Below are 72,089 nucleotides of genomic sequence, written 5' to 3'. Positions count from 1 at the left end.
GTAGTACCGGGCTCCATATTTGTTACCCAAGGAGACCAATGCCGTGTGATGTCTGAAGAGGAGGGCTAGTCTGGGAGCCAGGAAAGACTTGAGTTCAGACCCCGCTGTTAATGCAATGGTTTTTATTTCTCGATTTCTGTAAGAACTGTCAAGGCTCCAAAGTATTTCTCTGTCAAGGCTGGGAGTAAACTCAAGAATTCCTTATCCTTAGACTCCTGGTACTACTGGTATTTTGATTAGCATAGTGTTTGGCACATAGTAAGTGCTTAAATAACATTTGTAGTAAAGTTTGATATAAATGTAAAGAGAGGGGGGAGGAAGGAAGAAAAGAAGGAAGGAGGGAGGGAGGAGGGTGAGAAGGATAGAGGAAAGAAGGAAGGGAAGAAGGTTGAAAAAAGGAAGGGAGGAAGGGAGAAAAAATGAGATGCTTGGTGTAGGCAAAATAACTTTTTTCTTTACTGTTAAATTCACTATTTTTATATGTGTAGTCATGGGTGCTACCCAATTTTTGGAGGGTAGGAGATGGTGGTGGTGGTGATAATTGCTGTCATTTCTATTGCCCTTTAAGGTTTGCAAAGCATTTTCTATATATTGATTCACTGGATCCTAAAAATAACCCCATGAAGTAGCCACTACAGGAATTATTTTTCTCATTTTACAGATGAGGAAATTGAGGCAGAGAGAGGTGGTAACTCGTTCATAGTCACAGCATAAATAATTAGTTTTAAATTTAGTATTTAATTAACATTTTGAATTAATAAGTTTATATAGTAGCACTTGAACCCATGCCTTTGTAATATCTACCTAACCCTGAGCCAGAAGGTGGAAAACAAAATATGTTTAGCCAAGAGCCAATTTCTTTAGCAGGGTTCATGGCTGCACACCACGGGACAACAGGGTGGGGCTGACTGAACCATGCAGTAGAGTGATTGGGAATCCAGGGTAAGTTGGCCTGGCTTTTCCACTTCTTCCTGCTCACCCCCATGTCCCTTGCTTTCCACTACCATGTGCCCTCCGTCCTTACACTACCCCTCCCCAGGGTCATTTCCATCCCCTCCCGTTGGCTGCCATCTTGCCTGCTTGGACCACTTCTCCCAATGGCCCCATGAGCAGCACCTCTGACCCATGGCTATCTTGTCTCTGTGGTCAGGACAGCTTGACTGAGGTTTTTCAGTTGACTGACCTTTTTTAATGTCACATAAACTGAGTCCACCCTGACCTTCCTTTTAAACAGGACACATCCCACTTTCTTCTTCTCCAAATTTGTTGCGGGGCCTGGGGATTTATTGGAGTCTCTTATTTGGCGATTACGCAGTTGGTTTCTAACTGCTAGAGTCCACTTCCTGGCCTGTGTTTATAAATTGGCCCTCTCTGAACTAGAAATCCATAAAGGAATAATCCCTGCAGGCCTCCTAATGAGCTTCCCAGAGCTTTTCTTTGTTTGTTGATAAACACTGACAGTCTCAGACAAAGCCCCCTGGGCCATATTACAGATAAGAGACTGTTCACATGCACTCGCCCTTTTCAAAAGCTCCAGATATCCCCTAACTGGAATCTATTAACCCAAGAAAGCCACACAACCGAGGAGTTGGAGCTCTTGGAAATACAGCTGAGGTCTCCAGGGTCCCCCGCAGTCTGGGTCACACAGCTCCAATAAGGCTGTGCCCTGGATCTTTGGGGCTTCCATAGCATCTCCTTCATTTAAGAGTAAGCTTCGTGGGGGCAGCTAGGTGGCACAGTGGATAGAGCACCAGCCCTGGAGTCAGAAGGACGTGAGTTCAAATTTGGCTTCAGACCCTTGACACTTACTAGCTGTGTGACCCTGGGCAAGTCACTTAACCCTCATTGCTCTTCGACACGCCGACGCGCCCCCCCCCCCAAACAAGCAAGCAAACAAACAAAAAGAGTAAGCTTCATGAGGGCAAGGATGCTTCCCAGAACCTAGCCCACAGTGCCTCATGTTGAGCAGGAGCTTAACAAATGGCTGTGGCTTGATCAGTGGACTGTGATCAGGCTTTATCCTCCGCCCTTTTCCATTAAAATCTTCCACTCCTTGAGGTCAGCTCCTGCTCTGGCTTTCTCTCCCAGCCCCTCTCCCAGTGCCTGGATTTTCAGTCAGAAGGTCTAGGCTCCTGTGCTGAGGTCATGATCAAAATAACAGAAGCATCTTGGATGACTGGTTCCATGGCTCAGAGTCTCAGGCTCTAGGGGTAGAGGGGACCTTATGGATCATCTGGACCAACTTCTTCCTTCACACCTGAACAAAATGGCACCTAGTAGGTACCTCACTGATGGCCCAAAGAAAGCTAAAAGGGTAAAACTGAACATGGCAAAAATGTCTGTGGCACAAAAAGGAGACAATCATTCTAAAGGAGTGACAAGAGTGACAGATCGAAGGGACCCACACGACCCTCCTCCCAAACTGGCCCAGTGATGAGTTGCTATTTGAAGCTGGACAAAAGGCAGGATGATTAGGGTTCAGGTCCTGGCCCCGATTCTTACAATGTGACTGACTGAATAATAGCAAAAGGCCCAGTTGTTCTTGGGGCTCCCCGGTTAAGAGGGGTCCCAGAGCCCCACTTGGAATCACTAATGGCCTTGAAAATAACGAATCATCCCTGGAGGGGCCTCTTGCAGTGCAGCTGCCTGGGGTCCCCATCTGAGCCTAATCTGTCCCAATGTGGGACCTTGGACAGAGCTGGCTCTGGAATCCCAGCAAGCCCCTGTCTTTAAAAGGCAAGAGGGACAGAGGTGCCCCTAGTTCCTAGAAAACAAAGGCACCATGGGGTTCTTTGCCTGGCACCTTCATCTCCGTCCCTGGAAATTTGGAAAAATTTCCAGTCTCCCTCATTCGTCTCATCCCTCTCACCCTTGAACATTGAGCTTGTGTGTGTGTGTGTGTGTGTGTGTGTGTGTGTGTGTGTGAGACCCCCTCCAAGCACCTTCACCCCACATTCTAGAACTCCCCCCACACACATGTACACATTGTAGATGAGTGTTACTTGGTATCTGCTCACTCATTCATACTTTCTTCATGGCCTCCTGGATCTCTTGGCTCATCTTTAAATTACCATGAGTTGCACCATGAGAAATCACCATGAGTATACCCCGGAAGTCCTGTTCCATTCCAGGAACTCAGCCACTGGGCCTGACCATGAAAGAAAGAAATTTGCTGTCTACGTCATAGGTTAACTTTAAAGTGAAGTCAACATTTATTTAACACCATGAATATCAATAACACTAATAACAGCTGACATTTATATAGTGTCTACCACTATGCGCAAGGTGCTGCACTATTAAAAGCATTCTCTCACGTGATCCTCACAATAACCCTGGGAGGTAGATGCTATGCTTATCCCCATTTTACAGATGAAGAAACTGAGGCAAACAGAAGTTAAGGGACTTGCCCAGGGTGATGCTTCTGGTAAGTATCAGAGGACAGATTCCAAATGAGGCTCTCTGGATTCCTGGGTAGGCACTCTCCCCACTGTGCCACCCAGTTGTCCTTCCTTACACTGCCAGGTGTTCTGCTAAACCCTGGGATTCCAAATAAAGGAAAGAGAGAGTCTCTGCCCTAATAGGAGGAGATGATGGGCAAACAGGCTGCAAATGGGACAATCACAGGGGGCAGAAGGGTTGGGAGAAGTTACTTGTAGAAGGTAGGATGGGATCCGGGACTAGACACAGCCAGGTAAGCCAAGAGGCAGGGATGAGGAGGGAGAGCAGAGGCCAGGTTCGCTGGATCTCAGTGTGGTGGGAGAGGGAGAGAAGGGAGCAAGAAGACTGCACAGGTGGGGGAGGGGCAGGTCACAGACTGTACCCACCACACAAAGGATTCTGTATTTGCTCCTGGAGGGGATAGGGAGCCACTGGGGTTTGTTGAGTAGGGGGTTGACATAGTCACACCTTCATTTTCAAGGTAAGATGTCCCCCAAGGGAGGGGGAAGCCACAAGTAGGAATCCATAAAGAGAGAAAAGATGAAAGAGCATTTTTGGAACTGCAGGAAGACAGCCCCAAGGTTAGAAGTCAGTCATGAATAAAATCTGAATATTAATAGACTCTATACTAATTAGAGATATCTGGGAAGAGCATCAGACTGAGTAGACCTGGGTTCCAATCCTGCCTCTGTTATTGACTAGCAATAGCACTCTGGTCAAGCTATTCTACCTCTCTGGGCCTCATTTTCCTCATCTGTAAAAGGAAGGACTGGGTCTTTGGCAAGGTCTTTTCCAGCTTTGGATCCATGATTCCATGACTGGATGACTTGGGCTCCTTATGTAGCCATAATTGGCAGTGATGGAAGGGGTTGGACTGGATAAGGGCTTCTTAAATTTTTTCCACCCTTGACTTCTTTTCTCCCAAAAAATGTTTACGTGACATCGGGTATATGGGTATATAAAATAGGTATACATAGCCTTTTGCTGTTGCCAAAATTTTCACAACCCCCACATTCAGTTACCTGACCCCAGATGGGGTCTCGACCCATAGTTTGAGAAGCCTTGGACTAGATGACTCCCAAAGTCCCTTGTGTTGGTGCTTCTGTGGTAATTGCCGTTGGGGTCTTGGAATAGCCTTGAGGCAAAGAGTCTATTTGGTCACAAGCCTGATCCCACTGGAGAAGCTCGTAAAGGGACTCTGACATGCTGTGTTTGCTTTCCCCAAATTGGGCACTTCCTCTCCTTGTTTATGCCCTTGCCTCTAATGCTTTTCATCTTTCCAAGCTACCGAAGATCCCAGCAGATATTGTTCCCCATTAGAAATGCTGAAAGTGAACAGGATGTGGTCCAAGCAAATGCAGCAGAACAACACCATGAACCTCCAATTAGGGTGGGTGGGTGGCTGGCTGGGTGGGGAAGAGTTTGAGGGAGGAACATAGAGTCTCTGCTCTAGATTGTTTTTTAATGAGATACATGGGTTGTTGACCAAGGCAGATCATTCAAATTCCAGACCAGAGCTTGCCCAGCCCCGCCGGCCTCCTTCCCCCTCCCTCTACGCCCTGCATTCTTCCTCTCTAGCCCTCAATCCCTCTGCAGCCCAAGTGATGGAGTCCTTAAATGCCAGGCAACAAGCCGGAACCAGAGAATGATGCTTAACCCATTGACCTGAGACCCTGACGACCCCTGGAGCTCATGAGCCTAGTTTAAGTTCAGGAGATTGCCAATATGATCTGCGGGGAATGGCTCACAGGTCTAATTTCCCAATGCTTCCACTGCTCATCCCCCTTCTGTTCTCCCATCCACAATTAACATAGATCTCTTACCATGAGCCCTGTAGGACCACACGAATGATGTCAGGTTGGAGGAAAATGGGAAAGGGCCCAAGAATGATGCAGGTATGAATGCGTGTCTCGATAAGGGACAACTCAAGAAGCAAACATCCAATTAGGTTTTTTTCCTTAAAAAAAGCACCATCCCAACTCCAATAGCTCATTAGTTTTATTTATTTTCTTCAATTTCCAGAATTTCATCTGGGAGCACTTTGCTGGGAGGCTAATTGCTTGTGTTCCTTTTGTTGTGGGAAACCATGGGCCAGGTTTGGGTTTGGTTTTTCCCTCTTTTTCTTTTGTTGTGGGAAATTTAGCTTTGTCCAGAAAGCTTTCACACTCCATTGGTTCCTGGGATCATGATGGCAGATCTTTTTGATCAGGAGATGGGCTGGCAATATGACAGCTGAGGAAATAAATAACCAGGGGGTTGCAAGGAAGGAGGAAATGGTCGTTGCTGGTCCCTGTAAAGGGCCAGTCCTAATTTCCTGGGGAGAGAGAAAGTTGTTTTTTTTTCTTTTCAGGGCAATGAGGGTTAAGTGACTTGCCCAGGGTCACACAGCTAGTACGTGTGAAGTGACTGAGGCCAGATTTGAACTCAGATCCTCCTGAATCCAGGGCCGGTGCTTTATCCACTGCACCACCTAGCTGCCCCCTTCTTTTCCCTCTTTTTTAAAAAAAAATTTTGCTCCACCTTGGTCTTTAACAGAGGTCTGGGCAGGTAGGAGCCATAGATCAAGGGACCCCAGAGACCATCTAGTTCAATCCACCCCCTTCCTTTTATAGATGAACTCAGAGAGGGGGGTGGTCTAATGTGAAAGGGGTCCAACTTCCTCACACATAGAGTCACAGAATCTCAGAGTTGAGACGGCCTGAAGTCCCAGAATAGCCATCCCCGTTGCAATATATCTGACAAGGAGGAATCAGCCAGCCAGTCATTAGTTAAAAGAACTAGAGGGATGTAGAGCCTTCCACTTCCCAAGGCCATACACTCCATTCTGGGGCCATTGCTGATGACTCTGAGGTGGTTTTTGACATGGAGTCTAAAACTACACAGTAGATCTTCAGCTTCCACCCATTCCTCCTAGTTCTGCCCTCTAGGACCACAGCAAATGAGCCTGTGCCCCATCCCATATGGCAGGCCACACAGCTAGGTAGGGGCAGAGCTGAGGAGAGAAGCCAAGGCCTTTTTCTCCACATCTCCAACAACTGCAAGATGATGTATCACAGCATGGACAGTCATTGTGTCAGGGCTGGAAAGGACCTTGGAAATCTTGTCTAACCCTTTCATCCTAGAGGTGCAAATACCAAGATTGATAGAGGAAGGGACTCCCCCAAGGTCATACAAGTACTAAGGAGCAGAGCCAAATTCGGGAGGCAGATTCTCTGGCTTACCCAGCTCCATTCCAACTGTTCTGCACAGAAGTTCTGATGGGCACCTCCCATTAACTTGCCCTCATCAATATATCTCAGTGTTCCTTAGCCCCCACCATCACTTCTGCCTCCTCAGTGGGCTCTTCAAGGACAGAGGGACTGGAGTTTCTAGGGAGCAGAGAGGGGCAGGCTGTGTGGAAGGTTGTCACAGGGAAGAGGGGACTAGAACTAGGAACAGTAAGGAGAAATCATGAGGAGGCCAATTTAAACTCGATGTAAAGGGGAAAAATACTCATCAAATGTTTTATTAGTGCTATTTAAATGATCACTATTTTTTATTTTTATATAACCTTCATTTCCAGTTATCTGTATATGTATAGGTAAATATGCCTATACGTATGCACATCTAGATACGCATGCACACACATACACACACATACACACACCCCTCTCCTTGTCCCCTGGCATGCAAACTCTGCCCTAGGCTGGCTTCCAGCCACCTTTCTAGTCTTATGTCATATTATGCCTCCCCCCTCTTCCTAAAATCCAGGCCAATTCCCCCAGTCATTGCTGCCCTCAGACTCAGGTGGGCCCCTAGGTCTGGAACGTATGCCCTCCTCACAGTCCCACCTAGAATTCCAGCTTCCTACCAAGCCCAGGTCAGGGGCCTCCTTCTGCCCAAGGACCTTAGGTTGGACTGAACCCAACTCTCTGGCGCCCCCAACATGGCCAAGTGCCTGAACTCTCCAAAGCAGACACACAATGACCCAAGAGACCCTGCCCAGACCGTGAAGACTCCTACTCTTGGGTGAAAGCTCCCAAGTGGAGACAACAATACAGGGGTTTCCTTGTAAGTCAGATGGAAAAATCCTCATGGTCCTTGGGGGGCAGAGGCCAAGCTGATTGTGATGTATCCTCTTTGGTGTCCTTTCCAGTGACACCTAATGATCAACTATTTAACAGCAAGGACTTTAGTGGTGAGAGCATAAATTTGTAATTCAAATGGGGATTGTTCAGGCCAAAGCACCCATATTATAGATGGAGATACTAAGACCCAGAGCAGCTGAGTGACTGGCCCAAGGCAGAGACAGGATTCAAACCCTGGTCCCCTAACTCTACATTCAGTGCTCTTTCCATGGTGGGCATTGGGAGTCAAAATGACATTAGCTGTTCCAACAAGAAACAAACCTTCCCGGGAGCCATGTTAGCCCTGGACTTCTGTTGGATATGGATGGGAAGAAAGGGAGAGGCACTGAGTTAGAGCATGTGATAATGAAGACCAAGGAGACAAAAATGGAAGGAAAAAAGTCAGGATATGGAGAAGTCAGTCAGAACAGGGGTCGGGATTTTGGCTCCAGAAATGCCAGTGACTTGGTTCTCATGGTTGGGATTCTGTGTCCTTTGCCCAAATGCTCTCTTCTATCTGCTGGCTTCTCTACTGAACCTCTGTACCCTGGTTAACATAGGTAACAAATGCTGGGGAAGGTCATTCCAAGCAGAAGGCTCAACCTATACAAAGACACACAAGTAGGAAACTGAGAAGAATGATCAGGAGTCATAAATATTCCAATTTGCTTGAAGCCCAGGTTTAATTGAGGGGAGTAGGAAGAAAGTCTGGAAAGGGAGGTTGTGGATAGGCAAGGCAGAGCCTTGAATGCCAGCCTCCGGAATTTAGACTTTATTTTGTACTAGCTGGGGTATGGGTGCCCTTTGAAAACAATATGATGCAGTGGAAAAATCACTGATTCTGTAGTCAAAGGACATGGATTAAAATCCTGTTGCTGAGTCACCTTGGACAAGTCCCTTAATCTCTTTGGCTTCTTCCGCTGTAAAACAACAGTGTTGGCCTGGATGGCTGTTGACGTCCTAACCAGCTCTTCTTTGTTCTGTGCTCTGACTCAAGGGGCCTATTCCAAGAAAATAGCTTGGCCTCATTGGTCAGCCACAGTGGGGGGTCATCCAATCCTAGTGCTTTCACTCATTCTCTCTACTCACTTACAATAGATGTCCCGGTGGGACTTGGCCCCCAGAGAGGCTTTGCTCTTTGTCATATTGTAGAGTAATAATGTCAAGGTTCAAATCATGCTTAAGCCACTTACTAGTTAACCTTGGGAAAAATCACTCATTTGTATGCTTCCTTGGGAAGAGTCATCTAAGTAAACAAATTCACACTAACTTGTGAATGACTGGCAGACATAATCTTCCATCATCTTCTAGCTCCAGAAGTATTTACCAAGTTTTAAAAGGGTACTAAGTAAGCCAAATTAACATCTTATTAGTGGAATTTCAGCAGTGAGATGGAAACTATTTTAAGAGAGTAGAGCTAAGAGAAAGTCCTGCCAGTCCTGCCTGGAAACCTGCCCTCTGGTGGCAGCTTCCCTAAGTGGTTTGTTGAATTGAATTGAATTGAACCGAATAAGAAAATCTGGTCCTTCTCTCTAATGGTTCCAACAAGTGACAACTTGAAAGGCCAGAAAGAAAATGAAACAGGTGACTTTAGACTGCTCCTTTAAGTCTCTGATTTGCTTAATTCTTACATTTTTTTTGTTATTTTCTTTTGATCCATTAACTCCCACTAACATTAAGATTTCTTTTTCCTTCCACAAGTGAACTATTATCAAAAACCTTATTTTCACAGAAACCAATCCTTTGATGATCTCTTCAGCCAGCAAGGGCATGGAAGCTGGGGGTAGACAATTGTTTACTCAAGAATTCATCCTTGAGCCTTAAGAACCTGGGAAGCATTGGAAAAGTCGCCTATTCTGAGTTGAGTTCTAGTGTTGTAGTCCATTTTACAGTTGAAGAAACTGAGGCTGAAAGACAAGGTGACTGGCCCAATGACACCATTGTTGTTCATGGTGGAGGTGGAGGCAGAAGAAGAGCTAGAAGGCTATGGACCCTTTGTATGCCAACTCAGTTCCCAAACTTGGTAGCAACTAAAGTACCTTTCTCCATGATGCAATAAGCCAGACCAGAAACAAGCAACTCTGAATTGGGACTGTTTCCCCCTCCTTAGGAGTCATTATGCATTACTGGAAGCCATCTCCTCGGCATTCAGCAGAGAATATGAGTGATTGAAGGGCTTGGCCCCTCTTGGCCTTTCCCCTGTGAGACTAGTCTCCCTTCCACCAGATGGCCCATCACCTGTTAGAGCCCAGCCATAGGCTCTTCTCCCTACCATTGCATGAACTTCAGCCCTCTCCCCAGTCATGGCAGCCTCCCTTTGGACACATTGGAGCTCATCAGTGAACTTCCTCCAATGCAGGGGGCTATTGTAAGGTTCACGTGGTTGATGTCTCCAAGATACCTTGCAAACCATGAGCAGCTGTCAAAATGGTAGCTCTGGTTGTTACCAGGATTGCTCAGAGGACCACCTTAAGTCTTCAGCTGGAAGGGACCTGGGTGATCATCTAGCCCGGTACTCTATTTGGCAGATGAGAAAATGGAAGATATCAACTTGGCCAAATACTAGGTTGAATATTTGACCCCAGACCCATGACTTGAAATTCAGCATGCTTATTTCCATGGCCTGTGGTTCTGACCTCTGATTCAACTTTTGTTTAATTTTGATTTCTCTCTCCTGATTGTGCTTGCTAAATGTGCCCACTGGTCCTCACCATAGTTTTGGGGGGAGGAGGGTGGGGAACAAAGCCCTGGTGACTTAGTTCTGCCACATCTCTGGGACACATGCATCATTACAACACCTGAGAATACCTGAGGGGACAGACTGGAGTGGAGGGGCAGAGGGGAAGGAAGGATGGCCCGTCTCCCTCAGAGGAAGCCATCTGGCTGAGCTGGCACTCAGCTGCTTTTAGAACATCTGTGTGTGTTGGCAAGTGATCTCAGCTGCTTTTTAAACTCTGCTCATTTCCTCTCATTCCCACTTGATTGCCTTCTTGCTGCAGGGCCATCTTGGAATCCTGAGGGTTTTTCCACTTGGTGTTTGAGTTTTCCCACATAGACAACGAAGAGCCAGCTTAGGAGGTGGGTGCAGTCCAGCTGGGCACCCACTCTGAGACAGGCTGGCCCCACCATGGTCTGGATCTCCCTGATGTCTCTCTGGAGGATCAAAGACATGAGCATGGGGAATCAGGTCTGCCATAGTAACTGCACAGCCAGAATGCTGATCCTTTCTTCATTTTGGCCAGTGGGGAAGGAATTGCTACTCATTAAAGACTTCAGAAGCAGCAACAATGGAGCAGAGATAAAATACCAGATTTGGGGGTAGGAGATGAAAGGGTGGAGAGGACAGCAGGGTGGGGGAGGGAGCAGACTGGAAGAAGACAAATTTTACCTCAATATAAAGAAAACCTTATTCATATTAAGAGTTGTCTCTAAATGCAATGGTTTCCTTGGTAAGGTAATGAATTTCCCATCTTTGGAGGTATTTAAGTGGAAGCTGGATGACACCTTGTCAGGGATGTTATAATAGAGAAAATGCTTGTCCAGATACAGGTAAGGTCCCCTCCATCCCTGGGATCCTGAATAAAACATGAATATATTTAAACTAAACAAAGACCTGCCTTGTCAGTCAGTCTTGTCCAGAGAGGATGAAAAGAAAACCTGAACTCCTTGCTGAAATGGAATAAAAAATGACACCAAGCAGCCTTAACTGTGAAGTCCGCATTAACTATTGGCACCTGCAAGAAGCATCCCATCCCGCTTGAAACAACTCAGATGATTTGTGATTGCAAAGCACTTGGAGTCAGCCCAGAGCAAGAAGAGAAGTCTGGAGAGACCATTAAAATGTTCATGGGGGGTGAGGGGGGGAAGAAAACAAAGGAAAGGCAACCTGAGAATACATATTTTAGTGCTCCCTTTGTTGGTCTTCCAGGCCCCACTGGGTCCCCTAATTGCCAAAGGCATGAACAACCTAATGAAGGAGACATTCCCTGGAGGTATCATCTTAAGACTGTCTCCTGAAAGGCTGAACATTCAAGGGTAAACTGTCTCCATCTGACTTCCACATGACAGTGGAAATTCTTGGGATGTATGCTGGGACACATACCAGGAAGCTGATCTTTTCTCTATTTTTCTTTGTTTCTTCCTTTCTTCCTTTTCTTCTTCCTTTCTTTTTCTCTTTTTTCTTTTCTTTTTTCTCCCTTTCTCATCCCTCCCTCCCTCCTTCCTTCCCTCCTTCTCTCCTCCCTGAGGAGTCAGGGCTAGAACCTTTCCCACTCTCCTATATTCCTAGTGTCTTCCCTGTAAAATTATCTCCAATTTATGTAGTATATATCTTGTTTGACATAATTATTTGCATGTTGCTCCCCTCATTGGATCATGAGCTCCTTGAAAGTAAAGACACATTTTTGCCTCTCTGTGTATCTCCAACATTGAGCACAATTCCTGGAACGTAGTGGGTGCTTAATATATGTTTGTTGTCTTGACTTTTGACCTAGGTGACTAGATGATGGTCATGCCTTGGACCCAAATGGGGGATTTTGAAAGAGGGGAAAAGTCAAATTCTGTTTTAGATATGTTGAGTTTAAGGTGTCACTAGGACATTCAGTTAGAAATACACAATTTGCAATTGGTGATGAAGATCTGAAGCTACAGGGAAGACTGGGGCTGGATAGATGCACCTGAAAGTCATAAGCTTAGAGTTAATCATTAGATTCATTGGAGCTGATGAGGTTACCAAGAAAAAATTGTGGAGAGAAGAGAGCCTAAAAGAGAGCCTTGGGTACATCTGTAGTTAGAGGGTTTGATATGGGTCATGATCCAGCAAAGGAGATGAAGAAGAAGCAGTCAGACAGGAGGAAGTAGAACCAAGAGAAAGCAGTCTTTTTTTTCCCTTTTTTTATTCTGGGGCAATGAAAGTTAAGTGACTAGCCCAGGGTCACATAGCTAGTAAGTGTCAAGTATCTGAGGCCAGATTTGAACTCAGGTCCTCCAGAATCCAGGGCCAGTGCTTTATCCACTGCACTTGGGCAGTGCCAGGAATGAGGGGTGCCTCAAAAGCACTTCAAGTTTGAGATTCTAGGGACTACACTGGTGAGATGGAGAAGAGTACAGTGTGTCTTATTTTTCTTGTGGAAGACAACTCATGTGGTCCTAGTAAAGGGATACTAATACAGGATTAAAACCATGCATTGGAGGAAGCTAGAGACTTGTGTCATGCTATTCCTATGAATTGTTAGGACAATGAAAGTCTAGTGGGAAGAAGGGTGTCTGTTGAGCAGCTTCACATCTGTCTTTGGTGGGCATGATGGTCCTGTGCAGAGTCTTAGTCTGGCTCTCCATGTGTTGGTACTAAGGCACAAAGGTAAGCCTGAGAACCTTTGGGAAATGTGGGATCCCCCAGGGAAGAAAAAGATTGATACTGACTGACTTAAGTACTACTCTGACTCTTCTGAAGGTTTTGTGTTGTGGCTGTCTCTATTTACAGGCTATTGTGAGGCACATTTTTTTTTGCATTTTCTTTGAGGTTAAAGGTGTTATCCAATGTGTTTGTTACCGTGAATGCTTATATAGGTGCTATAGAACTTATTTTCCCTAACTTTGGAAACCTAGAGATAAGCATATTTGGAGAATTCCCAGTGGAATATCTGGGTAGTCATGAATCAAAACAGAAGCTTCCCTTTTGCTTTAGCCCCAAGATCAGGTTTAGTCCATGTGAGCCAAGGGCTCACATATAGAGAGGAAAAGAGAACAAATGCTTACATTGGCAGACTCATAGATAGAGGCACCAAGTCATGGCATAATGTCTCTGCCTTGTTGCTCTTGAGACTATTATAGCTATGATTATTTTCACAACTGTAGATATAAGAGGTCAGTCACCCCACGCCACTGGTCAGTTGAAATCAAACTGAGAGTTGAATGGAGCTCATGGAAATAGAGGCTGCCACCAGGCTGTGCCTATTCAGCCAGCCACCCAGCAGACCATCTGGTTAACACTTGCAGGATGCCAGCAGCAGCAGCAGCTTTGAAGACATAGCTATAACACATGATGCTGAGCTAGATCGTGGGGGTGAGAGGCAGTTGTGTGTCCACCCACCTGTTGATTAGTGGCAGAAATGTCAAGGGTAAGAGTAGGTGACCAGCTGGTTGATGAATAATGTTGAGGGTGGGTACAACTATTCTACCCAATCTGCCTGATGTAGGATGTAGGGTATGGTTTGAGGCTGAATATAATGCCTATAATCAATTCATCTTCCACATAGCCTACACAATCATCTAAGCTTTTCTGATGCCATGTTTAGCAAAATTTGGAATCCCAACTTCTTTGAGTTACAGAGCACCTGAGATGTCATCTTCTCAATGCTTATCCAATAGGGAAATCCCTTGTGCAACATTCTTCAGGAGTGGCCATCCAGCCTTCACCTGAGTAACTCTAGTGCCATGGAATTCCTCATCTTTCAAATCATCCACTTCTAGGTTTGTCCAGCCCTAGTGGTTGGAAAGCCTTTCCTTATGTTCAGCTCAAATATGTTTCCCTGTAACAACTGCACATGAACACGAGTTCTTGCTGGGCGTCACAGAACCATCCATTGCCGTAAAGCTTGACCTTTGAGGGAGGCAGTGTAGTACAGAGATGAGAACACTGGCTCTGGAGACAGAAGACTCGAGCCTTTTCACCTGTGCAGACTTGGAGAAGCACTTCCTCTCCTTGGGCACTAATTTTCTTGTCTGTAAAATAAGGGGACTGGACTCTCTAGACCCTGAGGTTCCCTTCTGCTCCCTATGTAGAATCATAGAATTCTCCATTTACTCAGACATCCAGCATCTCCCTCTTTAATGCTCTTTCATCAGTGGCACATCCCTGGCACTTCTTTTATGTTTTAGCCAGTTCTCATTTGTCTTTGTCTCCAAGCTCCATCACCCCGCTCCTCTCCTATGGGTGTGCGCCAGCTTATTGAGAACCTCCCATATCGATAGCAGGAGCTCATGGAATCTGACTTCATGACATCAGAATTCTCCTTCTGGAGGAGGCATGTCCTAGATTATGGCCCCCAGATGGTGGTGGCAGTGGTGGCTGTGGTGACAGGCTCCAGGCCTGGGCAGGAAGTGAAGATGGGGCTCCCATCCAAGATGGCAGGTTATGAAAGTATTTCTTTAGATTTATGGTTTTCTGCTTTCAAGTAATGAAAAAACATTTAAAAATATCTTCTGACTTCTCAGATTTGGAGAAAGAAGGGCCCCTCTTCCCCTGCCTCAATCAATCCCATTGCATAGAGCTGTTACTCCATTGTTCCTGTGTGCAGTGGCATCCCAGTCCTGCACACAGTTGCTTTTCTTCACCTTTGCAGGAGATCTATGAATTCAATGGTGTGGCTACTCCATATGCGTGGAGATGGCAACTCCTGACTGTTGTCCTTCCAGTCAGTCTTCATGAGTTACTGGGTCCAAAAGGTGAGGGGTTGCTGGTGCTAAATCTCTCCAAAACTCCTCTGCCTGAGCCTCTGGGGACAGACCCAGACAATAACGAGACTCATACAAGGCCCGAATCCTTACAACTCAGTATGGCCTTCCATAACTTATGATCTGCAGGCAGTTTGGGGAAGTCAAGTCATGCCAGGAGCCCCACACTAAAGAAGAAAATGATCATGGATGGTGCTTTGTTTTGATGGAGTCAAAGAAGAAATAAAATCATGGCCTCATCAATAGGGAGCTGGTCTCAGAGTCAGGGAGACCTGGGTTCAAGTCTCACCTCAGATACATCCTGGTTTTGTGACCCTGGGTAAGTCACTTCACTCCTCAGTGCATCAGGCAGCTCTGTAAGACCCTAAGATGCAGGGGAGGTGCTGGGCTGCATTGGGAGAAGGGAGTTCTTCATACCAGTGAAATCCACACTTCCTGTCTGTCTCCCACCTCTGCCAAAAGACCAAAGACACTTCACATATCTTCCATGATCCCTTCACTCTGAAGGTTCTTTAGGTCTATGCAGTACTTTAGTGATCATGCCTAAGAAAGGGAGGTCATCATTTTGAAAGGAGTATTCTAAGGATGTGTTGTGATTTCTACTGGGTTAAAGGAGGGAAGATCAATGCAAATCAAGCTCAAGGGTGAAAAAAGGCCTAGATTCCATACTGAGCCTGGTCTGGATTTTCAGGATTTGGGTTTGGCCATCCACAATGCCAAGGGTACGCCCAAGGAATGGAGTTGTCCCATCCCTGGGGGGAAGGCGCACAGGTGGTAGGGCTGGGATGAGCTGGAAAAGGACAGAAGATAATGTCCTACATACTTGCTCCTCTGGCCAAACCCAGACTGTCCCAAGAGGAGTGTGGGCAGCACTCCTGAGTGGGTTTTAGTTATTTTGTTTAAGCAACCAAACTCAGTAGATAATAAGCATCCAAAAGATGATCAGAGACAAGTAAGGAAATGCAGAATGACTTCTGAGGTATAATTACACACATTCAGACAGCACTGGAAGGGTTAGAAAGCAACTTGGTACCTAGATTGAGTGCTAGACTTGGAATGAGAAAGAGCTGAGTCAAAATCCTCCAGAAAGTACTTAGTAGTTATATAAATGGATAATCACTCAGAAAACGAACATTGATTAAGGGCCTATCATGCAACATGGAGTAGAGAGCTAGTCTCAGGGTCAGCGAGACTTGGGTTCATTTCCAACCTCTGACAAATATCGTCTGTGTGACCTTAGTTAAGTTATTTAACTTCTCTGTGCCCCAGGAAGGAAGGAAGGAAGGAAGGAAGGAAGGAAGGAAGGAAGGAAGGAAGGAAGGAAGGAAGGAAGGAAGGAAGGAAGGAAGGAAGGAAGGAAGGAAGGAAGGACAAGGAAGGAAGGAAGGACAAGGAAGGAAGGAAGGAAGGAAGGACAAGGAAGGAAAGAAGTGGAGGAAAAGAAGGGAGGGAGAAATAGAAGGGAGAAAGGGTAAGAAAGGCAGGGAGGTGGGGAGGAGAGGCAGGAAGCATTTAAATATGTTTCACATTCCAGGCACTGCACTAAGTGCTTTAAAAAAATATATTTTTTTGATCCTCACACCAGCCCTGAGAAGTAAAGGATATTCTCTCTGTTGTAGGAAACTGAGACAAATAGAAGCCAAGGGACTTGCCCACAGCCACACAGGCAGTAAGTGTCTGAAGCAGAATTTGAACTCAGGTCTTCCTCTCTCTCACCTCAGTACTCTCTCGGCTGTGCCCCCAGTGCCTAAGGAGAATCCCCCTTAGATCCTGACACTTTCTAAAGTTGTCTCTAGTCTATGGGAAGCTCTTTAGAACTATGTTTCAGAGAGGGTGCTGACCCGCATTAGTAGAGGGACTTTCCTCATCTAGGAAATTCTTTCCCTGTGAAATCCCCAGGACTTAGCCGAGTTCCTGGCCCTCTCCTCATGCATGTACATGTCATCTTACCTGTCATTGAATGAAAGGATCCTGAGGCCAGGGATGGTCTCCTTTTCTTTGTGTTTCCAGTGTCTAACATAGCTCAGGCACATAGCAGGTGATTAACAAATGAATATCGATCAATTGATTGATACACATTGTCTCCCTAATAGGATATAAGCTCCTGAACCCCAAATGATGCTTTGTTTTTGGTTTGATACCCCCGGCACTGCAGACAGTTCCTGGTTCTCAGTAGGTGTTTAATAAATGTTTATTGATTGACTGAAACCCACATGGGTCACAGTGAGACAGATTCTGATTTGCAAAGAAGGAAATCCTAGTTAGGACCACTGCACAAAAACTGGTCATTGAGAAGCGCCCCTCCAGGCTGAATCAGGGGGCTGTGTAAACTCAGGGCTTCTGTTTGGGAGGACCAAGTTATGCATACTTGACTTCCCATGTTTCCCATAACAACTATATAGATTTCACAGGGGAAGGATTATTGTTTCCTCTTTACAGATGCATAAACTGAGTCTCAAAGCAGTCAAGTGATCCCTGAGCTAGTTAAGTGGCCAATGTGGGGCCAGAATGGGTCTCTTCCAAGGTTATTGCTGTTGGTGTTTCATTAACTCATACTTCTCGATCAACAGAACAAAAAGAATTCTAAATATCTTGGTTTTCACTGTTACCTTTTGTCTTTCCCTAATGACCCACATAGTCAGGTAGCATCATTTCTTGGAGCTGGACTGTGCCATGAACAGGAACCAAAAAAAAAAGCCATTGGTAGCCAGTGTTATTAGTCACATTGATTTTACAGAGATAGAATCCTATAATGCTGGGAAAACCCTGAGGTGGACACATAAATATTGCTGCCCTCCAGAACCCTCATTATATCATGACTTGTTCTAATGGGATTTTCCCCATAATATCCCATGGTCCTCTTTTTCTGTAAAATACTCAAGATCCCTTAGGAGAACAGGACCATATAAAAACTTGACAGTTTTATGTCTGCAAACCATAGTCTAATTACCAGTAATCGCTCACTATTTATTAATATTCACAGTGCTGGCAGGAGCTCATGACATGCTCCTGTCCTCAGTTCTCATAGTTTAAATGAGCCTTCTCCCCAAAGGAAATTGTTCTTTAATGAAACATTTCATTTGATTTATATACAGAAGTGGTCGTGCTTTCTCTTTTGCCTCTTATTTATTTTTATTGAAGATTTCCATGGAGAGAACCCACAGCATCATAGTGAATGTTTCTGTACTCATAGAACTCATTTTTGTGAGTCCCAGCCAAACTCTGCAAAGAAATATCAGCAGATAATGCAATGGTCTTAGAGAGACAGAGAATGTTTTCTCCTAGAAAACAAAAATTAACTGAAAGCACAAAGAAGTGAAGTAAATTTTATCTTATTTAATTCAATTCCATTCAACAAGTATATGCCAGATATTGTGGCACTCTCAGGTCTATGACAATAAGGAGATTACATTCTATTGAGAAGAGATCACATGTGCATAGTGAAATAAACAAATTAATTACTGACGACAATGAACATTTGAAGGAATAGAGAAGACCTCTTTTTTGATTGGGCACTTGAGCTGAGATTTGAAGGGAGCTTGATCAGGTGGAGAGTAGGAGAGAGTATTCCAGGTGCGTTGGACAGCTTGAAGCAAGGTATGGAGGTGGAAGATGGAATGTTTTGAGTGGAGAACAGCAACTTTGTTGGTTTGGATGGAATTTCAGGTACCTCTATCACCCTAGAGAAAAACTAGATAATCAAAATCATTATAGAACCTAAAATCAGTGTTTGGAAATATGAAGGCACGAAAAAATTCTTCAGGCATTAAAGTACATTTTCCCAGTGCTATTTTCAATAAGCAATGTGTTTTTTCTTTCTGAGTCTTGATGTTATCTGTGAAATGGAGTTGATAGTACTTGTACTCCATACCTGGCAGGGTCATTGTAAAAAAAATACTGTATAAGTTGTAAAACTAGATGGTCAGTTCTGACTAAAACATGGTGTTCACAAAGAGGATTTACCTGAGATAAGGTGACGGAGGTGAGCCCGAAGTAGATTATAAAGGAAATCAAATGCAAGCCTGAAGAATTCACGTTTTCTAAATGAAAGCAATAGGGAACCCCTGCAGATTTTGGAGCAGGAGAGGGACTGAATAAGAGCTGAAAGGATTCAGATTCTTCCTGGATCATTTTCTCATTAATCCTTTTGTCGTTGCTTTTGTTTTGTAACTGCTTAAGTTGTGCTTCTTTGTCTCTGAACTTAGTTCAGAGTTCAGCTGGACAGCAATAGGTTAAAAATACAGCTTTCTTGGTCAAGGAATTTTTGCTAACCTTGGGGAATGTGTGAGAAAGCAAGGGAGTTTGGCCTGATCTCTTGACACCACCAAGCTATCCCTCAGGATGTCTGGTTTGCTGTCCCAAAAGTCTGGGCTGCTATCTTGCACCTGGACTCCAAGAAAGAGCACTTCTTACTCTCATGAGAAAACAGGGGGGAGGGGGTGGTGGTGCTAGGCTCCATGACCAAACTTCCAACCAATCATGTTTTTTGCTGCATTTTGCTCTGTAACCAACCAGGTTACCCATAATCCCATGATGCTGCCTATGCTTCTCTGCTCTTTGCTCTATACTCCCTCAAACTGATATAAGGGAAACTATCCTTTTGCTCAGGGTCTTTGGCAGAAGGGGAGGTGAGCCATGGACACATTTATTGACAGGTAGCATGCCCCTGCTAATAAACATTAGCTTGCGCAGAGATCTGCCTCAGTTTACCCTTTCATTAAAATTCTATTGAAACCGGGGCAACTAGGTGGCGCAGTGGATAGAGCACTGGCCCTGGATTCAGGAGGACCTGAGTTCAAATCCGGTCTCAGACACTTGACACTTACTAGATGTGTGACCTTGGGCAAGTCACTTAACCCTCATTGCCCTGGAAAAAAAAAAGGAACTCCGGGGCCAGCATGAGTAGTCAGGCTTAGTATTGCCCCAGCTGCTGTCTCCCTAGTTTCACTGAGTTCCATGATTATGGCCAGGCATAGAATGTAAGAGCTGGAGGTGACCTTGGAGATTTTCTGTTCCCATCCCTTCCTTTGAGGAATAAGAGAGGGCAAGTGCCATGCCTAAGGGCACACTGCAGAAATAGGCGCAGAGCTTGACTTCCAGTCCAGGGCTCTGCCCCCTACACTACCAGTGGTTGAGGGGACTTTTGAGTAGGAAGACTGTTAGAGAGGAAACAGTGTCATGGATAGAGGCAGGAAGACCTCTACCACACACTGGCTGTGTGACATTGAACAAATCACCTGATCTCTCAATGCTCTGGGCAAGACTTTCCTGATCTGGGGGTTCCCTATGCCAGTGAAATCGGGTCCAGTCTCTATCCCTCTGCTTGTTAGAATCACAAGGAATTCCCAGGGTTCATAGGCTCTTTTCTCCTTTGCCATAACTAACTTCTGCCTTCTTTAACCACCTGTCAGAAGGTCATCAGCATGCAATGTGTCATTCTCTGCCATTTTCCTTCTTTGCCTTAGTGAATTGCCCTGTTTATTGTATAGAGACCCAGAGCTTGCACTCACACTAAGTCTACTTCCACAGTCTGAACCTAGCCTACTTGAAAAGCCAAAAACCTATTAAAATAAAAGTCAGCCATCCACTGGGGGAAACGCCACTAATTGGGAAAGGCTGTCAGAATGTCTGGCTTCCAGTTAGTTGGAAACAGCATCCCACCTTGGACAGCAAGGGAAACATCTGCCCCCAATATTGGGTTGTAATGGCCTTGTTTGTCCAGTTTTCATGAGTTAATGGAATTTCGCTTCTTTTCATGTAAAAATAAATAATGAAAAACACTAATGATATTTACTCAGTTTCTAAGTTTCCTGAAAGTGAATGTGCTGACCAGATTGACACCCAGAGATGGGAACCACACGTTACCCTTCCAGGAAGCCCAGGCTAGGGATGTTGTCCTCATCATACAGCACAGAATTGTAGCCCTAGAACTGGAAGAGACCTCAGAGGTCATTAAGTCTCATCCCCTCATTTTATAGAAGAGGAAACTGAAATGCACAGAGATATAGTGACTTGTCCAAGGTCACATAGTTAGTAATGTGGTGAGTAAAATTAAATATGGTCCCAAGTTCAAGGAACATAGCTGGGGTTTATCATATTTGTTACTTAGAAATTGGAGGCTACTACACCAGTTTGGGGGGCATTAAGTATTTATTAAAGCATATTAAATATTAACAAAGATAGATTACATGGCCCTGAAAGTTAGGAAAGCCTAGCTAGAATCTAGGGGAGGAGTGAGAGATAATGGGGAACCCTAGTGGGCTGCATCTACTCTCACCAAGTTCCTGGGCCAAGAGAGAGATCAGCAAGTGGAAGCTCCCTGAGGGAAGGAGGAGAGGCGGCCCTCACACGGTGCTTAAAGCTCATTGGCTGGCATCATTCAAATCTATTGGTTCACTGGATTTGAGTGGGGTTTGGTACAGTCGTGCTGATGTCAAAGCCCAGAGAACAGATCCTCTGGGGGAAACAAGGCTTTCAGGTGGGTGTGGTTTTGAGTGAGGTAACTTCCTAACTCTGGGCTGGCCTTAAGAAAGGTCAGGTCAGGCTCTCTCATAAGGGGCCTCTGGGAGGGATGTCATTATTAATAATTTTCTCACAGTAAACACCAGAAGATTTTAATCTGCATGCTTTACCTTCCAATCCAGCATGATTTCTAATGGCTATCCCTGTCTTTCTTTGTGGTTATTTTCAGATCACAAATGGGGAAACTGAGGGATAGGACCAGGCAAGTAAATTATCCATGGGCTAAATTATCTTTTTTTTAGTGAGGCAATTGGGGTTAAGTGACTTGCCCAGGGTCACACAGCTAGTAAGTGTTAAGTGTCTGAGGCCGGATTTGAACTCAGGTACTCCTGACTCCAGAGCCAGTGCTCTATCCACTGCGCCATTTAGTTGCCCCATAAATTATCTCTTGATCCATGTCCCACTGACTTCTATCTTATTGTCTGATTGTCTCTATATGTTTCTTTTATTTTGTTTGGTTTTTGTTTTTGTTTTTTGTTTTGCAGGGCAATGGGGATTAAGTGACTTGCTGAGGGTCACACATCTAAGTAAGTGTCTAGTGTCTGAGACTGGATTTGAACTCGGGTCTTCCTAAATCCAGGGCTGGTGCTTTATCCACTGTGCCGCCTAGCTGCCACCATCTCTATATGTTTCAAGTCAATGTCCCTGAATCCTGCACCCACTGGTAGGCTTTCTGTTTTCAACTGACTTCATGAAACATCTTTGTTTCTATTTGGAGGCATATTTAAAATTCTCTCCTTAAGCCAAAGTATTCCGACATCATTGATATTAATGCTGGCTCTAGATCTCTATACAAATGATGTCAAAATGATGCTATTCTTAAGAAAGCACATGATGGCTGGTGCTTTGTGTTGCAATATCATCAATATATATCACCATTGCAGGTCAGAATCCAGCTAGTTCCAACCCCTCATTTGACAAATCAGGAAATGGAGGTTCAAAATGGTGAGGTGATTTGCCCATGGCCACACTAGTAGAGAGATGGAGAGCTGGACTGGAATCAAAGTTGTTTGCCTTCAGAATCAGTTCTCTTTCTAGTGAGCCGTCATGCCTCCCACACCTCAGAAATACTTTCTGGGCTCTTTTTCCTCAATGCCAAAACAAATGGCCAACAATTCATCCTCCCTGATAAATCTGGCTGCATGGAAACTTAAAAACAAAACAAACATTAGATATTGAAGGCTTGCCTTTTATGTGACTTGCTTTGTGTTCTTAGTCAACTGGTTTAGCACTCATGACCATCTTACCTGTAATGATTTTCAATTTGTGGGTGAAAACTGGCTGCACTTTAGTGGTTAACTATGGCTCATGGTGTATGTTTGGTTTTCTACTTTGTTAGAACCAATACACTTTCCCCCATCCCAAGAGTGCCTCCTAGGCTCCTTTCTCCCCAAAGAACCAGTCTCCTTGAACTAGCATCTTAGGCTCATGGCTAGCTCTGTCTTTTATTGCTCTGAGATCAGTGTAAGAGTTTGGGGCTATGTGCCTGGGAACAAATGTATTCATGCTACGAATAGAAAAAGGCTATGGCCTGCACAGCCTTAAAAAGAACTTGGGCTTCATGAAAAGGGCAAACTCTTTAGAGTTATTAGGGTGTTACATGTGGTATGGGATGAGGGTGGAGGGAATTCCTTCAGAAAAAAAAGAGATCTCTTTTGGGAGCCAGAATATAACTCGCACCATTGGTAAGAAGAAACTGGTTTTCTAAGTAAACTAGTTTTGTTCCTTCTATAGATTATGTAAACCTGGCCATGTGGTTTAATGTCTAGAGGGTTAGATTTGGGAATCAAGATAAACTGGATTCACATCCTCCCTTTGCTGACTGTGGTGGCCCTACACTGTCATCTCAGTTTTATGAGGCTCAAATTCTTTATTTACCAAATGCGGCCAATGATTCTACCTCTCAAAGTAGCCTACAGGCATCGCGGCACAATGGAAAGAGAGCTAAATCTAGGGTTAGAGAATGAAGTTTCAATCCGCGTTCAGCTGAATGGATCTGACCGCGGTGCTGAACCATTCTGTGCCTCCATTTCTTCATCTCTAAAATGAAGGGATTGACCTCTAGGGTCCCTTCCAGTTTTCAGCTTATGATCTTATGCTGGCTGTGTGACTCGCATGAGATGATGCCTCTCAAGCATTTGATGAGCTCTTGAGAACTGATCTAAGGACACTGGGACATCCATGGGAGTCGGGCTCTTAGGAGTTAATAAGCATCTCAGGTTCTCAGTCAGCCTTGGGAGATATAAATTGCAGAGTATGTGTCAATTTGCATTGATGGAGGGAGTTTCCTCACTTGAGAATTCCCTATAATAATGAAATCACATCTGGACCAAAATAACAATAACGACTATGCTAACCACATCAATGGTATGGATGTTGCTGCCACCTGAATATTAGCTAGAAAACATAATGTCAAATCCTAAACTCAGGCACCTTGCTCATGGGCAACCACAGTTGTTGTTATTACAGCATTTTAATGACACCACCTCTTCCCCTTCCACGTACCTAGTGACATATTCTCCTGCTCTGAATTGAATGCCTTAGTCACATTAATAAAGGTAAGTTATAAACCTGGTCATGAGCTTGGTTGATCCACAGCTTGTCTGAATAGAAATGATTATTTGCATGTAGGTAGAATGCATTTGCAAGTTTGGAGAGTTAGAAAATGAGCATGAACAGCCAAATGAATTTGTACAAGTGGGTGGACCCTCAGGACTCCTTAGTCCTTGGTCCCCACTCCCAGAAAATCTGGAAAATATATGCACAATACTTCCCAATACCTTGGAGGCAAGGGAAAAGGTGCTGAGATCAAAAGACCACTCAAAACTACATGGTTCTCAATATTATAGAAGAGATCTAGGTGACAAAGTGATTAGAGTGCTGGACTTTGAATCCTACCTCAAACACTAGTTCCAGGACAAATTGCTTAATCACTTTGTGTCTTACTTTGCTCATGGATAAAATGAGGAAGTTGGGCTAGTTGGCTTCCCAGATCCCTTCCAACTTTATAGTGATTTAGAAAGATCTTTTGTGGAAAAGAAGGGGGGAAACAAAACCGAAATTCTTTTTGTTTGTTTGTTTTGCAGGGCAATGAGGGTTAAGTGACTTGCCCAGGGTCACACAGCTCGTAAGTGTCAAGTGTCTGATGCAAGATTTGAACTCAGGTCCTCCTGAATCCAAGGCCAGTGCTTTATCCACTGTGCCACCTAGATGCCCCTAAAAATTCTTGAAAGAACCACAAAAGGTGTTTATTAATCCTATCACTTACAATATCACATATGAAGCTTCTCTGGCCAAGGCTCTCACTCCAACAGTTCTGGCCTTGGTCCTCTACTCCTGAATATTGAAGGGAAAGGAAGGGTGACCTTTTTATTCTTTCTCTAGACCTTCACCATGGCAATCCACACACATAGCATACTGGCGACCTTTCTCTAGAGACTTGCCAACATGTCCATGCCACTCTGTGCATGGCACCTTGAATTGGCCATCACATTTTCCAGATGTGGCCTGACTAGAGCTGAGTACAGTACACCACCTTTGTCATGGTGACTAAACCACTCAGGATAGCCCAAAATAGTAGTATTGTATCTTTTTGCTGCTAATTCATGTTATTTCTTCATATTTCATTTGCAGTCCACAAAAACCTCCCCATCTTTTTTTTTACAAGAACCATGGATCCCCCATCCTATGTTTATTTTGTATAGGAAAACTTGAATAAAAGAAAAAAATGAAAAAAAGTGAAGAATTGCATGCTTCAGTCTGTGTTCCATCAATATCAGTTCTTTCTTTGCAGATGGATAGTGTGTTTCATTAGTAGTCCTTTGGGATTGTCTTCCAATCTATATTTGTTATTGATTTTTTTTAGCCAAAGCACAAGACTTTATTTACATTTATCTGTAAAAATTCTGCCTCATATTTGGCTTATAATTTTATCTTGTTGGGATTTTTTTTGCATTTTGACTTGTTTATCAATATAGGTATTGGCTTTGCTTTCCAGTTTCATATAATCTGCAGACTTGATATTCCTGTCATATATGATTATATTCAAGTTATTGATAAAACTGTTGAACAAAACAGGGCCAAGAGAATGTCCTAAGGACTCTCCAAAAGAAATACCTTTCTCCAAGTTGACATTGATTCACTAATGACTATTTGGGTGGGTAGGGGGTCTGGTCATTTAAATAATTCTGAATTCACTTAACTTTCTACCATTTCAGACCACAATTCTACATCTTTTTTTGTAAGCAGCAATATTTGTTTGTTTGTTTGGGTGGGTGGGTAGTTTGCTGAAATATAGGTGAACTAGATAACTAGATCTATGGCATTCCTCTGAGAGATCTAGACTAGTAATCCTTCCAAAAAAATTTAAATGAGGTGCAACTGATATGATCTGTTCATGATCAAGCCTCTCAAAACTTTCAGTGATGGCCTCTTCCCTTTGTAAATGTTCACAGAACATCATTTAATAACAGGTCCTGGAAAGTTGTCAGGAATCAAAATCAGGACTCCATCCACTATCTTCCTATTATTAAAAAACAGGGACCATTCTGGCCTATGACCATTCCAGCAGCACATCTTGTTTTCTGTGATTTTTCAAGACATTGGTTTAGCTTATTTGCCATCCATTGAAAAATATGGCCAGCTTTGGCATTATTTGTCAGTGCATATTTTTCCTAAATCAATTTCCTTCATTATTTTAAAGATCAGGGACATTTGTCTACCTCTCATCATTCCATGCCTGTCCAGTGTTCTGATTTACTAAAGAGCACATATATTGGTTCCACAAGAACCTTTATAAGTTCACTCCTGGCATCTCTGGCAAGCCATGTTGGCTGGCCTCTGCCAGGTACTTGTTGAATTATAATGTGGATTGTTGTCCATTGAGTACATGCTTTAGTGTTCCACAAGAATCTAAACCGACACATCCCAGCAGGCAGAGACTGTTCCCTAGTGCCCAGCATGGAGTCTCACATGCAATGGGAGCTCAGTAAATGTTTGCTTTATTGAAGTAAGCTAGAGTGCTCTGGAGTTTTCGTGGCTGTAGTAGAGCTATCCAACAGAATCCTTTCCTCCATAGCATTCCACCAGGAGAAGAAAGATGATCTAAGGAGAATTCAAAGTTATGAAATTCATTGGTCACCTGGAATTTGTCCTTCTTAACTGTCTGATACTTTCTTCCCAGCATTCTTTGTTATTTGATCAGCTAGCTCCTATGTTCAAGGTATGCATTGACCACTGAAGCACTAACCTTTGGTCTCTTCACTATATATTCAAACCTTTGATGGTCTCATCTGCTTTCATGGGTTCAATTATTATCTATGCCATGTAGATGACACCGATAATTTTATATTTAGTCCTAAAATATTTATACAATTACAGCCCTGAACCCCACCTGGACTGAAGTATAATGTATGAATTTTAAAAGGTTCCAGAGACATAGTTTCTGGGTAATTTAATCATTTTATTAATAAAACCAGCAGGGTATTAATAAGAGGATGGTCATTTGGCCATCTCTCTTACACCAATGACAATCATGGCAATGGGCTCACAGTTTATATACCCTTCCAGTGAGGAGTGCAGTCACCCATCATCATGTCACCCTTGTACAGAGAAAATACCTTCATACCAGACTATTTCCAAATATACCAGACCACTGCCAGCCTTGGATCTGCCTCCACCCCAGCTACAGTAGAACACAATGGGCTTCCTCACCTTAGATTAAATTACTTGTAAGGTTGGGTATGTAATGACCAAGATCAGGAGAGTTAAAACAATCTCATTAGTAGTAATGTCCTTCAAGAAAAACTGAACTTTTTAAAATGAAGAATTTAGAAAAAGGGGAAAGCCTCTGAATCTATCTCCCCAAGATATTGGTTATTAATAATCACTTCCCAAAAATGAACACCTGAAACTTACCATGTCCAAAATGTAATTCATCATCCTCTCTCCAAACCAACCCTATGGCCAAATATGCCTATTCATGTTCAGTCTACCACCATTCTTCGGGGGTGTATGGGTGTTCAGGGAAGACTAGTACCTCTTGTGTGAGGGATCCTTTCCACCTTTGGTGTCTACTTGCCACCCAACTCTTACCTGTGGCTTCAAGAAGTTGTAGCATGTATAGGGAACACACCCCATTAAACCATTTTGGCAGTCAGGTTGAGGATATAAGGATATGAGGATATGAGGGGCCTCAAAGCCATTCATGAGTTAAAGGGGTGTCTACCCAAGAATGTAAAGACTTCCCTAGTGGAATAGGTAGATGTGAACAATTTGTTCCAATGGGCTACAAAGATGGAGGAAGCAGGTCCTGTGAAATGCTTAGAGCTCAGTTAGACATTAAAGACACCAAACTCATCTATTGCACCCCAAAACATCATGTCATCTCGACTTTTGTCTTGCCACTGGACCCTGATGACTCTGGAAGAGAGTAAGGCTGACAACTTCACACAACTCTGCCTCACTTAAATCCAATTTATGGGAGAGTCAAAAGACAGCACTCATATTCTTTTACTATTTTTACCTATCTAAAAGTCCTATGGTGACAGGCAGGTGACAAAGCAGCAAGTGTAAATACACTGGAAGTCATAGCCCTGTCAAAAGGCAAATGAAATAATGGGGTCATCTTCTCACTGGACAGAAGCAGCCCCTTGGGTGTCTGAGCAGCTTTCATGCTCACCTCCTGGGATGAAGAAGGGGCTCAAAAAGGGGGCCTAAAAGTTACCTGTTTCACCCAACCCTGGCCTGCTTGGTGTGGCTGGCAGGGATCCCATCTCGCAGTTGAAACACAAAAGAAGTACAAAACCTTTTTTTTTTCTTTTGTGGGGCAATGAGGGTTAAGTGACTTGCCTAGTAAGTGTCACAACTAGTAAGTGTCAAGTGTCTGAGGCCGGATTTGAACTCAGGTACTGGCCGGTGTTTTATCCACTGCGCCACCTAGCTGCCCTCTTACAAAACCTTTTGTGAAGATGATTTCACTCACCACTGGTCCATGGAATGTACACACACTTAAGGAGAACAAGAAATTCAGTAGATCTAAAAGATGAATAGCTCTTGTGAGAAGACTTAGCAGGTCCTATTTGCATCCAAATAGGACCCCTGAGTGAAATAAGGCTGGCAAATGAAGGCCAGCTTACTGAAGTCAGAGCTGGATACATGTTTTTCTGTAGTGACTGCAGTAATGGGGAGCACTGTGAAACTAGCATAGGTTTCACAATCAAAACTAATCTACTCAACAAGTTTGTACACCTTCCAATGCAAATGTATAGACCCCCTGAAATCTATCCAGGGACCCCCCCCATGGATGCCAGGATAGATACCCTATACAACAACATTCTGTCCACTTTGCTGATGAAGACATGGGGGAGTCTCAGAGAAGATAATTTGGCCATGGGCATGCAGTAGTAAAGCAGTGGCAGACCCCAAATAGAATCCTCCCAGCCTTCTGAATACCTGCTTCCCTCAATGCTTGTTGACTTCACTTGAGTTGCCTAAAGTGAAGCAAAGATCAGTATGATGGCATACCATGCAGTACCTCTTAGTTTGTGTCCAGGGTGGGATTTTGTTGGCAATGATTTTCTAGAAAATCTGTTTGAAATTGAGGGAACCAAGATATGGATGAACCAGAATTGTAGTCCCTGGACGGATCATTAAGGAGGTGAAGTTTTTGTGCAGAAGTCTCCATCTTTAACTCCTGAGACCTATGCCCTCCTACCTGTTCCCCCAATGATGCTTGCTCCTCAAGTATCCAGTATCTTACTGCTGTCCTAGGAACCCTATCTTGGTAAGAAAGGAGAGCTAAAAACCTTACCAACATTAATGGGATGGTGATTTAAGTGGTTACTTTGGGAGAGGTGTATTTGTGTGTTCAACCTGAACATTAAATTCTGTCTAGTGGAATTGCATTTGCTGGGGTGTTAGTACAGGAAAGAGCAGTACATAAAACTTGTACTTGAACATAACACTCAGGTGTTCAAAGTATGGGATCTCCAAACTCCCTTATCCATAACACCCTTTGGGGATAGTATGTTTGGAGAGTGTGTAGTGGTGTTTCCCCAGTTCACTCAAAGGATCATCAAAGTCCACCCTCTCTTATGTCTCAGTAAGAGTGATTTGATTACTCTTAATGAGTCTTGTATTTGTACTCTTTCTGTTTTTCTCTTCCACCTGTAAGATTCCTGGTGGAAAGCTCTTCTAATGGTCCATGAAAAAAATCAACTACCAGGTAAACACAGATGTCTTTGGTTGCCATTCCTCAATTCACTGGCACTCTGCTAGGTAACGTTTCCTGGCTTCTCTTAAGTACCAGATGAAAACTGGCCAAAGGCACTTAGTAATCTGAAACCAAAGTCAGATGTTCAGAGCTTAGATGTATTGGGGGAGATTTGGTCTTTCTTTCTTTTTTAAAAGACTTTGATAGGACACAAATTCCTCCTACTTTTGTGGTCTGATTCAACCTTCATCACTCGTGGAGAGCTTCAAGTCTGAGTTTTTCCCCTGACGAATACTTATTAGCCCTTTCTCCCCTCTTTGAAGTGGTTCACCCATGACCCTACATTAACTAATGAGTCAGATTGCTTTAGACTGAGAGAAAATATGGCAAGAAAATGGAATCAAGTTGCAACTTCTGAAGAGGAAATAACAGAGGAGTTGGGGTGGGGAGCTCACCCCAAGGCTATACTTGTTTTTTTTCCAATCTCCATGATAGCCCTTAGTATACACAAATGTGAGCACTGGGGAATTGAAAATAAAGACTATTTGTGCCTCATTTTTTTCAAAATACTAATTTCAATCACATACACATACAAAATAACCCAAATGAGCTCTGTTGTTGAATAATATGTTAAAAGTCACAGGTACAAAGATGAAAACCATAAGATCCCACAGGGCTCACCAGCAGGACCCTGCTCTCAAAGGGAACTAACAGGTACATAGGTAATTTTCTTTGATTAGGGACAATTTCATTGAAGAGGTTACATGTGGCTCAGCCTTAATCCTAGTTAGTTTTTTTTTTTTAATACATGAAAATCAAGCCAAGGTCAAAGTGATTGAAGTAAATGAATGAGACACCAAGAGATTTCAAGGAGAGGGGAGGGTAGGTATGGGGAAGTGAGGAAAAGGAAGGAGAGAGAAGGGAAGGGAAGGAAAAGGGAAGGGAAAGGACAAAGGGAAGGAAAAGGAGGGGAGGGAGAGAAGGCATCACATCTAATATTCTAATTTTATTGATGAGGAAATTCAGGCCCAGAAAAATTGAATGCTTGGCCCCAGAATATTGATAGTAAGTGAAAAAAGCAGGATTTGAGTCCAGATCCACTTACTCCAACTGTAGTATTCTTCCCATTGTACTGAACTACCTCATTTGAGAATGTATTGACAAAACTCAGATTGTTTAACTACATAAGAGGAAAGTTCAGGAACACATTATTAAGGTCTTGGAATTTCTGCATGGCTGTCATGCAAAAGGGATTAGATTTATTCTTTGGGGTTTAGAGGACAGAGCCAGGCACAATGAAGGAGAAAGTTGTGTGAGAGGAGCTTGGGGATGAAGAAGCACCCAAACTGATTCCCCAGTCTCTTTGCAGGGCTTCTAGAGGAGCCCAGCATCCTAGAGCAGTGCTGAATGGGGTCAGCTGAGTGCCTGGTGACTCTGACCGTCAATGTGGGTCCTTGGTATTCCACCTCTCCAGGCCTCAATTCCCTTATCTGTACAAGGAAGGGAGGAGTTTGAATAACCTAAGGTTCTTCCAACTCTAAATCTAAGACAATAGGAAAGAGTTAGGTTCCGTACTGGGGCTCTCCAGCATTGGGTGACTTATCCCAAGTGACAACCTAGAATGTGGCAGAAGCAGACCCTGTTGTCTGACTCCTGGCCCAGTACTCCTCCCATTACACTGCACTGCCTTCTTCACATGTTGACGGATATGACCCATATGTTGAATCTATTTTCCTGAAGTGATGAGGTATCCGACACCTGAAGAATTGCTGTTGGTAGGTGAATTGATTTTATATTTCACTTTAAAAGTGTGTTGGCTACTTCCAGGTGTGCTTGTTCAGATAGGACACCTGGTTTCTCCACTGGGGACCCCTTAGATATCAGCAAATGGAAAACATTTCTTGTGGAGGGGGCAAAGGGAAATGGAGGGGGGTCTGAAAGCCACTGGGATCTAAAAACCCACTAAGCATAGATTTTAAAAACAACTACCATAAACCCACACAGGATCTGAAAGACATGTGAAGATTTGAAATACTAGGCAATGAGGGAAGTGGTTCTGGGAAAATAAAGCCAGAAGCAACCTCTCTTGGATCTTTAAGCCCACATTTATTGCAGAGTTGGAAGTCTGGAGGGAAAACCATACAAGGAAATCTGTTTTGTGACTTTTTCTTAATTGTTTCCTTTACATAGAAGATGCCTAGCTGGCTCATTATGGTATTTTTTTTTTAGACATTTGCCTCCTGTCCCTTAATTAAGCTGTCCCTGGTAATTTCAGCTTCCAGGAAGCCTGGATTCCAGGTCTGTATTCTGTAGATTCTCCACACCAACCAAGCTCTAGGCTCCGTGCTAGGTCAAAAGAGGAAAAGGCAGGGAATAACTCAATTCCCACTTCATCTTGGGTCTCTGTTGTCCATATTCCGAACAGTATCACAGAAATAAATGACAAAGAAGGGCACCATGTATCCTTGTAGCAACATAAATCTAAACGACCTCATTTTCTGAAGTGTCAAATGCAGGATTGGGCTCAATGGGCTTTCCAATTCCTTCCAGCACTGCAGCTTTGATTCCTATGATCTCTACCCCAAGGACAGAGAGAGCAGAACATGAAGTTTCAAAGACTCTGACACTGACCAGCTATGGAACCATGGACAAATTACTTTGCTTCTGGAAGCCTCAGTTTCCTCATCTATAAAAATCAGGGGGTTGGGTGAGATCACCTTTGAGGTTTTTTCTAGCTCTACATCTCTGACTCTAAGTAAACACAGGATAGACTGATATTTTACAGGTTCAGAAAGGCATCCCTGAGGAACATCAAGGAGTCTGAGTAAGTGATTCCCTACTCAGGCATTCTGACTTGAGAAAAATGAAGATTTGCTCTGGAATCCAGGAAATCATTGCATGGCTGACAACACCTGTATTGGAGCTGTTGGGGTGGGGGGAAGCTAAACCCAAACCCAATATTGCAAAGCAATGTGGGTGACCTTGGTGTGGGGGTCATCCACATGACTGCCAAATGTTCTCTTTGCTCTGTGCTCTGGACCTACATGCTGGAAACCTACGGTTCTAAGCTCAGATGACTCCCAGAGGCCCTTAATATGGTAGAATTTGTTTAATCTCTGGTGGTGATAAGGCAGCTGAAGTTGGTAGTCATAAGACTGTGGAAAGAACAGGGGCCATGAGGAGCAATAGCACTCTTGGTTGCAAGGGTTCAAAGGTACTTCCTGGATAAAAACCAGAGCATGGACCAGGAGAGTAGTGACCCCATCTCTCCATGGAAAATACCACCTTAGAATCACTGAAAACTTCCATACCTCCAGAATTACCTCTGAAAAGAGCAGCACAAAAATGCCTGAGGCTCGAGACAGAGTCCCTCCACATCCCCACATCCCCCACACCTGGAAACAGAGCCCAACTTAAAAAAAATAGGACTTTATTTTAATTTAAAAATAATTTATGTTAATTATTTTTCTAATTACATGTAGAGATTTTTTTTAGTTCCAGATTTTTTTTCTCACCCTCCCTTCCCTGCCCCCTCCTGAAGACATCAAGAAATTTGATATAGGTTATACATTACTGTCATGTTAAACATATCTCCACATTAGTCATGTTGTAAGAGAAGAATCAGAATAAAAGGAAAAAAATGCAAAATAGAATAAACAAGAACAATAACAAAAAAGCAACAACAAAAGTGAAAATAGTAATCTTCAATCTGCATTCAAACTCCATAGTTATTTTTCTGAATGTGGAGAGCATTTTCTACCATAAGTCTTTTGGCATTGTCTTGGATCATTACATTGCTGAAAAGAGTTAAGTCTATCGCAGTTGATCATCTCGCAATGTTGTTGATACTGTGTACAATGTTCTCTTGGCTCTGCTCATTTCACTCAGCATCAATTCATGTAAGTCTTTCCAGGTTTTTCTGAAATTCATCTGCTTGTCATTCCTTACAGCACAATAGGATTACAAGACATTCATATACCACAACTTGTTTAGCCATTCCCCAGTTGGTGGGCATCACCTCAATATCCAATTCTTTGCTACCACAGAAAGAGCAGCTATCAATACATGTGGATCCTTTTCCCTTCTTTATGACAGAGCCCAACTTTAAGATAAAACTCAAAGTCAAGAAAAATGGGCCAGAAAAATGAGCAAATAACATAAAAAGAACCTGATGATAAAGCTACTATGATGATAAGGAAGATCAAGACACAAACTCAGAAGAAAATAATGCCAAATCAGTTATGTGCAAAGCTTTTAAAGGAAAAAAGTGAATTAAATACAAGCCCAATAAGAATTCCTGGAAGAGGTAAAGAAGAACATAAGAGCAGTAGAGGAAAAATTGGGAAAGCAATTAAAGTGATGCAAGAAAATTATGAAAAGACAATAAGGACAAAAAATTGAAGAAAATAACATGTTTAAAACAATTGGCCAAGTAGTAAAAGAGGCACAAACTTCACTGATGAAAATTGCTCTATAAAAAGCATATTTGTCCAAATGAAAAAAGAGGTACAAAAGCTCACTGAAAATTGGTCAAGTAGAAGCTAATGACTGCATGAGACATTAAGAAAAAATAAAACAAAGTCAAAAGAATGAAAAATAGAAGAAATTGTGAAATATTTCATTGGGAAAACAACTGACCTGAAAAATAGATCAAGGAGAAATAATTTAATAATTGTTGGACTGTGTGAAAGTCATGCTGAAAGAGTCTATACATATTTTTTTAAAGTTTAAAAAGAAAACTGGCCTGATATCCTGAAACCAGAGGGCAAAATAGAAATTTAAAAATCAACTGGTCACCACCTGAAATAGATCCCAAAATGAAAGTTACCAGGAACATTATAGCTAAATTATGGAATTCCCAGGTCAAAGAGAGAAATACTTCAAGCATCCAGAAAAAAAAAATTCACATATTGTGGAGCCACAGTCAGGATCACACAAGACTTATAAACTACTATGTTAAAGGAGTAGAGGGCTTGGAATATGATATTCTGAAAGACAAAGGAGCTTGGATTATAAACAAGGTCACAAGAATAACCTACAAAGCAAAATAGAGTATAATCTTTCAAAGTAAAAGAGGATTTTCAAGCATTCCTGATGAAAAGACCAGAGATGAATAGAAAATTTCACTTTTAAAATATAAGACTCAAGAGAAACATAAAAAGGTAAAGAAGATAAAGAAATAATAAGGGGCAATAAGGTTAAATTGTTTATGTTCCTATGTGTAAAGATGATAAATGTAAATCCTAAGAATTTTATCATTATTAGGGTAGTTAGGAGGACTTCACATAGACAAAGGGCATGAGTGGGAGTTGACTATGTTGGGATAATCTCAAAAAATTCAATGAAAAAGAGGTGTGCAAGGAAGAGCTCTTATAATGGCAGGGGAAGTCAACACTTGAACCTCACTTTTATCTGAATTGTTTCAAAGAATAAAGTGCATATATGTATGTGCGTGTGTATAGTGTGTGTATACAAATATATATACACACACATATATATCTCAAAGAATGAAGTATATATGTGTGTATACATATACACATATAGACATACACACATATATGTATTTGTGAACACACACACACACAAGACTGGGTATAGAAAATCTATTTTACCCAACAGGGAAGTATAGGGGTAATGGTTAAGAAAAAAGGGAGAGGTAATAAAAGAGAGGGAGACAGTGGTCGGAAGCAACACAGACTTTGAGGAAGGACAGTGTAATAAGAAAGAGAAGGAAAAACAAAGGAAAATAGGATATAGAAATATAAAGTAATCATAACTGAATGTGAATGGGATGAACTTCCCCATAAAACAGAAGTGGATAGCAGAATGGAATAGAGATCATAATCTGACAATATGTTGTTTACAAGACACATGAAACAGAAAATCTATTATACATCAGCTGAAGTTAAAAAAAGTCAGGGGTAGCAATAATGATCTCAGACAAAACAAAAGCAACAACAGACCTAATTAAAGGAGATAACCAGGGAAATTATATTACTAAAAGATACTATAGACAATGAAGTAATATCAATATTAAACATATATGCACTAGATGCCATAGCTTCCAAATTCTTTTACAAATTTTAAATGATTTAGTGGAGAAAATAGTAAAACTATAATAGAGAGAGACTTCAACTTTCCCCTCTCAGAGCTAGAAAAATCTAAATATAAAATAAAAAAGAAGTTAAGGAAACAATGTTAGTTATATATATGAAAGACCTCTGGAGAAAATTGAATTGGAATAGGAATTAGTATAACTTTTCTCATATGTACATTACATCTTCACAAAAATTGATCATGTATTCAGGCACAAAACCTCACAAATAAATGCAGAAAAGCAGAAATATTAAATGCACCATTTTAGACCATAATGTAATAAAATTATATTTAATAAAGGGCAATGGAAGCATAGATTAAAAATAATTTAGAAACTAAATAATCTAATCTGAAATAAGAAGTGGGTCAAAGGACAAATCATGAAATCAATAAAAATTTCATTAAAGATAATGACTATAATGAGACAACATTCCAAAATTTGTGAGATAGAGCCAAAGCAATATGTAGGGGAAATTTTTACATCTTTATATGTGTGCACCAACAAGAGAAAGAGCCCATCAATGAATTGTTTTCTGGGATTTTTTGTAATAATAAATGAATAGATAAACCATTGGTTAATTTGATGAAAAGTATGAATGTATCACCAAAGATCATGAAATTATAGCAGTTAGTAGGACCTATTTTGCCCAATTATATGCTAGTAAAACTGATAATCTAAGTGAAGTGGATGACTATTTACAAAAATATAAAATGGCCAAATTACCTGAAGAAGAAAGAGAATGCTTAGGTAACCCTATCTTAGAAACAGAAATTTAACAATCTACAAATGAGTTCCCTAAGAAAAAAGCCCCAGGACCAGATGGATTTGCAATCAAATTCCATGAAACATTTAAAGAACAATTAATCCCAGTACTATATAAACTATTTGAAAAAATAGGTAAAGAAATCCTACCAAATTTTTTTATGAGACAAATATGGTTTTGATACTTAAACCAGGAATAATACCAGTGAAAGAAAACTACAAGACAATTTCCTTGATGAATATCAATGCAAAAAATTTAAATAAAATACTAGGAAGGAAATGATAGCAATATGTCACAAAGATCACACACTATGACCAGGTGAGATTTATACCAGGAATATATAATGAGTTTAATATTAGGAAACCCATAAGTGTAATTGATTGTATCAATTAAAAAGAAAACAAAAAATGTAGAAAAAATGACAAAATACAACACCTGTTATTTTTTGTTTGTTTCTTTGGTTTTTTGGTTTTGTTTTGGTTTGGTTTTTTTGCAGGGCAATGAGGGTTAAGTGACTTGCCCAGGGTCACACAGCCAGTTAAGTGTCAAGTGTCTGAAGCTGGATTTGAACTCAGGTCCTCCTGAATCCAAGGCCAGTGCTTTGTCCACTGCACCACCTAGCTGCCCACCAACACCTGTTATTTTTTAAAACTTTAGGAAGCATAGGAATAAATGGAGCTTTCTTTTCACAATAATAAGTAGTATCTATTCAAGAATTGTATGTAATGGGGATAAACTAGAAGCTTTCCCAGTAAAAGGATGTCCATTATCCATGAAATAAGGCTGTCAATTATCATTACTCTTATTCAATATCATATTAGAAATGCTAGCTATAGCAAGAAGATAAAAAAATTGTTTGAAGGAATAGAAACAGGCAATGAGGAAACAAGACTATTACTCTTTGAAGATGGTATAATGGAATATTTAGAGATCCCTAGAGAATCAACTGAAAAACCTACTTGAAACAATTAGCAACATTAACCAAGTTGCAGGACATAAAAATTAAATAAATTAATAGTATTTCTATATGTTACCAACAAGACCCAGCAGCAAGAAAAAATCCAATTAAAATAATTTCAGACATCATAAATACTTGGGAGTTTACCTTCCAAGACAAACACAGATATCATATGAACATAATTACAAAACAATTTTCAAACATAAAAATAGATCTAAACAGTTGGAGAAATATTAATTTCATATGGGTAGTATGAGAAAATAATAGGGTTTTGGGAATGCCCAAAGGCTTGAGGGGATTGATTGGATTAAGATTGATTGGATTGACAGACTTCACTGATTAACTTAAAGTTAATTCAATTAAAACCACACCTGCCTGGCCCTCAAGAGGGTTTGTTCTCAAAGAGTGTGAACTCTGACTTCAACACAGGACCACCCTCAAGTCCAGTGAACCAGTGGATTTGGTTCATGCTAGCCAATTAGCTTGAAGCAGTGTGTAAGGACCGCCTCTCCTCTGGACCCATAAAAAGCTTACACACAAAGTTACTCTTAAGTTGGACTCTCTCAAAGGTGCTCTTGGTGGCAGAGGACTTGGAGAAAGAAGCAGGCCAGGCTGAGCTCTATTTCTCCATTAGGCTAGAAGGCCAGGCTGAGCTCTATTCTCTCCTCTAGGCTAGACAGGCCTTTTCTTAACTTTCTGAGCTAGGTGTTCTCTTTTTACTAATACTTCGTATACTTTAATAAATGCTTAATGCCCCAAAACTTGTGCTAAAGCTTCTAATTTATAAGTAGCAAATATATTAGAAATCCAGGCTAATTTTTTTCTATACTTGGGAAAGAAATAAGGTAACCACATATAGTTTTACTTGCCACAGTAGGCAGAGCAAACATATTAACAATGGCAATTTTTGTACCATGCCAATCAAACTACAATACAAATGTCTTATAGAACTAGAAAAAATAATAAGAAAATTCATCTGGACAAAGAAAAGGTCAAGAATATCAAGGAAAACAATTGCAAGGTGGGGGGGGGCAGTGTGAAGGATGGCAGACCAACAGTACCAGACTTCAAACTATATTACAAAGTGGTAATCATGAAAACCATCTGGTACTGGCCAAGAAATAGAATGAGAACAACTAGGTGGTTCAGTGGATAGTTTGCCAGGCCTGGCATCAGGAAGACTAATCTTCCTGAGTTAAAACCCAGGCTCAGACACTTACTAGATCTGTGGCCCTGGGCAATTCACTTCATCCTGTTTTTCTCAATTTCCTCATCTGTAAAATGCACTAGAGAAGGGAATGGCAAATCTCTCCAGTATCTTTGTCAAGGAAAGCCCAAGAGTCAGATACAATTGAAAAATGAATGAACAAGAAGAAATAAATAGAGTCATAGATCAATGGAATAGATTAGGTACGCAATAGTAAATTACCTTGGTAATTTAGTGTTTGATAAACCCAAAGATTCAAGCTCTGGGGACAACTCACCATTTGAAAAAAAAAATTTGAGAAAACTAGAAAGCATTTTGTACAAACTAGGCATAGACCATATGCCAAGATTAGGTCAAAATGGGTAAACAATTTAGATATAAAGGGTAATATAAAAGTAAATTAGGGGAACATGAAAAACAAATACCCACAATATCTATGTATAAGGGAAGAGTTTATGATCAAACAAGAGATGGAAAGGATCCCAGGGAATAAAACAGATAATTTTGACCAAGGAAGACAGTCCATGTTATGCACAATAAAAGTTTTAGAAAGAAAAAAAATAGATAATTTTGTTTACATGAAATTAAAAAGGATTTACAAAAATAAAAACAATTGTAAGTGGTTGAAATTGGCCTGGGGCACCCCAAACGGGCCCCACCCCTCCCCCAGCTCTCGAAGTGGATTGAGCACCAGCCCTTGGAGTCAGGAGTACCTGAGTTCAAATCCGGCCTCAGACACTTAACACTTACTAGCTGTGTGACCTTGGGCAAGTCACTTAACCCCAATTGCCTCACTAAAAAAAAAAAATAATAATTAAAAAAAAAAACCCTACCCCAGACATGTAAGCCTCACGTACCTATCCCTTGCTCAGCAGGGATACACATGGGAGGCCTCAGGGACACCAGAGCTTGCTTTGTTCCCAGAGCCCACGGCATGGGGCTCTGATGTGGCCCTGGGGTGGCCAGCCCAAGTTTCACCTGAGAGACAAGGTTAATAAAAAGAGTCTCCCAGAGATGTAAGGGGTGGGTGGCTTGCAGTTAGATGGTGGAGGAGGACACTACAAGGATGCTAGAGAGACAGAGAGAGGATCGGAGCAGTGAAATCGAGGGGGGTGGAGAGTGAAAGGAGAGTAAGTAGAGAAGATGTAGTGAGAGACACTAGAGATACTGGGGGGTCCCTGCAGTGAAAGAGGGAAGGTAGTGAAAGACAAGTTAGAAGGAGAAAGTGCAAACAGCAAGAAAGTTGGAGAGGACTGAAAGGGAACTTGTCTGAGCCAGGCTTGGCTGCAGGCTGCAGCAACAGCAGCACCAGAATATCCTCAGGTGAGAGGCCCCAGTGGCAGGAAAGAAAGTTTAAAATGCAGTCAGGGCATATTTTACTTTTGTTGCCTTTATCCCTAAGTTTATTCACCTAAATAAATCCTTTGCTGTTAAATTGGAAGAGGCGTTTGCTTATCAATTTAGGGAAAGCAGTGTGGGAATTTTTGAATGCCCCGTACTAAATTAAAAGCAGTCAGATAGCCAGCCAGGAGTTCACAGATTAGGACCCAGTTAAGTTAAATAATGTTTACATTGAATGGTGACCACGAAGGGACTTATGAACCAGTTATAGTTTTACTGCTAGCTATAATTTTTCAGAGAGCTAGTCCAGTTATAATTTTTCAGATTAGATAGCAGTTATAGTTAAATATTTTTACACAAAGCAGCCAAAATTAAATTTTAAATTAAAAACTAAATAAAAAAGAAGGAAACCAGGGTAGAATTTGTGATAATTTCTCTTATAAAGGCTTCATTTTTCAAATATATAGTGAACCGAAACAAATTCATATAAATAAGAATCAACCCCCAAATGATAAATGGTTAAAGTCTTCTGATGGTGTTATATAACTATGAGGCATGGAATGCCATAGTATCAAAGAAAATGAAGTTGAGAATTACTTCATGGGCAGTGGAGAGATGCACGATGAATGGGAGAAGACTGGAACACATAGTGAATGACAAATGCAAAAAAAGAAATCAGCTGTTAAAGGCTAAAATTCTAGCTAGTCTGTCTAAAATATCTAATGAGTGGTCACCAATTGATCAAATCAAGAATAAAATGCAACTAATGAAATCTATGACATCAAGATGTAGCAGTCAATATATCAAGGAATCATAAAGAACTCATGAAGCCCATTCCTTCCTTCAGATCAATGAAACCTCAAGAGAATGCTGGGAAGGCCCCTACCAATTAAGTGGAATCCCATGATGAAATTTAGGGAAGTCTAGGGGTAAAATATCAACATGATAGTACAGATGTGAGTGAGTTTCATTATACATTGATGGAAGGAATAGCAACATCTTTGGGATTACACAGCCATTGTATTACTGGAGGACTGACACATTATGTGACTATGACAAAAATGTTCCCAACTCCAGGAATCAGTCAATCAACAGTAATGTTTTAATCACCTACTATATGCCAAGCACTCACAAGGATGGCACAGCCCTTGTTCTTAAGGAGTTTCTATTCTAATGGAGAGAAACGTTCACAGAAGAGTCACAAAACCTTTACAGAAATCTTTTAATTACAACCATATGAAGGAGTTGGCAAAAGCATTCTTATCCCCATTTCACAGATGAGAAACTCAAGCCAAGTGAAGGGAAGAGACCTTGCTTAGTTGCATGACTAGAAGGAAAAACACTGGGATTTGTGTGGAATAGTTTCTGCTGGAAGCAGATTCCATGGCCACCTCAATAAAAGTGCTTGGTTCCATGTGAAAGCACCCATTAAATTCAATTAAACACAACAAATATTGATCCTTCCATATGAATAGTATCATGAAAGTTCTGAAAGAGATAAAAAGATCAATGGGGTCAACAGGATTCCATCCAACAAATTTTTATTAAGCCCCTTCTCTAGGAAGGTACTGTCCTAGGTGCTGAAAATAGCAAAAGCTGCTGTTTTTAGAGCACACACTTCATAGGATCTTAGATCTAAATTTAGAAGGGATCTCAGAAGCAGCCCATTCAAATCCCTCATCTTCCAGATAAGGAAACTGAAGACCACAAAGATTAAATCACCTGCCCAATGTGGCAGAAGTAGAAAGTAAGAGATGCATGATTTGAATCCTTTACCATGTTCCTTCATCAAAGTAGACTTGTGATATGGATGATACATGAGAGAAGGACTCAAAGCTGAGAAGATCCCTATTGGATTTCAATTCTAATGCCTTAATTCAGCTATCACAACTATATTTTGAGCATCAGTCCTTAAGAAGCTCACAGTCCGAAGGGGATTGGTGGGGTGGAGGCACATGCATAGATATCTATAATACATAGTAGTAAAGTTCAAAGAGAGCTATAAATTTTTTTTTGTTTATTTGCTTTGGCGGGGGGGGGGGGGTGTCAATGAGGGTTAAGTGACTTGTCCAAAGTCACACAGCTAATAACTGTCAAGTGTCTGTGTCCGGATTTGAACTCAGGTCCCCTTGAATCCAGGGCCAGTGCTTTATCCACTGTGCCACCTAGCTGCCCCCAAGAGCTATAAAGTTTTATTCAAGTTCAGGGAAAGGATAGATAACTTCTGGGACATAAAGGAAGGCAACATGGAGGAGATGTTCAATGAATAAAGATGCTTATTTAGAGTTAAAGATATTTTTCCTGGCTTAAATCCATAAAAAGGAAGCATGGGATTGTGGATAGAACGTTGACCTTGAAGTCAGAAAGACTTGAATTCAAGTACCTCTTCTTCCAAATTTTTGCTATGTGACTTTTGAAAACTCATGTTATTTCCCAACATTCCAAGCAACTGAGACTGTAAATTGCAAAAAGAGTTGCTAATCTTTGAAATCACGGGTAAAAGGAATGTAAAACATCACAAAATGATTTCTCCATTCCCCATATCTTATCTTTGTTTATAATCCCATTTTCTCCAAAAGGTGCTATGCTCTGAACACAGCCTCTTCTCCAGCTCTCTACCCAGATCACCTTGGGAAAGGCACAACTAAAAATCACCTCCTTCAGATACACTTCCCTGATGATCATTGAGTGTACCCTTTGGGGCTCTTCAGCTGACTCTACTTAGCTCTCTAAAGACCACATATGGTCAGTGCTGATTAACAGAATTCGACTCACTTAGGGGAACATTTTCTTTCTGAAACAAATCAGAAGTGAATATATAGAGTGAAAAGCACACGTGATCAAGAAATTTCAAATCATCTTCAATGAATTGAAAGGCCACTCAGTCCCAAATAGATCCTATATGGAGGCTGACCAAAAGGCTTCTCATGAGATTCAAATTTAGTAAACTGCAGTTAGGGAGATGGAGAGAAAGTAGGCAAGAATGGTGAGTTGGGCATGTGGAAATTTAGGTTCAAGGCCTGGTTCTGGCAGGTCCCATTTGTATGATCTTGGAAAAGTCACATCTGCCAAGTGGGCCTCAGTTTCAGCATTTATCAAATGAAGAGTTTGGTGTAGATGATCAGGAAGGTCCCTTTCTCCTTAATCCTGTGATCCTGAGCCCATGGATTTTTTAAAATACAGATTTACCTTCAATGCTGTGGCAGAGCTCTTTCTAAATCAGTATAGGTTTCCGGGGAGATTCCCACCACTCAGAGGCAGGCCCATGACTCCCATTAGCACTAATGAGTGTTTCCTGTCCCTATTCCCCCAGCCTCAGCTCAGTGTGATTGTTCCTGGCAGATCCTAATTTCCTCCATGTGGATTTTCATTTGGGCCAACTTTTAAGCTAAAAATAAAACCTATTCATCAATAAAGCCTTAAATATTGTCTTTGTTGCCTGAGTCTTGGCTAGTTACCAGAGCACAGGCATGCGGTGTATTGAAATGCCATTTCTAATGAAGTATTAAATCATGGGACACTTTGGAACAGGCTTCTTTCTGAAGTTTCTTCATGTGTGAAACATGTTGGATGGGAGAGCCAAGTGGTTAGAGCCCCAGACTTGGAGCTGCAAACCAAATGCAGTGTCTGCCCAAGGGGGAGTTATCTGCCTTGATATTTTCCCTCCTCTATAAAACATCAATGATAAAACCATAATTTCCATTCTATAGAGCACTCCCACACATGCCATAGACTTCTAAGAATATTTTAGGAGTTTTATAAGCCCATATGCTATGCACCCACTAATAGTATGCAGTGAGTGTGATTAAAAGGGATTTTTTAAAAAGACAATGGCTTGGCTTTTCTCCCTCCTCCTCCAGCCCCTCCTCCATTGCTTTGGGCCATTTGGAAGGCTGCTCCTATAGCTTAGCATAGTGCCTGAAACAGGGGAGATACTTAATCATGCTTGTTGAATGACTCAATGAGTCATTTCTATGGTGAGGTTGATTCTTCAATTCTAGTGTCTTGTTAAAGGCAGCTAGGTGGTGCAGTGTGGGATCTGGAAGCAGAAAAACAACCATTTGAATCCTGACTCAGAGATTTAAAAGCTCTATTACCATGAGCAAGTGACTTAACTTCTCTCAACCTCAGTTTCCTCATTAGTAAAATAGGGGATTGTAATAACACACACCTCCTGGAATTCTGAGGATAGAAGGTATGCAAAGTGCTTTGCAAATCTTGAAGTATTATATAAATGCTAGCTATTATTATCCTATTAGTTTTGGTAGTTGTGCATACTTGATAAATTGTGACAGCACCAATATCAATCAATCAATCAATATTTGTTAAGCACCTACTATGTGCTGAGCACTGTGATAAGTTCTAAGGATACAAAGAGAGGTAAAAGACAGTTCCTGCCCTTAAGGAGCTCACAATCTAATAGGGGAGACAACTTGCAAACAAATATATGCAAAGCAAGTTATTGAATTCTTCCATGATCAAGTGGTAGACTCATGGATTGTATTGACCAATGAACCATAGATAGGAAAATGATGGATGGAACTAAAGGTTAGTCATTTACTGATGACAGCTAGTTGATAGGTTCTGAACTTAGAGTCAGGAAGGCCCAGATTTAAATTTTTTGGACTTAGTCTAGCTGGGGGACTATAGTTAAATCATTTAACTTCTAGGTACTTCTGTCTCTTCATCTGTTAAATGAGGGAGCTGGACTTGATGACCTCTAATATCACTTCCAGTTCTAAATTTATGGCTTGATGTGTCTATGAACTGGTTTGATTGTACCAAAGGCTTCTCAGACACCCATAAAGGTCACTTGCTGGATATCGGCATTGCTCTGGACACTGGGCAAGCCCCCTCTTATTGTCCGATTCTCCTTCTCACTGAACTATTCTCTCTAAAGGGCAATAGCTGACTCCTTTCTCATTCAACTGTGGTCCAAAGGACAGTCTAGGCAGGGTCTCATCTACTGCCCCAGTTGCACCTTCCTCCACAATGGCTATCTTCTCCCATGATCCTGCATTGAGGAATTTCATTTTAAGTTTTAAGTTTTTTCTTTGTGAGTTGAACCTCACACTAATAAAGGCCTGTTGGTTTTTAGTTTTTTTTTTTCCTTGTTTGTCTGCTTTCTTCTTTTGTGAAACACACTCTAACTCCAGAGTTGCTATTAAGGATGAGGACAATTTAGAAGGAAATAGATAATGGAATACCCCAGGAGCATGTGCTTGGCCCTGGGTTATCTTGACATTTTTTCTACATATTCACCAAAATTAAAAACACATCCAAAGTGCATAATTCCTCGTAAAAGTCATTAAGAAATCAATAATAAAAACCTGAACTTTGAAAACAGTAACCCACCCTGGGATGTAATACCATACTTTAGAATACTGGGGAAATGGGGCAGCTAGGTGGCTTAGTGGATAAAGCATCAGCCCTGGATTCAAGAAGTCACACTAGGTGTGTGACTCTGGGCAAGTTAACCTTGATTGCCCCACAAGGTCACACAGCTAATAAGCACAATAACCTTGATTGCCCCACAATAAACAAATTAATTAATTTTTTTTTAAGCAGGGCAAAGAGAGTTAAGTGACTTGTCCAGGGTCACACAACTAGTAAGTGTCAAGTGTCTGAGGCTGGATTTGAACTCAGGTCCTCCTGAATCCAGGGCCTGTGCTTTATCCACTGTGCCACCTAGCTGTCCCTAATTAATTCATTTTTAAAGAATACGAGGGCACCAAAGTCAAAGGCTTATAGTTTCCAGACTCCATTTTCTTAAGCATTTCAAACATTAGGGGGACATTCATTTTCCCTTCTCTAATTCCTTGCCTCTACTCCCACTCAGAAAAGCTCTCAGAGAACACTGACAGTGGTTTAGTCATCATCTCTGCCAATTTGTTTAGTACCTGAGAACATAGTTCGCCTTGACCTGATGTCAGCAATTGACTGAACAAGTGTCTTATGACTGCTAAAGTCTTTTGTATTGGCCTAGGGTATTGGGATTAACTCTTTGGGCTCTTAATTTACTGTTTTATTGAGGTAGAGTCCTTTGATGAAGGTGTACATTGTAGAAATTCTTTTTATTTTAGGCATTTTCATATATGACATATTAGCTATCACAAGAGAGCAGAGGTAGAGAAATCACCTACAAAATTAAGAGAGAATAATTTGGGGGGTTACTTTTTTTAAATAAAAGGGAATTTTCTAAATTCAACCAAAATGTGTTGAAACTAGGATTAAATGAGGACTATGAATAAAAAATAGGGTTTGTGGAACTTATATTTGGGGTTCACTCTGACCCCAGACCCAAACAGTTAAATAAATGTTTAAAATGTGTCTACTAAAAGGAGAGACAGAGAATAAGTGGTGTGTGTGTGTGTGTGTGTGTGTGTTCACACACACTATCATGCTAACAAAGTGGTAGAACTTAAGGGAGGTCTCCTTTTCCTGTGGGCTGTCATGAATATTGCCAAGCACAGAGAGAACACTTCCCTTTGCAGTCATTTTTGCTAATTAGTGGGATTCAATTCAACCAGTTCCAGTATTTTCACTTGAAAAAATCAGCCAGTTAGCTGTACTGATGGAAAAGACAGGCTCCTCCTGTTGCTCTAGAAGAGAAATAGTGCCTAGAAATGAGGTGCTCTCCAAACAAATAGAGATCACAGACAGACACTGGGAAGGTGCCAGCTTCCATTAGGAAAGGAATTCTAATTGGAAACATGCAAACAAGGAAGTCTCCTTTGACCAGAACTGCAGGTACTCTGCTTCCTGGTACTCTGCACAGCACCTAAGGACCAAATTTAGGTATTTCTCAGTATTCCCTGCAAAGAGCCATGGGTCACAAGAGTGAGAAAAGGAAATAAATTATTCCTATCGGTCAAGGTTAGTTGTTTATGTTGATGTGCAAAGCTAATTTCACAATAACAACTGCTGCTAGGCTAATGGTGCTTCAGGACTTACCTCTCTCCCTTCTCCACTAAGGAATTCTCCTGCAATGTATCCATTGTTGTATGATCTTATTCAGTCTGGGGTGAAGTAGTGTGCTTAATATCTAATGGGAGTGATGAGGGTCCCTTGTCTCAAATCTTTAAATTCATTACTCCCTCAACTCAGGGCTATGAGGAAAATTTACTTATACTTCAGATTTTTGCTCATGTCTAGGGATCTTCCAAAATGGAAGAATTAAAAAGTACTCAATGTATAATATGAATCACGTATAGGACAGCTATTTGTTTCCTACACACACACACACACACACACACACACACACACACACACACACAATGCTAAATACAGAAACAAACTTAAGCAATTGGAAAAAATAACCAAGATACTTGGGGGGGGGCAGGGCAATCAGGGTTAATTGACTTGCCCAGGGTCACACAGTAAATGTCAAGTGTCTGAGACTGGATTTTGTTATGGGGGAAATGGGGTATGGGTTTGGGTTAGGAGTTGGGGTTCTTAGGAATTCCTCTTTAAAGAATTACATCCTTTTGCACACAAAAGCAGTTAGAATAAGATGGTAGTTTATTTAGGGGCAAGGGAAGGGAAGAGGGGAGGGAAACCATGAAAGAAATTCTTGGACTTCTCATGGGGAGATAGGTATGGAACAAAGCACGTGGCTCTGAGGTACCAATCTCCTCGAGCAGGAGACTGGCAGGTACTTTTATAGAGGACTGATGGGGGGAGGGGGTGACCATTTGACTGTGGAAAGTTCCTTTAGTGAGGGAGGACCATCCCCCACTGGTGGTGGCTAGAGGAATTGGGTGAGGGGTGGCTACGGATCTCTCAAGCCATCTCTCTCTTCAGGACACAGAGGCCACAGCCACACCCAAAGTTATCTCCCCAGGAGTAAGGGAGATCAGAATGAAGGGTGTGGAAGTCCAGAAGAAGCTAGCTCAGTCCAATCTGGTTCCGCTTATCTCTCTAGGTGTATCTCTCCTCTGGTTTAGTTTTTCAAGGACACGATTCCTTGGTGTGCCCCAGAGAACTTCTGGGGTGCTCTGCACCCTCAACAATTTGAACTCAGGTCCTTCTGAATCCAGGGCGGGTGCTTTATCCACTGTGCCACCTAGCTGCTCCAATAACTGAGATACTTAAACCTCAATAGAATATATAAAGCAATTTGTGGGATTACCGAATGGGCTTTCTGCATTTGACCTTAATTTTGTATTCCCTCCCTTACGGCAGAGTTCTTCTGGCTTTCTGAGCCAGGGATTGAGTTTACCTTCATGCCAGTGACCATCTCCTAGAAAGCTGCACTAGTTCTGGGGACTCCTTTTCTTGTCAACAGCTTCTACATAAAGACCCCAGAATGTCAAACCTCTGGAACTCACAGATGCTCACTAAGCCTAAAAATGTCTATCTCAAGATTGGTATTCATTTATCCAAGATCAGTAAAGAACACAACTAGAAGAGATAGCTTAGAACCCAGCCTCAGATTAGCTGAGAATATGAGAATATGAGGCCATGTATTATTCATGGCCACCTTTTTTTTTTTTTTTTTTGCTAAGGTACAGAGAAAGGAAGCCCCTTGAAACCCCTCTCATGGAAAAGCAAGTTGTCACTTGGAGATTGCAAGGAAAGGCTTTATTTCCTTTGTAAAGATTTGTTGAGTGATAAACTCAAATACTGGCCATTCTGACCAGTGATCAATAAAGGATTACCTTGTTGTCTCAAAGTGCCAAACCCCCTAGGCCTTGAGTCATTCAAATTTAGATAGGAACAGGAAGGACAGCTTTAAGCATGTTTTATTCAACTTCTGGTTACATTATATGTTTTAAAAATTAAAAACATTAAAAAAGAAAGAGAAATGACATTTCTAATAAGACCCTCAATCATATTAAAAACACTATTCAATTTTCTTAGTAAAAAGTCACAACCAAGTTTGGTATTTTGTCCTTGCCTGGCCCTACTTTACATCTAGTAAAATTTATTCATTAGAGGACTGGAAAAAGGAAACAAAAGGAGGTGGGGAAAAGAAAGATTTTAGTTATGGGTTGTGTTTAGTCACATGAAGGGAAGGAAGAAGCAACACAGAACTTATTTCAATTCTCCTAATATACCTTACACTCCATTTTCCAGTCATTTCATTTATCCATTCCTATCATTCCTCCTCAATCCTTTGTGATGGAAGAAAGGAGAAACTGTAGAAATCACTCTGCCTGTCACCACCACCTGCCAGCTCTCCAGTGGCCTTAAGAATGGAACGGCAGATGTCTCTTTCAGGCCATGGTAGAGTTGGAGAGGCATCTATGCCTGTATCTGACAGCCCCAGATTGACTCTGATAGAGCCAAATGTGGAGCATCCTTCTTGGGGCAGGGGAAGAGGGATTGAAATAGTAGGCCTTATGGGTGGCACCATCACAAGGCTTTTGTTTCAATTCCTCCCTTTGCTTCATGGGATTTTCTCAAATGCCAGAAGAGATCTTGGGAAATCATTTCATGCATACTGTCTAGTACTAAACAAGAGAACTCAGCAGTCATCTAGTCAAACCTGATCCTGGATAGAAATGCCCTATTTTTTTTGCGTGTGTGTGAGGCAGTTGGGGTTAAGTGACTTGCCCAGGGTCACACAGCTATTAAGTGTTAAGTGTCTTAGGCCGGATTTGAACTCAGGTCCTCCTGACTTCAGGGCCAGTGCTCTATCCACTGTGCCACCTAGCTGCCACTGAAGTGCCTTCTTTTTAAACTCTTTGAATGAAGAAACCACTAACTCCCAGGATGGCCCCATGCACTTGGGATTAGCCCTAATTCTTTGCAACAAACATTTATTTTATTTTTTCCAGTTACATGTAAGGGTAGTTTTCAACATTCATTTTCATAAGATTTAGAGTTCAAAATTTTTCTCCCTCCCTCCTTCCCTCCCTTTTCTCCCCCCTCCACAAGACATCAACCAGGTTACATATGTACAATCTACAAGTGCTCTTTTCATCAGTTCTTTCTATGGGTCAGTTCGTTCTATGAGGAGCCCTAATTCTTAGGATGGATTTCCTTCTATTGAGCTGAAATCTGTCTCTCCACTATGGGCACTTATTTATCCTAGTATAGCTCTCAAGGCCCAAGGAGAACAAGGTTAGTCTTTATTCCACAAGACAATCCTTCAAATGCTTGAAGCTAGCTAGTACACTCCTACTCCCCAGCCCTGAGACTTCTCTTCCTCAGGCTAATGGCCTCCAGTTGCTTCAACTCTTAATGATGTTTTGGGATGGTACAGTCTAGTAGCAAGGGCTCCAGACTTGGAGATATGAGGGACCATAACTCAATTGTCTTCCAATTAAACCTAAGTAAATGGTGACATTTGGGAACACCATGCCATGGGGATGAAAACACTACCCGTTTCCTTGAGATCTTCAGATAGAATCACATGATATCTCTGTGTTATAAAGGACATCAGATGCCTTCTGGTCCAACTTCTTATCTAAACAAGAATTTTCTCTATAACATACTTAGGAGGACATCCGATGTTTTGTTTCATGCCTAGAACTTCATAATAGCTCACAATGCTTTCTGGACCCTACATTCATTTATATTTGAATAAATATCACTTATAATGCTTCAGGCTCTATGCTAAGTTATGGGGATACAAAGAAATATCAAAAACAAAGCAGGCCCTTCCCTCAAGATCACATTCTAATGGGGGAGACAGCAAGTACATAACTAAGTCCATACTTGATACCTAAAAATGGTAAAAAAAAAAAAACACAATTAATTACAGAAGGCTATAGCAGCTGGGAGGGCCCAGAAAGGCTTCTGGTTCTACAGAATATGTGACTTGAGATGGGTTTTTGAGGAAGTCAGGGGTTCTAAGAGGTGGATGTGAGAAACTATTGAATTCCAGGTTTGGGTGAATTCCAAGCATCACAAAGGGACAGAAACAGTGGATAAAACATTGTATGAATTGTATTAGAAGCAGGCAGTAGTCCAGTATAGACAGACCATAGAATATATGGAGGGGAATAAAGGGAAAGAAAAATAGAAAGGTAGGAAAGGGCTCAGTTGTGAAGATATTTAAAAGCCAAACCAAGCAGTTTGGCACTTTTTTCATCCTGGAGATAAAAAGGAGTCACCGAGATTATTGAACATGTGTCAGAGAGGGGTGACATGTTCAGACTTACAGTGGAGGAAAATCACACGGTCAGTTGAGTAGAGAATGGACTGGATTTTTGGTGATACACTTTGTCCCCATATGAGCCAACAAAAGATTGGGGTGAAAGAATTTTTCAGCCTAAGACAATTTAAAAGGTTAACAGGAGAGGTTGGGGTTGGTCCAGCAGCAGTACCAGTGGAAGGCCTTGGAGGTGGCTGCAAACAGTTTGGGGAGAACTCATCTCAGAAATGGTGAGGGGGTCAGAAAACTGTTCAGGAAGAGATTACAGGGGATACAGAATGGACACTGGGCTTGAGATCCTGTTGCAGTTTTCAGTTATGGTTCCAGGACAAATATAATTGGTCACAAAGGAGCAATGGCCCTGCGCACAATTCCAGGGTTGAGAAGAGTGTTAGCACTCGTAGCTGCAAGAGATCAGTGGTCTTTCCTGGATAAAGACCAGAGCACAGGCTATAAGAGCACTGACTACACCTCTTCTTTGATCATATTCCTTTGAAAGCACCAAAATTATGCATATCCTCAGAACTAACTGTGAAAACAGCAGCATGAAAAAGTTCAAAGCTTGGGACAGTGCCTCCCCACATCAAGGTGAGCAGAGCCAAACTTTAACGTGAAGCTCTAAGTCATAGTCAAAGTCAAAGTCAAAGAAATAGGAAAAATGAGCAAATGATAAAAAAAAAAGAATTTTACCATAAATAGCTACTACAATGCCAGGAAAGACCAAGACACAAATGCAGAAGACAACGATGTGAAAATAGTTATAAGCAAAGCCTCTAAGGAAAAAAATGTAAGTTGGACAAATGTAAATTCGACTCAGTTTTCTATATATTTGAGAAATAAGGTATTTATCAGAAAAAACTTGCTATACTTTCCCCACAATAATGATTAGTAACTATGTATTTCCCTCTATCCTAATTTCCCCATATATTCTTCTTTCCCTCATTCCCTTCCTCCTTCTCTCCCCTCTCTCTCTCTCTCTCTCTCTCTCTCTCTCTCTCTCTCTCTCTCTCTCTCTCTTTCTCTCTCTCTCTCTCTCTCCTTTCACCCTATTATCAAAAGTGTTTTGCTTCTGACTTTTAACTTCCTCAATCTGCCCTCCCTTCTATCAATCTCACCTTTTCATTCCTTTCCTCTCCTACTTTCCTGTATGGTAAGATAGATTTCTATACTCAGCTATGTATTTTATTCCCTCAATAAGTCAGTTTCAATGGGAATAAGGTTCATGTGTTCCCATCCACAATTCCCATCTTCCCCATCCACTTTAAAACCTCTTTTGTGCCTCTTTGATGTCAGATAATTTATTTCTTTCTACTTCTTCCTTTCCCCTTCTCCTAGAGCATTCTTCTTTCTCACCCCTTCATTTTATTTTTAAGATAATCATCCCATCATATTCAACTCACATCTGTGCACTCTAAGTATACTCCTAACTACCCTAATAATGAGAAAGATTTTAAGAGTTACAAACATAATTTCCCCATATAGGAGGGTAAACAGTATAACTGTATTGAATCCCTTATGATTTCTCATTCCCATTTACCTTTTTATGCTTCTCTTGAGTCTTGTATTTTAAAATCAAATGTCCTCTTCAGGTACAGTCTTTTCATCAGGAATGTATGAAAGTTCTCTATTGTATTGAATATCCATCCCCCCCCCCCCCCGCCTGAACAATTATACTCAGTTTTCCTGGGTAGGTGATTCTTGGCTGTAATTCTAGCTCCTTTGACTTCCAGAATATCATATTCCAAGCCCTTCAATATTTTAATGTAGAAACTGCTAAATCCTGTGTTATCCTTATTGTGGCTCCATGGTATTTGAATTGTTTCTTTTTCACTGCTTGCAATATTTTCTCCTTGACTTGGGAGTTATGGAAGTTGGCTAAAATATTCCTGGGAGTTTCCATTTTTAGATCTCTTTAAGGAAGTGATCAATGGAGTCTTTCAATTTCCATTTTACCTTCTGGTCCTAGAATGTCAGGGCAGTTTTCCTTGATAATTTCTTAAAAGGTGATGTCTAGGCTCTTTTTTGATTATGACTTTCAGGTCATCCAATAATTCTGAAATTATTTCTCGATATATTTTCCATGTCATTGCTTTTTTAATGAGATATTTCACATTTTCTTCTATTTTTTCATTCTTTTGATTGTTTTATTGTTTCTTGATGTCTCATAAAATCATTAGCTTCCATTTGCTCAATTCTAATGTTTAAGGAATTATTTCCTTCAGTGAGCTTTTGTACCTTCTTTTCCATTTGGCCAGTTCAATTTTTTTTTTTAAGGAGTTCTTTTCTTCAGTGGATTTTTGTGCCTCTTAACATTTGGCCTTCTCTGTGTGTGTGTGTTTATATCCTTTGTTTTTTCTAATGTAATAAACATTTTTATTTATAGTTTTGGGTTCCAATTTTTATCCCTCCTTCCCTCTCTTCCCTGCTCCCTCCCTGAGGCAACAAGCAATCAGATATGGGTTATACACGCATGATTGTGCAAAGTATTACCATATTTGTCATTTTGTACAAGAAAACTTGATTTAAAAAATGAAAGAAGAGGTGGAGCCAAGATGGCGGAGAAGAGGCTGTGACTCCCACAAGCTCCAGATAAACCCGTCCATTCACGCCCAAATAATGTGGTAAAAAATCAAAAGCCAGAAAGCTTAATGCACATAAGAACAGAATGAGACTATTTCTCCACAAAAGAGGGCAATTCCGATCACCTACTGATCAGGCTGAACAACTCAGCATGCAGTCCGGACCCAGCCGGGGACAGTGCTTCCAGTGCATGTCAGAGTTTTCAGCACTAGCAGCTTCTGAGGCTCTGATCACGGACTGGTGAGGGAGTTTGGCAGTAGGCCGGGGTGAAGTGGAGGCAGTATATACTGGAGTTGGGGCAAAGCACCCTGTGTCTGAACCAGTGGGCTGAATCGAGTGGTGGTGGCCCAGTGGGGGAGGGGCAAAAACACGCCAAGCTTCTGACCATAGAGAATAAGAGTTCAATCAGACTTCTCTTTCCAGGTCAAAGAGAAAGCGGCTGTGATTACTCACAAGCCAGGCAGACTGAGAAGAAGCCCAATCACCCCCTGGGCCATGCTGTAGAACGAACAGTGTGTCCTGGAAACAGCGCTATACATTAAGAAGGAGTAAAAAGCCAAGAAATAGTAAGCCAGGATGAGTAGGCAGAGAAAGCAGAAGACCATCGTAAACTTCTTTGGGGGTAAGGTAGACCACAATACATCCTCAGAAGAAGAAGATAATAACAGGGTCAAAGCTCCAACATCCAAAGCTTCCAAGAAAAATATGAACTGGTCTCAGGCCTTGGAAGCTCTCAAAAGGGACTTTGAAGAGAAAGTAGGAGAGATAGAATGAAGATGTAGAGAAAGAGAGGAAGGAATGGAAAGAGAAATGAGAGCGATGCAGGAGAGTCATGAGAAAAAAGTCAACAGTTTGAAAAGTCAAATGGAAAAGGAGATTAAAAAACTGTCTGCTGAAAATAATTGCCTAAGAATTAGAATTGAACAAATGGAAGCTAGTGACCTTATGAGAAACCAAGACATAGTAAAGCAAATCCAATTGAATGAAAAAATAGAGGGCAATGTGAAATATCTCCTTGGAAAAACAGCTGACCTGGAAAATAAATCTAGGAGAGATCATTTGAAAATCATTGGACTACCTGAAATCCATGACCAAAACAAGAGCTTAGACACCATCCTCCAAGAGATTGTGAGGGAAAATTGCCCTGATATTCTAGAAGCAGAAGCAAAAATAGACATCGAAAGAATCCACCAATCACCTCCTGAAAGAGATCCCAAAAGGAAAACCTCCAGGAATATTATAACCAAATTCCAGAACTCCCAGGTCAAGGAGAAAATATTGCAAGCAGCTAGAAAAAAGGAATTTAAATACTGTGGAGCTCCAATAAGGATAAAGCAAGATCTAGCAACTTCTACATTAAAGGACCGGAGGGCATGGAATATGATATTCCAGAGGGCAAAGGAACTGGGACTACAGCCAAAAATCACATACCCAGCAAAACTAAGCATCATCTTTCAGAGGAAAACATGGAATTTCAATGAGAAAGAAGACTTTCAGGCATTTGTTATGAAAAGACCTGAACTGAATAGAAAATTTGACTTTCAAATACAAGACCCTGGAGAAGCATAAAAAGATAAACAAGAAAAAGACTTCATGAGGGATATTAAAAGATCAAACTGTTTATATTCCTACATGGGAAGATAATGCTTCAAACTCATAAGAACTATCTCAGTAAGGAATTAACAGAGGACACAGCTCTGAACTGAATACGAAGGGATGATATCTGTAAAGCATTTATGTTTTGTTCTTTGTGGGGTATCTTATATCTGGGGCCGGATTTGGGCTTGGGGACTCTTGGGTGTATAGAATCATTTATCTGTCAGATTTATAGGCAGAGGAAGACCACTTATCAATTGGAGAATGACTTGTATTTTTATAAATTTGACTCAGTTCTCTATATATTTGAGAAATGAGGCCTTTATCAGAGATATTTGTTTCAAAAATTCTTTCCTAGTATTCTACTTCCCTTGTAACTTCTTTGGGGGTAAGAAAAGAAAAAGAAACAATTGGAAAAAATATGAAGGAAACAAGATAATAGCTTATGGAGGTGAGGGGAAGAGGGGGAAGGAATTGGGGAGTGAGTGAACCTTAATATTTTTTTATTGATTCCTGTGATATCCTTGAGCTTTTGTTTTTCCAGATGAATTTTGTTATTAATTTTACTAGATCTATAAAATATTTTATGATAGTTTGATTGATATAGCACTAAATAAATAAATTAATTTAGCTAGGGTTGTCATTTTTATTATATTGGCTCAGCCTATGATGAGCAATTAATATTTTTTCCAATTGTTTGGATCTTTATTTATGTAATAAGTGTTTGGTAGTTCTGGTAATATAGTTCCTGGGTTTGTCTTGGCAGGTAGACTCCCAAGTATTTTATCATGTCCACAATTATTTTAGATGTAATTTTTCTTTCTATCTGTTGTTGCTGGACTTTGTTGGTAATATATAGAAATACTGATGATTTATGTGGATTAATTTTGTATCCTGTTACTTTGTTAGAGTTAATATTTTGAAGTAGCTTTTTAATTGATTATCTAGGATTTTGTAAGTCTAACATTATATCAACTGCAAAGAGTGATAGTTTTATTTCTTCATTACCTATTCTATTTCCTTTCATTTCTTTTTCTTTTCTTATTGCTTTAGTTCACATATCTTTCTTTCCTTCTTTCTTTTTTGCTGGGGCAATGAGGGTTACCCAGGGTCACCCAGCTACTAAGTGTCACGTGTCTGAGGCTAGATTTGAACTCGGGTTCTCCTGAATCCAGGGCCAGCACTTTATCCACTGTGACACTTAGATGCCACAAAGAATTTCTTTTTGTAGGGCAACGAGGGTTAAGTGACTTGCCCAGGGTCACCCACCTATTAAGTGTCAAGTGTTTGAGCCTGAATTTGAACTCAGGTCCTCCTGAATCCAGGTCCAGTGCTTTATCCATTGTGTCACCTAGTTGCCCCCTTTAGCTAACATTTCTGGTACAATATTAAATAATAGAGGTGACAATGAGCATCCTTGCTTCACCCCTGCCTGTAAATTGTGGTTTTTAAAAAGTAACTTTCCATTTGAATTGGATACCACTGGTGTATAGGATGTCAGAATATTAGTATCTAAGTCAGAAAGGTCACTGGATGAATTGTATGATGAGAGTGGAGACACAGAGATGCCCAATTCCTAGGCAGGTGTCCATGAAAGTATTCCATGACAAGCCTATGGCACATCTGGTAGCTCCTACTCAGAATTAACATATATTACAATGGCACAATAGCATCAGAAATACCTTTGTCTTTGCTGTGATGCTCCCAGCACCACGCACAGTGCCTGCTACACCTTAGGCACTCAATAAATATTAATTGAGCTGAATGAATACATTGAGTTTCATCTATTGTCCTTATTCCCTGACACTGAGTCAGCCACCCAGAGGCCCCTTTTATGTGTTAGAAGTGCTTATGGGAGTGTTCCTGCCCTGCCAAATCCATGTTCCTCCCCTGGTTCCCCATGGTGCTGTTCCTCTTTCATGCCCATCTGCCCTTGCTCAGTCTCCTTTGGGAGCATCCCTGTCCATGCCCCCAAGCTATAGGAGCACTCCAAGATATGTTCCTGGGCCCCTCCATTCTCTTTTCTTAATTTGCTCCCTCAGGTCTGAGCTGAACTTTGGAGAAAGCTTAGGATTCTAAGAAGTGGAGACCATTGTTCTCCACATCTAGAAAAGGAACTATGGAGTCTGAATGCAGATCCAAGTATACTATTTTCACTTTATTCATTGTTGTTATTTTTTTTTCTTTCTTACAGGTTTCCCTTTTGTTCTGACCCTTTTTTTTTTTGGGCAGGGCAATGGGGGTTAAGTGACTTGCCCAGGGTCACACAGCTAGTAAGTGTCAAGTGTCTAAGGCTGGATTTGAATTCAGGTACTCCTGAATCCAGGGCCGGTGCTTTATCCATTGCTCCACCTAGCTGCCCCCTGTTCTGACCCTTTTTAACAATGTGACTAATATGGAAATATGTATAACATGATTGTATATATATAACCTATATATGATTACTTGCTATCTTGGGGACAGGGTAGGAAAGGGAGGGAGGGAGAAAAATTTGGAACTCAAAAACTTACAAAAATGAATGCTAAAAACAATCTTTATATGTCATTGGAAAATAAAATAAAATAAAACAAAATACTACCAAGAAAAAAAAAAGGAGTGGAGAGCAGGAGGACCTGAATAGCTTCCAAGTGCAATGAACAGTTTATGAAACAGAGGGAGGCAGGAGAGGGAATTTGCAATTCAGAAAACAATAGCTCTGCCAGTTTGGCTGGGATGTACAGAGTATGAAGGGGGAAACTGAGGGAAGGTGTGAAAGGTGCATTAGATTTTGGTAATGGAAGGCTTTGCATGCATTGACAAGGGGACAAAGGGCATGGGATCCTCAGAGGGAGGCGGATTTTCGCTACTCGGATGAGAGAGTTGCATGTTTTGTTTTGAATACCTCTATCACTCTGGAGCTGATCCGGATGATCTTGGCCATGAATCTACAGTATGAAGTGGGAGCCTTGAACCATGGACCTCGTCATGGTTTCTGGATGGATGCAATGATTAGTCTCCTGGCCTGCCCTTCCAGGAAATCTTTGGACTATGGAAATGGTGCTCAGCTCACGCACACAAACTGTTTACTTGCTCATTTGTTTCCTGTTGGCCGTGACAATCTGGCAAAATGGAGACTTTCCATGACCCAGTTCTGAACCTTACTGTGTTTGAGATGAATCCTCAATATGGTCACCTTCTCTTTCACCCCATCCTCACCCTTGTCCCCAAACAAGAGGCAAAGGTGAGTCTTTGTGTTAGCTGCAGTCTGCCATCTTTGGTTGGTGGGTACCTTTCCTTGTCCCTGATGACATGTGGCACAATGACTTTTTGGGGTCTGCCTTTTCCTTTTCTTCTCCCCTTTCTTTTCTAATTCTCCTTTCAGCTCCTTTTCTCCTTTTTTCTCTATTCTTTTCTTTATCCTTCTTTAGCAGAGATAATCAATGAGTGTAGAACACTACATAATATCAGTCTTTTTTGATATGTTGGTTAGTTTTGATGATTCCCTTCCCCCACCATTTTTGTTCTTTATTATAAGTGATGACTGTCTGGGATTAGGTGGAAGGGGGAAGAGATATGCACCAAGGAAGCTAGGGGACAGCAAATAGAGAATGGGGCCTGGAGTCCATAAAACTTCAGTTCATATGGATCCTCAGAAACTTACTAGTTGTGTGACCCTGGGCAAGTCACTCTGGATCTGTAAAATGGGATTGATAATGGCATCTACTTCCCAGGGGTGTTGTAGGAGCACCTCAATACTAAAGATACTCCATGCTGGGGAGTGTGCTAATTGCTGGGGACACAGATTTTTAAAAAAGAAAAGCTAGTTCTTGCCCTCAAAGAACCTATATTTACAATGTTATGGGGGAAGGTGATGCACAAAAAAAAGGTGAAGTGTGTGTGGAAAGGGAGGGAGTCAGTTTCCTGGTGATGAGCTTTTCCCGGGGTGGGGGAAGGGTCTATGATGGAGGAGTTGAAACCAAGCAGAGAAGCTGATGAGAGATGTGATGTTAGCTTGAGCTTCTGGACCCTCCCTAAAGGGAGGCTTTGGGAAGAGGACTTTGCCCCAGCTTCCAGACCTTCTAGGGCAGAAGAAGCTGGGGGTTCTGGCCAGGTATAAGGGCCTTGTCCTTGATGACAAGCTTTTCCAGGGGAGGCGGAACAGGGAGGGAGTCAAATCCAAGGGATTCTGCTAGTGAGAAATGAAATTGATATCAATATAGATGCCTTTGAAAATAACATTTTACTGAGCCCCTGGAGAGCTCTGGAGTATATAGCTGCATACTCTTCCCCATTTGACAAAGTTAGCTTTGGGACACATGCCTGATGTCTAGGTCCCACCCTGCTCTGAACCTGGCACTGTCTAAATGGAGAGAAAGTGGTGTCCATTGAGGTACCATGTACCATATTCACCTGGCTCTATTACCATTAGCAGGCAGGTAGGAAGGCATCCCGGTGTCACATGTGGACCCTGCACTGAACATCTGGAGATGGTGAGTCCGAAGCCCAACTGCGGCTGTCACAGCTGTGTGGCCACAAGGAAGTGTCCCTGCCTGTCTGTCCCCCAATTTCCTTATATGTAAAATGAGGATTGCAAACCTGGAATTATGGTTGTGATTGAACACCACCAACGACCACCTTGTGAGCTGTGAGTTTGTTCTTGTTCCAGGCCCAGTCAGAAGAAGTAGCCTCTGACTTGCAGTGGGGTTTGGAGCAGAGACTCCAAGCTGGAAGGACCCAGTAAAACCTCCCAGTGGCCTGTTCACCATCTCTCCTTCAGAACTTTGGACCTTGAGGAAGATGAACAGCACAGCCTTGGGCCAAATAGCAATTTTGCCCTTGGTGAGATTTGTATGTCATGGAGAGTTGGCCAAGAGAATTTATTAAGTGCTTACTTTTGGTCAGACTGTGGCAAGTGCTGGGGATACAAAGAAAGGCAAAAAAAACCCCGTGGTCCTTCCTCAAAAGCTCACATTCTTTTTTTGGAGGGGGGAGGCAATTAGGGTTAAGTGACTTGCCCAGGGTCACACAGCTAGTAAGTGTCAAGTGTCTGAGGCTGTACTTGAACTCAGGTTCTCCTGAATCCAGGGCCGGTGCTTTATCCACTGCGCCACCCAGCTGCCCCCAAAGCTCACATTCTTAATAAGAGAAACAAGAGGTATAAGTCATAAATGCAAGATATCTGCAAATAGCACAAATGGGCCAGGTTCCTTTCATGACATAGGCCAGTCAGCAACACACCCTTCCCACTCATCTTCCTCCTCTGTCTGCTTCCTCTTCCTCCTCCCCTGCCTTCCTTTCTTGCCTAAAATTGCTTGGATGAAGTAAATGACTCCATGACCTCTCTGCTTCCCCCATTCCTGGAAGCAGCTGTAAACTTTAATGGACTAGTGGTTTAAAAATATATGGAGGCCACATGCAAATGTTAGACCATTTAGGCCTGTCAGGAAATTTCATATCCTCAATACTTGAATCACCGAATTAGAGAGGACCTCAAGGATATGCAGTCCAAGCAGGATCCCAACCAAGTCCCCTCTCTAATAGCCTGCCCAAGTGCTCCCCAAAGCCTTTGATGGAAGCCCTGTAAGGAGGGAGAGCCTTTGATCTCCCAAGGCCCCCCTCACCATTTTGGGGTTCACTTCTGAGTGTTAGCAGGATTTCCCTTGCTTTGAATTGCCTCAAAAACCCTTTATTCATGTATAGGCCCATTCCCTGGGCACTTCAGTGTCCCTCAGAGTCAATTTGAACCCCCATTGCTAAGAGACCATAAGCTAAAAGAGGTAGAATGCTCCAAAGCATTGGCACAGGCCAGTTTGGACAAGAAAGTCATTGCTAAAAGGACCAAAGGACAAAGATAATATAGTTGAAAAAGCCTTCCGATCTTGCACGTTGGAAGCCAAGGAATTGGCTTTTCAGGCTTCTCTCCTCCCCCTCCCTTTAGTTCTAAGTGGACAGGCCTCACTTGTAAAATCCCTGGCAAGACTTGAAAGGATATGTGTGTGTGTGGCAGGGGGAGGGGTGCCCCCCCAAGAAAAGGACAAAACAAATGACCTGGTTTTTCACTTGGCTGATAGGCCAAATTCACAAGCAAATATTTAGACTTCTAAGTACTCTAGCAGCTCAGGGGTCTGGTTCCTATCAAGAATGCATCTTGTAGAACAATGGAAATAACACGGGCACCACACAGCCACATGGAAGGGTCAATTTGCCTAAAATGAATGGAGGGGCCAGGAGCAGTTCTCACCTCATGCTGGTTGAAAGGCAGGAAACCTGACTTAAAGAATCTTGGATCTGAGCTGGGAGGCACTGGGGAGGTCAGATAGTCTAACCCTTCATTTTGCATATGAGGAAACCAGGGTTTAGAGAGAGTCACAGATTGAGATCATAGATTTAGAGCAAGAATCAACCTTGAACATTTACTAGGGCAACCCCCTCCCTTTACAGATAAAGACACTGAGGCCCTGAGAGATTCAGTGACTTATCTAAGGCTACTCAAGTTCATCTAGGATTTGACCTCAGGTCCTGTGATTTTAAGTTCAATCTCTTTCCCCTGAATATGTGGCATCTCATTGTCAAAGTGAATAGAGCGCTTGACCTAGGGTCTGGAAGACCTGAGTTCATATCATGCCTCATACCAGCTGAGTGATCCTGCACAAGTCACTTAACTTTTCTCAGCCCCAGTTTCCTCATCTGCAAAATGGAGACAATAATAGTCCATACTTCACAAGGCTGTTGTGAGACTCAAGGGAGGTAAGATATGTAAAGCATTTTGCAAACCTAAAGAAACGCAAGTTGTTGTTGCTGCTGTTCTTATTGTGACCATAAGCTCTATCATGGTGATCTCTGTTTCCATTCAAGGTGATGGCTTCTCTGTAATTACAACCTGGAACACAGGCTGGATCCAGAGAAAAGTGACCATGCTGTACCAGATTAATAACATCTCATGAGCATTTTGTTGTTGTTGAGTCATTTCAGTCATGTCTGACTCTTCCTGACCCCTTTTAGGGTTTTCTTGGCAAAGCTACTAGAGTGACTGGCCATTTTCTCTTCCAGCTCATTTTACAGATGAGGAAACTCAAGCAAATAGGGTTAAGAGACTTGCTTAGGGTCACACATCCAGTAAGTGTCTGAGGCTATATTTGAACTCAGGAAGATGAGTCTTCCTGACTCCAGGCTCGCTGTTCTTCTATCCCCTTTGCCACCTAGCTCAACCTGGCAAGCTCGGAGTGCCTCAATGCTTGTGAAGTGCCTTATAGATATTCTCTCATTTGAGCCTCACAGCAACAGCCCCATGAGGTAGAGACTAGAGATACTATCTCCCCATTTTATAGATGAAGGAACTAAGACTTAGGGAGGTTAAATGAAGTGAGGTCACCTAGTAAATAACTATGAGAATCAGGATTTAAACCCAAGTCTTTCTGATTCCCAGCCCATCTCTACTCACCACACTCCTTCTGACACATGGAAAAAGTCCTTAAGCAGAGGGATCTATTAGAAAGGAGCCTTGGAGTCAGGAAAGACCTTCTGTCCAATTCTTCCTCTGCTCTCTTAGCTGTGTTATACAGGGAAAGTCTCTGAGCCTCAATGTCTACATCTGCAAAGTGAAGATAATAAGGTCATACCTGAAGAAGCCCCCTCACAGTGTCTTCTGAAGACTCAAATGAGATTATATCTGTAAAGTGAGTTTTGTTCACTTTAATGAGCCTAGAGAAATAGCTATTCTTTTTTCTGAGTCAGATGACCTGTGTTGAAGCTCTTCTCAGTCTCACAATATTAGACAAGTTAATGAATTCTTTGGATTTCAGAGCTTTAAAACCATTGTTAAATAGAGATGCTAATATCTGCCCACCCTTTTACACAAAATCATAACAACAAAGCTAATACCCTTTTAAATTTCAGCAAGAGTTTGAGAAGGAAGGGATGGTCCTGCTGCGCTCTGCCCTGGTCACATGGCATCAGTGGCCCTGGGCTGGGTTCTGGAGTCTGCCTATTAGCTAAAGACTATCTCCAAGAAGGTAGCCAGCATTATGGGAAAGGATGGGCATTGGGAAGCTCTGATGAAGGCACTGGGTGAATTCATCTTAGGGTACAGAAAACTCTTAGGAAGGATCTTGCCATTGTCTTAGGATATCTGAAGGGCTACCGTGTAGGGGATTAGCCTTGCTTGGCCACACAGGGCTGGACTAGAATTGTCTGATGGAAGTTACAGAGCAGCAGATTTAGGCTCCATTAAGAGAACTTCCTAATAATTAAAAGTGGCAGACTCTGCTGGGTGTTATAGATGGGATTTGGATGCAAACATGGCTTAGACTGCATGGCCACCAAAGATCTTCCAATTATATGGTTCCGTGATTCTGGAGGATGAAATGAGTAAAAAGCACATTGTAATCATGATGTGATATTAGATGTATATACTGTGAGATATTAGATTTTAGTCATTCAAGGAGATGTGAATTTGTCATTGTTCGTACCTCCTCCAGAAGGATGTCATCTCAGCCCAGACTTGGCAGATGTCTTAGGAACTGGGTTTAGCCAAAACAATCATATTGTTGAGAATCAGGCAATGAATTTCTCTGGCTACAGCTAAATTAGAACTGGTCTGAGAAGGGGAAGGGCAGTAAACATTCATTAAGTGCCTACTGTCTGCCGGGCATCATCCAACATACTTTACAAATATCTCATTTGATCTGAGAGACTCACACTCTGTAACTGAGTCTGTATTTGGAGCCTTTCCAGCTTTTTAGAACCTAACACAACTTTTTTGTAGCTTTCATGAATGTAGGGTCACCTCTATGCCAAAATGAGGCATTGGGGAAGGACATGAGTGGCAGTGATGGAATTTGTATCATCATCACTGTCACCATTATCATTCTTATCTTGTGGATGGTATAAGGACAAGTCACTACCCTACAACTTTTTCTTTTATATTAAATATGTATATACACACATATGCATGTATGCACCATTGCATAGATCAATAAAATGTGTTTTTCTTTTTGTAATTATATAAAAGCAAGGGGGCAGCTAGGTGGCACAGTAGATAAAGCACTAGCCCTGGATTCAGGAGGACCTGAGTTCAAATCCAGCCTTAGACACTTGACACTTACTAGCTGTGTGACCCTGGGCAGGTCACTTAACCCTTATTGACCTGCAAAAAAAAAATTAAAAAGAAAAAAAAAAGAATGTTCCAAGCAATGGCTGGATGACCACTATGTGGGGGGGGGGGAAGGTGGATTCTTGACGAAGTGTGGGTTGGATGAGATGCTCTCTGAGGTAGGTCTCTTATAACTCAAGAAATCTGTGACCTCTAATCAAACCAGAGTGACTAGAGATTCTGTGCAGGCTACTGAGGTCCTTCTCACTCAGAGATTCCAGGATGCCAGGATTTGATGACTCTACTTCCAAGACTCTGCCCACTCTTTCTGACTCCATCTGGAGGTGACTGTGCTGGAGCACTAAGAGATGGGAGAAGGAGAAAAAGCTAAGAGCAAGGAGGGAATGGGAAGGCTGAAGGACTAGGAGGAAGGGGACTGACAAGATTAGAAGAACAGAGAGGAGGCTGACAAGATTAAGGGAATGAGAAGGATGCAGGGGAAGGCTAAAGGACTAGGAATAAAGGAGAGGCCAAAGGACAAGATTAAGGAGGACTTGGGAGACTAGAGACAGCATTGGGGCTGATGAGACGAATGGAACAGAGGACACTGGAGCACTAGGAGAACAAAGGAGAGGTCAGTGAGAGAGAAACACAGGGGTTCAGCGGTGGCAGTATGGAGAGGAAAGTTAGAAGCAGGGGGATAGACAAAGTGAAAGGGGCTCAGAGTTAGAATAAAGGACCTGAGTAGTGAAAGTAGAACATACCCTAAGGCAAGAGGCAGCAAGGGCCCTTACTGTATTAAAAAAAGTTCCTTGGGGCAGCTAGATGGTGCAGTGGTTAAAGCACCGGCCCTGGATTCAGGAGGACCTGAGTTCAAATCCGGCCTCAGACACTTGACACTTACTAGCTGTGTGACTGTGGGCAAGTCACTTAACCCCAATTGCCTCACTAAAAAAAAAAAAAAAGTTCCTGGCGCAAAAGGGGGGAAGAGACTGTGGGAATGTAGTCAGGTTGTCCATTTTATTTCCCTGTATTCCTAATTTTAAATTGTATCTCATAAATAAACTCTGCTTTGATTATTTAGTTAAGAGGCTTCTTAATCTTTTGCTTATCAGTTTTGGGAGTGGAGCAGTGTGGTGGAACTTCATAAACGGCCCATGCTAAGTTAATAGCAGTCAGATAGCCAGTCAGTCAATAGTCCCAGATTAAGTACCCCAGTCAGATTAGTCCCCCCAAATTAGGCCAACTAGTCCAAAATATTTCTACAATTTGTTCATGAAAGCTAGTTTTCCTTTGATATATGAGCCTAGCCACCATGTCACGTTGTCAAAGGTATTCAGTTGGTATCAAATTTTTTGAACATATAGTGATGCATTGCACAGTTTCTATTACTTCCTTGTATAATTTTCATTGTTCATTGAAGTCAGGTTTCACGATCATTTCTTCTATGATTTTGAGTGGCAATAACTGGATCCTGAATTTAAATCCACGTGACTTGGCCATCTGTCCAATGCTTCTCTTGTGACATATTGGTTGAGGTTATGTGTCCACCATCTCTTAGTGGGAAGAGCTGTGGATTCCACTCTTGCATCTTTACCATTTAATATTGTTGTTGTGGTTTTGTCATATCCAACACTTTGTGACCCCTTTTGGGAGTTTCGTGGCAAAGATACTGGAGGGTTTCACCATTTCCCTCCCTAGCTCATTTTGTAGATGAGGAAACTGAGGCAAACAGGGTCAAGTGCCTTGACCAGGGTCACACAGCTAGTGTCTGAGGCCAGATTTGAACTCAGGAAAATGAGTCTTCCTGACATCAGGCCTGGAGCTCTATGCACTATGGTGTCACCTGACTTCCCTTTACCATCTCATAGGTTCTTCTAGATAAACCAGCTACAGTTACATTCCATAAATCCAGGACTGGAACCTGTCATCAGCCTTCAGTGTTTGGGGAGGTATATTAGCTTATTCCCAAACCATTTCTGTAAATTGCATCATCGTGATGGTGGCCACGATAATAAGGTTTTTCTTTGGAGTGAGGTTTATGTTTTGATACTCATTAATATGGATCTTCCTATCCATGTAGAACAATAGCCTTTCATCTTCACAATTCTTGTAGGAAGGGAAAACATCACAAAACTATTTCTTTAAAAATAATCAGCAAAATTATGATGACTTTGATAGACATAATCCTTGCCTAGGATAGCTAGGTGGTGCAGTGAATAGAGTTCTGGGCATAGAGTCAGGAAGACTCATCTTGAGTTCAAATCTGGCCTCAGACTAACTGTGTCACCCTGGACAAGTCACTTAGCCCAGTTTGCCTCAGTTCTTCATCTGTCAAATGAGCTATAGAAGGAAATGGCAAACCACTCCAGTATCTCTGCCAAGAAAACCCCAAATGGTCAAGGAAGAGTTGGCCACAACCGAACAGACTGAACAACAACAAATCTTTCGTAACATGGAAAATGAGCTGCCTTGCTTTTCTTGCTTTTCTGGAAGGGGCTTCTTGGTCTGGGGGGGCTTTGAGTCAGGAGGCATCACATGCACTTTCCCCTCTATCACGCTGCTTCTCCTGATCCAGGAAGAGACTCCAAGCTCAAAGCACGGGAGGCCCCTTTCAACTCATTCCCCTCATATCCTCAAAGCCCCAGCAGCCTCTCTGGTGGACACATCTGACCAAGCTTGGCTCCAGCTCTGCTACTTAATTTCAGGGTGGCCTTGGGCAAGTCATCACACTTCTCTGGGACTTAATTCCTCGCCTATAAAATCAAAGGTTTGGATGCTTAAACCCTTTCCAGTTCTAATGTTATATTCCTTTGATTTTCTAGCCTACAAAAATCCATCTTGTCCTTTCTTCCCCAAAGGGCAACTTCTTGTCCCACTGTCATAAAAGCTCCCGCTTTTTTTTTTTTTTTTTTTGGTGAGACAATTGGGGTTAAGTGACTTGCCCAGGGTCACACAGCTCGTGTCATGTGTCTGAGGCTGGATTTGAACTAAGGTCCTCCTGACTCTAGGGCCAGTGCTCTATCCACTGCACCAACTAGCTGCCCCAAAAGCTCCCACTTTTGAACCCTGCCCACTGGGGCACTTACTTTTTCCTGAACCACATACCCTCTTCTAACTGATCGCCTCTCCAGTGACTGGAACGCACTTGCAAAATGGCTGATTGGGGTTTTTCCAGTCTAGTCAATAAGCATTCATCAAGCACCTATTTGTGTAAGTGCTAAAAACAGCCTCTGCCCTCAAGAAGCTCCCAGTCTAATTGAGAAGACAAGATGCCAACAACTACATCCAAACAAGACATATACAGGGAAAATCAGTGAGATATGCAATGCACAAGCGTTGGGTGAGGACCTGGATGGACTCCTTGTAGAAAGTGGGACTTTAGCTGGGACTTGAAGAAGCCAAAGAACCCCAGAGGTAGAGAAAATGCCCAGAGCTAAAAGCTTCAGTGTCTTGCACAAGGAACAGCAAGGATTGTCTAGTACAACAGGATGTGGTATAGGAAGACAACTGGAAAGGTAGAAAGAGGCCAGTCCTGAAGGCTTCGCTAAAAGTCAAACAGGAGTTTTGATTTGATGCTGGAGCTAACAGAGAGAAGTCTGGAGGTGTGAAATGCACTGAATTCATGAGCATGTTTAGCAACCCCTAACTAACCATCTGTATTTCTTATAGACACAATCTTTACAGTGTACTAGACAAAGGGGGGAAAAAAAGCTATCCTTGCTTCTTTTGTGGAAATGCAAGGCAGGTCACTAGTCAACATGATAGGGAGAGAGAAGGGGGTGCTCTTAAAATATCGAGCTTTTCTCCAAGCATGACAAGGTTCTTCCCCAGGGAAATATTTGGAAGGAAGTTATGAGGAAGCCAGAATATGACTTTCCAACACAATTGTCTAAGGCTACATTTGTAATACTAGCCCTCAATAGCAAAGTGCCACAGGATCCAGAATTAAGCTTGTCCAGAGCATAAGGATGTCTAGGGCTTGTTTATTAAGGTAGCCCTAGTTATATTTGAAAGAGTGTAAGTATGATTTCAACTTTAAGAACTCACCTAAAATATTAAAAATTCTTTCACCCTAGAATTGAGTTTAAACTTTGTAGCATGCTTTTAAAATTATGGAATTATTTCTCTCTAGCATATGGAATGTTAGGACTTTTTTTTTCTTCTTTTTCTCCCTGGGCAATGAGGGTTAAGTAACTTTCCCAGGGTCACACAGCTAGTAAGTGTCAAGTACCTAAGGCTGGATCCGAACTCAGGTCTTCCTGACTCCAGGGACGGTGCTTTAACTACTGCACCACCTAGCTGCCCCGAAGTTAGAATTGTTCATGTGATGTTACTACTGTTAGAGCCAAATAGACCAGATGAAGCAAAGAAAGAGGAAATTAGCTGGCTAATTATTACGTTATATTCTATGGAGAATAAAGATTTACAGTAGATCTCTGGGTGGACCAGGCATCAATTCTCAATGTTTCTCTGGTTTGTTCTAAGAAGAATGAAGTTGGGTCTCAAATTAGCAGGGAAAGGGTGACAGATTCTAATATTGTCAAGAGGCCAATTCATTAATTTGTTCATAAGGTATCCCCAGAACAATTGGTCACAGACAGAATGGACAGGACATTAGGGATCATCTGGCTCAATCCTTTTGTTTTTTCTTAGCATGATCCAGCTAGCACAATAACAAAGACAATGGAAGACCATTTTTTAAAATGATTCAAGATAACTTGGGTGTTCTTATGAAACATGCAATCCATCTACAGAGAGAACTTATAGTGTCTGAATCCAGATAGAAGCACAATTTTTTTGTTAGTTCCTTTATCTGAAGTTTTGTTTTTGTCTGTTTTCTTTCACAACCTGGATAATGTGGAAATGTTTTGCATAACTGCTCATCTATAGCTTATATTGAATTGCTTGAGTTCTTGGTGGGGAGGGAGGGAGGAAGAGAATTTGGAACACAAAGTTTTAAAAAATTTGATGTCAAAATTTGTATTTTACATGTAATTTGGGAAAATAAAATACTAAAAAAACCTTTATTTATTTATTCTTTCATCTATCTACTTATTTTTAAAGTAATAAATATTTTTATTTATAGTTTTGGTTTGAAAATGCAGGGAGGGGGCGGCTAGGTGGCGCAGTGGATAAAGCACCGGCCCTGGATTCAGGAGTACCTGAGTTCAAATCCGGCTTCAGACACATAACACTTAACTAGCTGTGTGACCCTGGGCAAGTCACTTAACCCCAATTACCTTACTAAAAACAAACAAACAACAACAAAAAAAGAAAATGCAGGGAGGTCCAAGAAGTTACCTATTTATAGTTTTGGGTTCCAATTTTTATCCTTCTTTCTGTAAAAAAAAATAAATTAACTATAACTAATCTAATCTGAAAAAATATATAATTGGACTTATGAAAGAATTATAAGTATATGAAAAATGATAACTTTAGAAACATTATAATTGGGCCTTATGTCCCATCTGGGTCGCCATTCAAATGTTGAAATATTTTACTGACTGGGGCTAATTTGGGGGGACTAATCTTACTGGAAGACTAATCTGGGGACTTTTGACTGACTGGCTATCTGACTACTATTAACTTAGCATGGGCCTTTTATAAAGTTCCACCACACTGCTCCACTCCCAAAATTGATAAGCAAAAGATTAAGAAGCCTCTTAACTAAATAATCAAAGCAGAGTTTATTTATGAGAAACTATTTAAAATTAAGAATACAGGAAATAAAATGTACAACCTGACTGCATTGCGGTGCATCTCTTTCCACTGTGTCTCTTTCCCACCTGCTGCACCTGGAACATTTTGAATACAATAAGGGCCTTAGCCGCCTCTTGCCTTAGGGTATTTCCACTTTCCCTGCTCAGCTACTTTCTTCTAACTCCGAGCCCCTTTCACTTTGTCGATCCCCCTGCGTCTAACTTTCCTCCCCTTACTGCCACCACTGAACCCCTGGGTTTCTCTCTCACCGACCTTCTGTCTGTCTGTCTGTTCCATCAGTCTGCCCTCTGCCACCTTTGCGGGCCTGACCTTTTCCTTTCTTCTAATCTTGTCCACCAGCCTCCCTGAGTCTAATTCCCAGGTCTATAAAAAGTTTCCTTTTCTACACTCAAATCTCGGAGCCTCTTTTCACCCCCACAGACCCCAAGCTAATCCGCCAGCAAGGGCTGTGGCTGTGGCTGGGGGGATGCTTGAGCATCACGTGCCTCAGCACAGGGTACGCCAGAGCCCAGCCTGGATGAGCCCAGGATCTCTGGGACAGATCCACTCAGGTCAGAGGGAGCTGGGGGGTTTTCCCCCCAGCTGTCTGACCTGGCTTCTCATACAGCCCACAGGGCTTTTTGGCTCAGCTGAAGCAGAGGGGGAGGGGCACCAGCTCCTCCCACACAGAAAAGACTCTGAGGGCCTAAGGCTTTTTGATCTCAGCCTAAAGGTAGGGTCCCCAAATCAAAATAAATTTCCACACTTCCTTCAGTCCACTCCTTCCCTGAGGCAGCAAGCAACCAGATATGGCTTATACATGTATGATTATGTAAAACATTACCATATTAGTAATTTTGTATATGAAAACTTTAATAAAAGAAAAAAATGAAAGAAAGTGAAAATAGCATGTTTCAGTCTGTGTTCCATCAATATCAGTTCTTTCTTTGGAGGTAGATAGTATGTTTCATCAATAGTCTTTTGGGATTGTCTTGGATCATTGTATTGTTGAGAATAGTTAAGTCTTTCACAGTTCTTCATCAAACAGTATTGCTGTCTCTGTGCATAATGTTCTCTTAGTTCTGCTCTCTTCACTATATATCAGTTCATACAAGTCTTTCCAGGCCTTTCTGAAATCACCCTGCTTGTCATTTCTTATAGCACTATAATATTCCATCACAATCATATACCACAGCTTGTTTAGCCATTCCCTAATTGATGAACATTCCTTTGATTTCCAATTCCTAGCCACCACAAAGAGCTGCTATAAATATTTTTGTACAAATAGATCTTTTTCTCTTTTGAGGGATGTCTTTGGGATATAGACCTAGCAGTGGTATTCCTGGATCAAAGGATAGACGTAATTCTATAGCCCTTTGGGGATAGTTCCTAAGTGCTTTCCAGAATGGTTGGATCTTTTCACAATTCCACCAATAGTGGATTAGAGTACCAGCTTTCCCACATCCTCTTCAACATCCAATATTTTCCATTTTTGTTATATTTGCCACTCTGATAAGTGTGAGGTAATACCTTAGAGTTGTTTTAATTTGCATTTCTCTGATCAATAATGATCTAGACCATTTTTTCATATGGTTATAGATAACTTTGATTTTTTTTCTGAAAACTGCCTGTTCATATTCTTTGACCATTTATTAATTGGGAAATGACTTTTATTTTTATAAATTTGATTCAGTTTTCCATATATTTGAAAAATAAGGCCTTTATCAGAGATAGTTGTTTCAAAAATTCTTTCCCAGTTTTCTGCTTCCCTTGTAATCTTGGTTACATTAGTTTTGTTTGTGCAAAAGCTTTTTAATTTTATATAATCAAAATGATCTATTTTGTATTTTGTTTTACTCTCGATATCTTCTTTGGTCCTAAATTCTTCCTCTGTCCATAATTCTGACAGAGAAATGATTCCATGCTCTCTTCATTTG

The sequence above is a fragment of the Dromiciops gliroides genome, chromosome 4, assembly GCF_019393635.1.
Source record: "Dromiciops gliroides isolate mDroGli1 chromosome 4, mDroGli1.pri, whole genome shotgun sequence".
Classification (NCBI taxonomy): domain Eukaryota; kingdom Metazoa; phylum Chordata; class Mammalia; order Microbiotheria; family Microbiotheriidae; genus Dromiciops; species Dromiciops gliroides.
This window is presented reverse-complemented; position numbering follows the sequence as displayed.